This window comes from Protomyctophum bolini (genome assembly GCF_963924005.1).
Source record: "Protomyctophum bolini genome assembly, chromosome: 19".
Classification (NCBI taxonomy): domain Eukaryota; kingdom Metazoa; phylum Chordata; class Actinopteri; order Myctophiformes; family Myctophidae; genus Protomyctophum; species Protomyctophum bolini.
Window position 1 is genome coordinate 4,368,470 of NC_137880.1, and position 72,089 is coordinate 4,440,558.

The 72,089-nt window shown below is 42.3% G+C and overlaps 1 long non-coding RNA gene across 1 annotated transcript; it reads right to left on the reverse strand.

Moving 5' to 3' along the window:
- Positions 1-22,311: 22,311 nt before the first annotated feature.
- On the reverse strand, positions 22,312-54,575 carry LOC308333956. Its single transcript, XR_013965841.1, has 3 exons — positions 54,450-54,575; positions 37,931-38,049; positions 22,312-25,028 (listed from the first exon to the last, which is right to left on the reverse strand). It is a non-coding gene; the product is annotated as an uncharacterized lncRNA (long non-coding RNA).
- Positions 54,576-72,089: the final 17,514 nt, after the last annotated feature.

Sequence of the window (72,089 nt, forward strand, 5' to 3'; positions counted from 1 at the left end):
TTAATTAATGGCCAATTATTTTCAGTGGTTCCAGAACTAGTGGCCCTCTGGTAATTTTAAATATAAACAAAACTAACAATTCAAGGTCAGTCTCTTCCACTCCACACATACACATACACTTTTCATTTCTACCAATAGGCCTATGTATTTTTACTTTTTCATTTATACTGTGTATCCATTGTTGTATGATTTATGTGAGCGGCTGCGGCTCAGGAGGTAGAGCAGGTCGTCCAATGACCCCAGCGTTGGCGGTTAGAATCCCGGGTCCTCCTGTACACATGTCGAAGTGTCCTTGGGCACATGTCGAAGTGTCCTTGGGCACAGTGGCGGAACACCATTGGGCCGGGCCGGGGGGTGAGACAGCACGAACGGGCCTCACCGAACCTGACTCCCAACAGCATCCCCCCCCCCCCCCCCCCCCAACGGAAAAAAATCATTTAGACAGTTGCTGAGATTGAGCTAATTTGAGCAGAGAGAGGAGTTATGTGTGAGAGGAGCTGATCACAGTCACATATAGAGGGAAAGTGTTATATTTTGCCTATTATTTATGCTATATATTATTGATCGCGTCTGTGTCTGTGACATTGCGCAGCAGTGCACACACACGAGAGAGAGAGAGAGAGAGAGAGAGAGAGACAGACAGACGTAGAGAGAGAGAGAGAGAGAGACAGACAGACAGACGTAGAGAGAGAGAGAGAGAGGTGCTGCGTGTTAAATAAAAAAAATAGGCTACTCATCTTTGTGTTCTGCACCTTATTGCTGAGTGATCGCACACAGGGAAAAGCAACAAGAAGGGGTTTAGAATTGAAACAGTCCGATGTGGAGAAAAGGAAGTCCACACATGCACTCCTAAGTCCTCACAGAGTGATTAGCCTACTAATGAGTGACAGGTGCTGCCACTTTTGTAGCCCTGGACCGCTTACAGCGAGTCTCTCTCTGACGCCCTGTGGAAGTCCCTCTGCAGCCCTCTGGTGATATTCTTACTCCAGTGCGCGGGTTTTCAAATCCCAGCAAATAAACAAAACGACGTAACTACTCACCGAAACAAAGCCTGCTAGACCTTGGTAAAAATCTATTCTCGTAGTTGGGAAGCGTCTCAGGTCCCCAGTTTCTCTCTAAAATGCACTATTTTAATCATTAAATAAAATTAAACCAACCAGATTGGCGCTGGCAAAACCCGAAAATGCCATAGTAGAAGAAATGACTGCCCGGTAAATTCAGGGTACATTGCGTTATTAAAATGGCACAAAGTGCATTTTAGAGAGAAACTGGGGACCTGAGACGCTTCCCAGCTACGAGAATAGACTTTTACCAAGGTCTAGCAGGCTTTGTTTCGTTGAGTAGTTAAGTCATTTTGTTTATTTGCTGGGATTTGAAAACCCGCGCACGGGAGTGAGAATATCACCAGAGGGCTGCGGAAGGGACTTCCACAGGGCGTCAGAGAGAGACTCGCTGTAAGCCCTGGACCAGGGCTACCACTTTTGGAGCGTGGCTGAGGATGTCTGTTGGAGAGAGTGTGAGACAGACTCCACGGTGCTTGTACAATCCAGCGCAGTACATTCTCATCAGACATGATATTTTGCTAAAGTGTAGGCTATTATAAGCTATATAAGCTCTGTATCTGGTTAATTACGGGATTTGCGGGGGCCCGCTGGTTTTATCAGTCGTGAGTGACTGTGTAAAAAATCGTCCATCGATCATCTGACAGCCCCCAGGAGGTCCGGGCCGGAGTGTGACCACCCCCCCGGTAGCTCCGCGCCTGCTTGGGCAAGACACTACACTACACTGCCTCCAATGAGTCGGGCGGTCGGTGTGAGCTCGCCTCTGTGGCATCTGGTTTCTACCATATACACCAGGGGTGCCCACACTTTTTTGACTTGAGGTCTACTTTTAAAATTGCGAGCTCAAGGTGATCTAACAACCCAAAAAATATTATCCCATTGCTTAAAATACTCAAAATAAATAACATTAAGGCATTAGGACTGTTCAATCAATCAATCAAATCAATTCACCTTTTCAGTTACCCCACATTGCAAAGAAGAGATTTTTTGTTAAAGTTACTCTTTGTAATAACGTCAATTTCAATTTGTAATAACATATTGCTCATAAAATGTTACAAATATTATCACACATAAAAAGCATACACAATCACATGAACCAGAGCAGAACTCCCACCACAGGACTCTGGCAATCAATTAATACAGTTGCAACCACTATATTAATGGAAAGTATTTCATACAATTTAAATTACAAAAATCTGAACTATCCCTTTAATCAGATGACTGCTTGCAGCCTTGTACTGAATGGAGTCCGTCAGCGCTGCGTAATCCGGACAGTCACTGCTGACAGCTAGTCTTAAACAGGCCTCCAAATGATCGTCCGTCAACGTGGAACGTTATTTGGACTTAATTATCTTCATGTGGGAAAACGCTGATTCACATAAATATGTGGAGCCAAATAACACTGTGAGCGAGGCTACACAAGTCCTGATGTTTGGATACTTTTCCTCCACGAGTAAGTTCCAAAACTCTCCATCACGGGCGCGCAACTTTAACTGTATGTCAGCCTGCAGTGCCATGATCTCATTCTCCAACGCAGAAGAGTTCATGTTAAAAAGTGTTGCTATTTTCGAGGCAATGGAATCAACATCAGCTTCTGAATGGGAAGCACATGAATGTAGCGATGGGCTCGAGTAAGGCATACGCAGTTGGACTTGGAATGTGACATCGTTCCCACACGTCTTAGGCTTCTTTGCCACGCGCATCTTGCTATAATTATGAACAATGATGGATAGATATCCTTTTAATTTGTTTGTTTAACAACAGAACACACCCGACGTGCCGGTGCGGGGATACGAATTAGCGACCTTCCGGTATCAAGACCGCTCCCCAAACCGTTCGGCCACCGCTGCCCCATCATACATATCATCATACATCACACATTCCATGCTAAGCCAATCCAGGCCTGTGTTAAAATATGTAAGTGATTGCATTTTTTGAGGGAAGGGGTCAGGGCATTCCACGCCCGGGTGGCCATGCTGTAGAAGGAGAATTGACCCGCATTTGTTTTGAAATATAGGAGCAGTATAATAATCCATAATATTGGCCATGTCTATCGATATACGAACATACAGCTGTTTAATTTGATCCTCCCAGTGAGCTCATTTATAGTGGAAACCTTTTTTTTACCCCATGGTGTGAATGCAATGGTGTCTTAGCTGAGTTATTTTAAACTTTGGTCACACCGTTTAAAGTGGACATCAATCAATCAATCTTTATTTATATAGCACATTTTGCAGGCAGCGAGTGCAGTTCAAAGTGCTTTACAATAAGAGCAAAAAATAATTATATATATATATATATATATATATATATATATATATATATATTGTGGAGTCTGTCAGGTCTCGCCACAGTGGGAGGGGCGCGTTCCCCTGACAACCAGACAAGCGGCGACACGGCACGCCCACGGCCGTGTCATAGACGCAGTGTTCTACCCCAGAGCAATCTTGAATCAGCTGCGCCTAATGCCGACCGCCGCCCTTGTTAGCAATTAACGGCAGCCGCAACCTGTCAGCCGCACCCTTTATAAACGAACCGCACGCCTAGCAGTATCAGATCCCTGCTACACACAGACGCTCGCGCAGCATATGCCGTCCACTCGCCGTTGGATGGTAAGTCCACACTCCTCTCACTTATGGACTCTCACGTATGGACTATGTTTATTGTTTGATCGCTTGTATCACCACTCAATTGCCCTCTTATATTCCCACATCACCAGGCTTGTAGGAGTGGGGCTGGAAGCACACGCAGGAGCGTGTGCCCCCCATAGACAAGTATACACGGAGAGCCGCATGCATACTGGAGACCCACCTGGCTCGTATCGGGGACGAGTGCGGAAGACGGGACCCTCGTATGGAGACGGCAGCTCCACAGCTCCATAAGGTCGCAGTAAGACAAACCGTTCACTATCTATCACCCGTGTTATTAAGAAGAGGCACTCATAGTGGCAAATGAGCAGCTAAGGATAATAACGAAGATTGTGAATGAAGGAAGTCACCCTGTCGATGCTAAATGAAGACTGTGAATGAAGAGTGTCACCGTGGTGTTATACACTGAAGATTGTTGAATGAAGATAACCCCGTAGAGACTAATGGAAGCTAGCAGGCTCTAGATAAAGTGTCACGTCCACCCTGTGAAAGAAGACAGGCCCGTGTTATGTTTATTTCACCCTTTGAAGAGACTTTAAGTTGGCTTGCGCCGCCATACTCCGGTGAAAGAAGACCGTTAGAAACTAGAGCGCTCACTTTGTGTTAACCCCCTGACTGCCGTTGTCGTACCGACACGGCCACCCAGTAGATAGAGAGAAATAAGAATATAAATGCTTGTGTATCTTCCTGTTGGCCGAGCCTAAGGGGCCCTCCGTACCATACTAGCCCGGTACCATACCAAGTACTTTTACTCTAATTACTCACCACCCCGTATCCGAGTACTTCTACTCTAAAGTACTCTTCTGTGCCTTGTGGATAGAGAAAGATACGCACCCCCCTTACCTACCTCCGGGGGAGCCTCCTGGCCTCCTCTGGAACCTGGAAAAGAAGAAGAGAAAGAGTGATACAAATGTCTAGTTGGTAGACTGCCTAGACCGGGAGTCTCAGGCCCCAACTTTGTACTTACCCTGTGCTCTGACCGTATGCTAACATCCCCTCTCATCCTCTGCAGTGACGACTCCCGCCTCGGAACCGGGACCTCATGCAAAGAATAATAACAGTTTGAGTTCTGTTTGTGCTACTGACTTTGTTTGAGCCTTTTGGAGAAATAAAGAAAGGGGCGCCCTCGTGTGTCTAACCCCTGATACTGCACTCTGAGTTATATTTCCCACCCGACCTCCCACAATATATATAACAAAAGAGCAAAAACACAACAAGAAAGCATAAACTACATAGTAATAACAAACAGAAAAGAAAAAAACAATAATAAAAGGAGCGACTAAAAACAGGAAAAGGACATCTAGGTCATCTAGATCTAGGAGGTTCCGCCGTAGTCTGAAAACCCACCTTTTCAGACCCCATCCTGGCCCATAGCACTTACCCTACCCCCTTAGATAGCATTTCCGTAGACTTAGATAGCATTTGATACAGACTTATAGCATGTTATGTAGACAGCACTATAATTGCATTGTATATAGTCATAGCACGCCATAGTATGTATAGCATAGTAGTATTATATGTATAGTTTATATGTATAGTTTCATTATATAGATATTTCACTGTAACTTTCTTAGCTTACGCATGTTTCATGATAAATGCTTGTATGTGATGTATTCCCATGCTTTTTGTTCTTGCTTAATGTAAATCGCTCTGGATTAAGAGCGTCTGCTAAATGCCTAAATTGTAAAAGCAATGCTAAAAAGGTGTGTTTTAAGATTTCGTTTGAAAATGTCCACAGATTCAGAGAACCGTAGATCCCTTGGCAGGCTGTTCCACAGCACAGGGGCGTAGTAGCTAAAGGCGGCTTCGCCATATTTTTTTGTTTTAGGGGTCTCTGGAATCTCTAGGAGACCAGTGCTGGATGATCTAAGGGGCCTGCCGGGAACATATTTTGGAAGCATTTCTGAAAAATAGATAGGTGCATTTCCATTTAATGTTTTAAAAACAAGTAAAACATTTTTTAAATCGATTCTAAAATGTATAGACAACCAATGCAGGGACTTTAAATTTGGTGTAATGTGTGCTCTGCGTTTGGTCTTTGTCAGCACGCGGGCAGCTGCGTTTTGGACCAGTTGTAACCGACCAATGGACTTTTTGCGTAAGCCAGACAGGAGAGCATTGCAGTAGTCAAGCTTGCTGGTGATGAAACAGTGGATAAGCTTTTTGGGACAGAAATGGTCGGACTTTGGCAATGTTTCTCAGATGGTAAAATGATATTTTTGTGGTGTTTCTGATATGAGCCTCCATGTTCAGGTCACTGTCAAAAATAACACCAAGGTTTTTCACCTGGTCCTTGGTGTGAAGTGCTTTTAATTTAAGGTATGCGGATAATTTTTCCCTTTCGGCCTTTGCACCGACAAGGAGGATCTCGGTTTTACCTTCATTTAATTAAAGGAAATGTTCTGACATCCATGTTTTTATATCAGTAATACACTTTTTGAGGGTATCATCGGCATAGCTGTGGAAGTGTATATTGTGTTTTCTGATAACTGAGCCAAGTGGTAGCATGTAAAGGTTGAAGAGAATGGGGCCTAAAATAGAGCCCTGGGGGACACCGCACGTCAGCTCAACGATGTCGGAGGAGTATTCACCAAGTGTTACTCGGAAATCACGAGCAGTCAGGTAGGACCTGAACCACTCAAGAGCTGTTCCTGATAGTCCAGGCAATCTAGCCCATTTTAGACCCAAAAGTCAGACTAATTAAAATAGATTTTTTTTCAACAGATATCATTTCTACGAGGTGTCTAGAATAACATACTAAAAGTCCCAAGAAATCCTAGATGCGGAAATATGTTTAATTCTCATCAATTCAAGATGTGTGCTAATACCTCGAGAAAACTAAACACCCTAATGGGATTTTTTTTCTTTTGTCCTATCACAATGAAACTTTCCACAATGAATCTTAACATGAAAACTAAACTTTTTTGTATTACAAGTTTCTCTGAAAGCTCTGAAAGCTTAATATATATTGAATATGCCCACATTTGCATATCACGAAAATTACTTTTCCCCAAAATGTATAATATTTACATTGTTGTTTGTTAATGATATCAAACACACTGATCAGACTTTCATGTTAAGATTCATTGTGGAAAGTTTCATTGTGATAGGACAAAAGAAAAAAAATCCCATTAGGGTGTTTAGTTTTCTCGAGGTATTCGCACACATCTTGAATTGATGAGAATTAAACATATTTCCGCATCTAGGATTTCTTGGGACTTTTAGTATGTTGTTCTAGACACCTCATAGAGATGATCTATGGTGAGAAAAAAATCTCTTTTAATTTGTCTGTCTGGAAATGCTACTTTGCCTGGACTATGAGAGGCCAACACAGTTTTCAAGTCTGTCCAGAAGGATGTCGTAAAACACTGTGTCAAATGCTGCACTTAAGTCCAGAAGAACAAGAACGGAGAGGTTTTTGCATCTGTGTTTTTTCTGGTCATTTAGTACTTTGACTAGTGCCGTCTCTGTACTATGGTTTGTTCTGAAACCAGATTGGAAAATCTCTAGCATTTCGTTGTCGTTTAAAAATGAGATTAATTGATTAAAAACTAGTTTTTCTAGGATGTTACTAAAACGGGAGGTTGGCCGTCTTATACAGTTTAAAATATTACATTTGTCAAAGGAAAAACTCAACAGAATGTATCCAAATGTGAATCCAGCCTGCGACAGATGTGGCCAGGCGCCGGCCACTCTAGCTCATATGTTCTGGCATTGCACTAAACTAACATCATATTGGCAAAGTATATTTAAATCACTGTCAGACATTGTTGGAGGACCTTTTGACCCGGATCCACTGACAGCAGTTATGGGAGTCAGGGGGCCCGGGGTCAAACTGTCTACTTTCCAATATAACATGGTAAAATATGTGACTCTACTGGCTCGCAGACTGATACTGTTGAATTGGAAACAAGCACAGGTTCCGACTCACACTTCACTTATGAGAGATGTTATGCACTACTTAAAATTGGAAAATTTGAATTGAGAGGGAGTGAAGATAGATTCTACCAGACATGTCTACCAGACATGGCAACCCTTCATTGAATATTTCAATAGGTGCACGCTAACCCTAACCTGACGCTGCCAGATGAGGGCGGTATTGGGGAAACATATTCCCCAACACAACACTCATCTGGGATCTCTGACGGAGTTGAGCCCTGAGTCAGATCTGCTTCGTACCGAACCAATCAGCGTGAGCTAAAGGCGGGATATGTGCAAAAGCGGATGTGACGGTATATAGACACGTCGATATGATTGGTTGTGTTTGCACGCCCACACGGTGATAGACAGACGCTCCAATCCAATCATCTACCATGTATCTTGAAAAAAAGGAACAGCCCCGTCATCGAATTTGCTTCCGCGATCCCAGATCCAAATAAGCTGTGAAACAAATTTGTGTAGCAAGCTTTTTGGATCTGGCAGCGACAGGTTACGCTAACCCCTCCTACACAATAGATAGCACAATAGAAAATTGGAAAGAAAGAAAAAATAGCAACAGTGTTTTTTCTTTATTTTATGTTTCATCATTTAAAATTTTTTGTCTGTAATTCACTTAATTTACAACATGTTGGGAAAGTTTGAGAGCAAGAGTGTCTGTCCTGTTGTCTGTTTTGTTTGTCTGTAAACTCATTGTTTAACTGTTTTTTCATGTTTATCACATTTATGTCTTTTTTATCATGTATTGTACGTTGAACATTTACATTGCCTGTTATTTTTTTCATTTTATTTAACTGAACTACTCATCATTGTCAATAATATTCTGATGTCATACAAAAAATGCCTAATAAAAACAGTATTAAAAAAAAAAAAAAAACAGGAGGTTGGCCGATAGTTGCTGGGAACCAGATAGTCCAGTGTTTTCTTTTTAAGGATGGGTTTAACTAAGGCACTTTTGAGTGACCCAGGAAAAATACCGGTAAGCAGAGATATATTATATTTATATTATTACATTGGAAAGGTTTTTCTCCAGTGTGGAAAAGCTGGTGATTCTTCAGGTCACCGGAATAACTGAAACTCTTGTCACAATGTTTACATTGGAAAGGTTTTTCTCCAGTGACGACAAACTGGTGTCTTTTAAGGTCACGGAATAATCTGAAACTCTTGTCACAATGATTACATTGGAAAGGTTTTTCTTCAGTATGGACACTAAGGTGTCGCTTCAGGAGAGTTGAGAGTCTGAAACTTTTGTCACAATGTTTACATTGGAAAGGTTTTTCTCCAGTGTGGACACGAAGGTGATTTTTCAGGTAAGATGGCTTACCAAAACTCTTGTCACAATGATTACATTGGAAATTTTCTCCAGTGTGGACACGCTGGTGTGTCTTCAGGTCACTGGAGTATCCGAAACTCTTGTCACAATGTTTACATTGGAAAGGTTTTTCTCCAGTGTGGACACGAAGGTGTGTTTTCAGGTATTTTAACTGACTGAAACTCTTGTCACAATGTTTACATTGGAAAGGTTTTTCTCCAGTGTGGAAACGAAGGTGATTTTTCAGGTAAGATGGCTTACCAAAACTCTTGTCACAATGATTACATTGGAAATTTTCTCCAGTGTGGACCCTAAGGTGTGTCTTCAGGTCACTGGAGTATCCGAAACTCTTGTCACAATGTTTACATTGGAAAGGTTTTTCTCCAGTGACGACAAACTGGTGTCTTTTAAGGTCACGGAATAATCTGAAACTCTTGTCACAATGTTTACATTGGAAAGGTTTTTCTCCAGTGTGGACACGAAGGTGATTTTTCAGGTAAGATGGCTTACCAAAACTCTTGTCACAATGTTTACATTGGAAAGGTTTTTCTCCAGTGTGGACACGAAGGTGATTTTTCAGGTAAGATGGCTTACCAAAACTCTTGTCACAATGATTACATTGGAAATTTTCTTTAGTGTGGACACGCTGGTGTGTCTTCAGGTCACTGGAGTATCCAAAACTCTTGTCACAATGTTTACATTGGAAAGGTTTTTCTCCAGTGTGGACACGCTGGTGTTCAATCAGGTCACCGGAGATACTGAAACTCTTGTCACAATGTTTACATTGGAAAGGTTTTTCTCCAGTGTGGAAAAGCTGGTGTTTCTTCAGGGAACTGGAGATTCCAAAACTCTTGTCACAATGTTTACATTGGAAAGGTCTTTCTCCAGTATGAACAAGCTGGTGTGTATTCAAATTAGCTGAAATACTGAAACTCTTGTCACAATGTTTACATTGGAAAGGTTTTTCTCCAGTGTTGACACGCTGGTGCTTCTTCAGGGAACCTGAGTTACTGAAACTCTTGTCACGTTGTTCGTCATCATCGTCTTCACTGGTCTCCCAATCATCACTGTCTTCAGTGACTTCAGTGTCGGATTCAAGTTCAACTTCAACCTCAGAGCAGTGGGAAGTTATGTCTTCTTCTTCATCATCAACATCATTTTCTTCTTCACCTTTCACTGCCAGTAATGTCATCGTTGACCCAACAGGTTCCTCTGGTCTTTGAAGTAGTTCCTCCTGTTCTTCTTTAAGCTCATCTGGTTCCTTGTTAATGTGGTGAGCCTCTGGTTCCTGCTGGAGCAGACTGGGGCTCCTCTCCTGTTCAGTGGAAACCTCCTCTTTACACACAACCATGTACAGGATGTCTAGGAGTAGAAACATAGCATGATGGTCAACACTGGATTCCTACAAAAAACTAATATAATATGCACATCACTTGGTAGAGGTGCTGGGTTCAAAAGTAGCATCAGAAAAAGAGAAAATAACTAGAGATCAGCAGATGAGCTTTTTTGTCACCCGAATCCGTGTGTGCATAATTATAATCCGCCCGTTATCCGACCGCAATTTATAAATTAATCAAATGTATTAATCAATTTTGGGCGGGAACCCCTGTTGGTGTTATAGCATGTTATGCTTTAGCTATTGAAAATAGCAGATCTACAAGCCCATAGCGCACCACCGAGTGGCACGCTACGAGCTTGTAGGTCTGCTATTTTTGAAAAATCGAAGAACCACTGACACAGAAACGTAGCTTTTTCAGAAAACTACACGTTACAGTTCTGAAAGTTTTAGAAATATTTTAGCAAAATACTAAAAAAGTAATGTGAAGTAATTTATTTTGTTACTTTAACACCATGGATAATGATTAGGGATGTCGACTGGTAACCGGATAGCCGACCGTTAGAAATATCAGAATATTGTTATCGGCCTAACGGTTAATTTGTATAATAATAAATGCGTGTTCTGATCTAAAATAGTTTTTCTAATAAAAATGTCTGTACTTCTGTTCTGTAAAGCGACTTTGGGTACGCAGAAAAGCGCTATATAAATCGTATATATTATTATTATAAATCCCTTTATTTTTATTAGTTTTTTTTAGAAATATAGAGACTTTGGTTGTTACTGTACAATAGTTAAAAAACTGTTAAAATTGCTGTCACTACAGCGTTGTATTTATTTATGTTTTGTACTCGCAGATGCATGTGTGCAGATCACAATGCGTTGTTTATTGACGATTAAGCCTACAACAATTTAAAATGTTGCTTTTTGCTTTTTGTTTGCTTTTTGCTCCTTTGCAAAGGAGTAAATGTCAAAAGCATAAATGTATACCATTCGTCTACCAACGTTAATTATGTATACATGCATATTACATTTGTTGTAAAAAATTATTAATAATAATAATAATGCTATCGGCTACCTGGATGGGAAATTAATTGTTACCAACATACTGGCGGCCAAATACAGATAATTTTGTAGCTCCATGACATGGAAAAGTCTGACAACCACTGACATAGAAACAGGTCTTAAAGCGGGACTGACACGCCCCTCGGGAAGCTATTAAGGCTATTAAAACTAGCATCTAGATTGTGACGTAAGGTCGGGCCAGCTCAATTTGACCAATGAAATTGATCTTGTATCTGGGCTAAATGGCAGAGCGGCTCTGGGCTCTGCGAGTTAGCGTTCCTGGTGGCTATCAACTCATGCTAGTGGTTTTGAGGTCACTTTTAGCTTCATAGCTGGGTAAAAGTTTGTTGTAAAAAATATTTTTTTGCTCGAAAATCTTCGTTAGAATGATATTGAGTTGACGTGTAAGTTTTAGGGAAAACTGTTGCATAATCGCAATTTCGCGTGACGGGTTCCATCGTACCTATCTTGTCTATCTGTCTCCCCCCCGCTGACACGCCCTCAGCCGGCTAAGTGCTGAACAGGGCTCACGGAGCCCTGGAGCTTCACGTAACGTTACCACTGCCTGTGACTACTCTAGCAAAACTGCGCCGGCCTAACCTGAGTCCGCCTCTCTCTCTCTCTCTCTCTCTCTCTCTCTCTCTCTCTCTCTCTCTCTCACACACACACACACACACACACACACCGATATAGGGGCGGTCTCTCTCTCTCTCTCTCTCTCACACACACACACACACACACACACACACACACACACGCACACCAAGTTGATTCTATCGATATGTTTTAGCCTGTGTGTGTATAGCTGTTGTGAACGCGAAGAGTTGTGTTTATTATTTACCAAGAGCATCGGCTCTATCCGTCATCCATTGCAACTGCAAGACGGCGAGACGCGGTGTGTGTGTGTGTGTGAGAGAGAGAGAGAGAGAGAGAGAGAGAGAGAGAGAGAGAGAGAGAGAGAGACTAGCTGGCCTGCTGCAGGGCAGGCAGTGAAGGTTCCTTCCTTCCTTGTGTGTGCAACATGGGGCTGCATGAATGAATGAGTGACAGCTCGTTACGTCTAATGCTCTACTGAATGAAGTGGAGGCTTTCCCAGCTATAGCCCTACCAAGCAGTTTTAGAGAAAATATTTTTATTTTTAAGACTGTGACCGCGGGTGACTATACCATTAAAAAACAACCGCTGTTCTGGTAGGGCAGACTAGCCTGCTAGCCCCATAATGCGCCCTCTCCCTCTGCTCATTCTGGAGCTAGGAGGGAGAGGGCACATATGGGACATATGCATACCTGCATGAATGGGACATGGGGATCCGTAATCATCATGAATTGGGGCCGACACGGTTATGATGTGTCTTTCTTACAGGGCTCTGTGGATTAATTTACCTAATTCCTTTGTTGCAGAGTTGGTAGGAAATATACTTCAGTTACTTACAGTGACTCATAATACCCAATTACGGATTACCCAATACCCATACAATGTTTTTCACTCGTGAATTCTGTAGACAGTCTTGCCTACGTCAATTCCAAGGACAGGGCAGAGAGGGATGGCTCGACTGTAATGAATAAATTGGACAGAGCAGCAGTAATTGGAATAAATAAATGCATGTTGTCTTGTGTTCTTATCTTCTCGGGGCTATTGTTAATGCATGTTCAAAATCAATCAGCAATTTGACCTAAATATTCTTATTTCATATTTATATTATGGCGACGAGTATAGTCACTCATGACGGACAATCGGACATAATATAGGCAATGAAACAGTCAGTAAAGTGGAATGAATCACAGCATTATATCGCCCCTTGCTGCAGAATGGAAAAGAATGCAGAATCTTTTCATGGCTTAGAATCTAGGACAAGTAAAGTAGAGTATAGACATAAAAATACCCCCCTCACAATCAGAACAATGACGGTGCGACTAACTGTTTCACACCTGTGGCTATTGGCTAAAACATTCCTGTAGCCTGAATGATTATGCAAACACTGTAAGTACTGTAAACACATTTTCAATTTCAATAAATCGTGAGCAAATCTGTAAACATTAACAAACAAAGCAGACATTTTAATACTGTATTGAATAGTTTTTGTGCTTGTTACAGTTCTACAAAGTACAAACTATTAATTTAATACAGTTTTCGGACTCGGTGAGTTGTCTCCCTCTGAGACCCTCTAAAGAGAGAGAGAGATATACGGAGGGAGAGAAAAAAAACCCAAAACCACCCCCACCTCCTCTCGCAATCTCCCCGTTCTGAAGTGCCTTGTGTCCCGCCAGAGTTCAAGGCTTACCGCGGCCCGCGATTCTCATTAATTCATTATGCATAAAGAAACATTTCACATGTTCAAACAATGTTGTGTGTGTGTGTGTGTGTGTGTGTGTGTGAGAGAGAGAGAGAGAGAGAGAGAGAGAGAGAGATGCGTCCCCCCGGGACGCATCTCTCTCTCTCTCTCTCTCGCACACACGGGGGACTTCGCAGCCGGTGTGTGGTGGGCTTCAGACGGACTAGTCACGCGAAATTGCGATTATGCAACAGTTCAGTTCAGTTCAGTGCAACAACTCAATGTCATTCTAAGGAAGATTTTCGAGCAATAAAATATTTTTTTTTATGATACTTTCACCTAGTATGACGCAAAAGGTTACCTCAAAACTAGTAGCCTTTAGTGCGCTAGCCACTCAGCTCGGCTAGATGCTAGGTCACGTCAGAGCCTGAGATATAGTCACGTGTCGTTTGAAACTGTTTTCATTCAGACCACGTGATGTACCTTATCAGCAATGTTAATCTCGGGCCGGGACACTCCCCCTTTAATGGGTTAAAGAAAGGAAGAGCACATGAAACTTACTGAGTTGTGGCTGGTCTTCAGCTTCCTGTTTAATAGAAACGTCTTCAGCTTCCTGTTTAATAGAAACATCCCTGGCTGAGTCTGGATAGTTCATCTTCACCTGCAGTCTGGACTCCGGTCTGAAATCAAGTGAATTAAGGAAGGACTTTAAAAAACAAAAGAAGCCTGTTGGCTGCCAGACTACTAGTGGTGATAGCCCAACTCTCCAACATGTGAATGTGGAGATTATGGGATTCATGCATTAGGGAATAAATCACACGTAACTTCAGTTTACACAATGATCAATGGTGTAAAGTGAATAAGGCAGTGCTTAATTTCAGCTCTGGTACTTGCTCACTTGAGCTCCCCTACCTGTAGAGGCAGCTCCGGTATGCCATCCCAAATGCACATTACGTCTCTATTATTATTTTAGTTTAATTTTCAAGTCAACTAGGCTTCTTCCTCATCAGAGCTACTTAGTTCCAGTACAATTCCAAAATAAAGCACGGGTTGAATGTTCACAAGTACAAACAAAAACAACAGTCTTATTTTGAAATGTGTGCCTGTTTTGAGAGGAAATAGGTGGCTATGGAACCCCGGTATCGCCTCACTGTTGAGTGTTGACGTTGCCGGGTGCGTAAATAAAAACAACTCTCATCTCGACTTTTGCAATTTGCATCTGTCGTTCATTGCATAATTATGGAATATGGAACTTTCATACTTGTATGGAGCAATAGTTCAACTGCTACTTGGAGTCAGCATGTGTTTTGTTTTCATTACAAAATTGTGAGTTCTTATGAACAGAACCGACCGGTTAACCGGTTAACATTGCCAAATCTCCCAAAGACACCCGGCTTTTACAGCATGGCTCAGAATCGAATATCATATAACGCTTGCTTTGGTGGGCCCGGAATAAAAAAAAGACTAGTAGGCTACAGAATTAAGTAGTATTATTGAGTTGTCATCGGAGGAGGAACTTGGAAGAGAAGGACAATAACAACACGCATGCGTAAAATATGCGACCGTGTAGTCTGTTCTCCTCTATGGATGTGAATCCTGTATGGAGCATTACCAAGTGTATCAGAGAAGATGACTGGATACGCTGATGGAGGACTCGTCTGAGGACGACGTAGAGAGACATACAGGCTTTTTATGTTGGGATATGAGCCAACATTGCAATAACGGTGCATTCCTAGTTTTAGAATAAAGAGGCATTGCTTTTTTTCAATTTCAGTCTTTTTTTCAGAATGGTCAAAATTATTATATATTTTTAATACAGAATGCGATCATATCGACATCGGTTATCGGCCATAATTGCAATTTATTATATTGGATATTGGTATCGGACAAATTGTCTCATCGGTACATCCCCAGGTGTGATTTTCTTATGAACACCCTCTTTTGCCGCTCCCTAAGCTCAGTGAGATGTTTAGTTTGTGGTGTGTGCACCACAACACAATAGTGCAGTAACCATTGTTACAATGGTGTGCGCCCCACAACGCAATAGGGCAGTAACCATTGTTACAATGGTGTGTGCACCACACAGCACTGGGTGTGTATTTAGAGGGCGCACAGGTGCTGTGATTCAGATGGCACACATGACACACATAGGATCACTCCCACCATGCCTGTGACAGACAGTAACGTGCCAAAACGTAGTAGTCCGTTACATGAACCATTGTTACAAATTGGTGTGTACCACAGCACAATAGCACTGTAACCATTGTTACAATGGTGTGTGCACCACAACACAATAGGATATTAACCATTGTTACAATGGTGTGTGCACCACAACACAATAGGACAAAACTGCTCTAAATAGCACGAAATTCGAAACTGCTCTTTAGCGCATGAAATTCAAAACGGACTGTCGTAATAAATTAGGGTTTTCCCTTTTTTTTAAACTTTATTTAACTGTAGGATATATGATTTCCTTTTTGTGTACGAAAATGTGGACCCTGGTGTAAACAAGTCTTAGTGCTTTTCATGGTTTCGTCCTCAAATAAGCAGTTTTTGTATTATTGACCCTGTGCATCCGAAGTGTAGGTCTACCCATTCTACATACTGTGAATGTTCAATCAATCAATCTAAAACCTCTTTCTCTCTCCCCAACTCAGCAGAGCAGGCAGGCAACAAGCCACGTAGCCAAGAGACCTAGCTCCCTTTGGAGGAGCGACTTACATTCTTACAATATTATTACTGTTGCTAGTATTAACTACTGCTTGTTTAAAACAAACAGGTTAGGCCTACAATACTATTATTGATGCTATAACTAGCCTACTGCTTGTTTATAACAATATTATTACTGCTGCAGTGCTGCTAGTAGGCTAACTGTTTGTTTAGGATAATTTATAACAAACAAGCAGATATGAGAGAAATACTCGTCGTGTTGTTCCATGTAAATAATATAAAAGATAAATGTAGTAAAAACAAGGTTTAATCAGTTAATCTTACCTGCTGTGTTTCAGGGTTGAGCTGCTTAAAGACGACTCTGTTTTCAAACGTCTTACTTTAATTATTAAGCTGTTTTCAAACGTTTTACTTTTATTATTAAAGTGTTTTCACACGACACTGCTAACAGCTAGCTGTGTGTGCGCGCTGATATCTAAGGGTTGTGCGCATGCGCACTAGCCCTGCTGGAGCGTGCACGGTGCACGTACCGTAAAGGGTCACTAGGGGGAGCCAAGATACAGTGTAATACAGTGGGGAGCAGCTATGGAACAGCTCTAGAGCTGAATATATATTTATATAAATTATTCTAAGCCTAGAATCAATCCATCCAGGATCCTGGTGAGTCATGACCATAACACCTCTGATTCTGTGAGAAAACAAACATTGCATATTTAATATTATGATATAGGCCTACTACATTTAATAAATACTCTTTATTTAGCGTTTTTCATTATAATTTATTCACATAATCAAAGGTTTTATGGTCATGATTCACCAGGATCTTGGAAGGCTTGATTCAATAAAATACATAATTGATTTAATACATTTAAAAAGCCTATAAACATTTTTTTTAAATGAATGGCCAATTATTTTCAGTGGGTCCAGAATAATCATCAGCGGAACTAGTGGCCCTCTGGTAATTTTAAATATAAACAAATCTAACAATTCAATGTCAGTCTCTTCCACTACACTACACTTTTCATTTCTACCAATAGGCCTATGTATTTTTACTTTTTCATTTATACTGTGTATCCATTGTTGTATGATTTATGTGAGTGGCGGTTAGAATCCCGGGTCCTCCTGTCCACATGTCGAAGTGTCCTTGGGCACATGTCGAAGTGTCCTTGGGCACATGTTGAATTGTCCTTGGGCACATGTCGAAGTGTCCTTGGGCACATTGTCGGAACACCATTGGGCCGGGCCGGGGGGTGAGACAGCACGAACGCCCCGAACGGAAAGAAAAATAATTTACACAGTTGCTGAGATTGAGCTAATTTGAGCAGGCGTGCATGCACGAGAGAGGAGTTATGTGTGAGAGGAGCTGATCACAGTCACAGATAGAGGGAAAGTGTTATATTTTGCCTATTATTTATGCAAACGAAGACTATGAAGATAAATCCGCGGGTACACGACCCCATCACACTTGGAGGAGAGGCCATAGAAGATCTGGAACACTTTACATATCTAGGGAGCAACATCAGCAGGGATGGAGGAGCAGACAGGGACATAGAGCAAAGAATCAGCAAAGCACAGATGGCATTTAGGATCTTGCGACCAATCTGGATATCCAAACAGCTCTCTAATAACACCAAGCTACGGATCTTCAACACAAATGTGAAGACCGTCCTGCTCTATGGCTCTGAAACATGGAAGACTAACGAGGGCCTAATAAACAAGCTACAGGTGTTTGTAAATAAATGCCTGCGTTACATCCTCAAACTATGGTGGCCCATCAAAACCACAAATGAGGAGTTATGGAGGATCTCAAAACAGGACAGTATAGATAATACCATCAAACGCAGAAAGTGGAACTGGATAGGCCACACCCTTAGAAAGGACACAGAAAACATCACAAGGCAGGCCCTGGACTACAATCCACAGGGGAAGAGGAAACAGGGTAGGCCAAGAAACACCTGGAGACGTTCCACTATCCAGGACCTTAAGGACATTGGAATGAGCTGGCAGGAAGCAAAAGCGCAGGCCCAGAAGAGAGTGAGATGGAGAGCTCTGGTGGACGCCCTATGCCCCTCGACGGGGTAAAGAGGATTAAGTCAAGTCAAGTAAGTCATTATTTATGCTATATATTATTGATCGCGTCTGTGTCTGTGACATTGCGCAGCAGTGCACACACACGAGAGAGAGAGAGAGAGAGACAGACAGACAGACAGACAGACAGACAGACAGACAGACAGACAGAGAGAGAGAGGTGCTGCGTGTTAAATAAATAAAATAAAATAAATAAATAAACAGGCTACTCATCTTTGTGTTCTGCACCTTATTGCTGAGTGATCGCACACAGGGAAAAGCAACAAGAAGGGGTTTAGAATCGAAACAGTCCGTTGTGGAGAAAAGGAAGTCCACACATGCACTCCTAAGTCCTCACAGAGTGATTAGCCTACTAATGAGTGACAGGTGCTGCCACTTTTGTAGCCCTGGATCGCTTACAGCGAGTCTCTCTACGCCCTGTGGAAGTTCCTTCTGCAGCCCTCTGGTGATATTCTCACTCCCGTACGTGGGTTTTCAAATCCCAATAAATAAACAAAACGACGTAACTACTCACCAAAACAAAGCCTGCTAGACCTTGGTAAAAGTCTATTCTCGTAGCTGGGAAGCGTATCAGCTCATGTATTAGGGCCACAGCTATCATCGTACATCACCATAACGTAAAATAGACACAATTCGCTCGGACACAATGATGTAAAATGCTACATTCTCCATTAATTTTCATTTAACGTTTGTGTAAGACGAAAATCTACACTAATAGCTGAATATAGGAGGGCATATAGCATCCAAAACAGAGTACAGTCAAACACTTATTCCAAAAGGGATAGCACAAAAAAAGTCCTTATGGTCTAATTTCCATTTAGGCCCAATGCAATCAATTCATAGACATGACATGAAGAATAACAAAAGTGAGGGGTGCTTAGCAAAGCAAAGTTACTATGTTTACCCAGGGTAACTGGACTAAGCTCAAGAACTTGTTTACAGCCAGGCCCTGCTCATAGAACATTTCATGGTAGGGGTTCAATGCCTTGCTCAAGGGCAGTTCAGCGGTGGTAATTTTAACGTGCCGGTCCGGGGATACAAACTAGCGACCTTCCGGTATCAAAACCGCTCCGCAAACCGTTCGGCCACCGCTGCCCCATCATACATATCATCATACATCACACATTCCATGGGTCAGGGCATTCCACGCCCGGGTGGAATTAGACTGGCCTCTAACCTGAAACCTGCCGGGCTTGGTTGTACCTACCGGGGGCATAACCCCCACCGGTATAGTCCTCAGGGTCACAGAGGCCAGGTGACCTACCTCTGGGAGGACATCCCCTGGCTGCAGCAGTGTCTCAGTCCATCCCAGTCTTCTTGTTCCTGTACTCTGCAGACGCGCCTGAAGCTGTTGCAGGCCATCTCCCACCTCCAGGTAGACTCCATCACACATCTCCCACCTCCAGGTAGACTCCATCACACATCTCCCACCTCCAGGTAGACTCCATCACACAGCTCTGTCACCTCCAGGTAGACTCCATCACACAGCTCTGTCACCTCCAGGTAGACTCCATCACACAGCTCTGTCACCTCCAGGTAGACTCCATCACACAGTTCTCCCACCTCCAGGTAGACTCCATCACACAGCCCTGTCGCTACAATTATGTTGTGTGTTTCCTACTTGTCCCAGTAATGGGTATTTTCTATTTTCTATTTCTATTTTCTATTTTCTATTTTCTATTTCTATTTTCTATTTCCATTTTATATTCTATTTTATTTCTAATGTGAACATTAGAGGTATGTTCATCTGGGTACTTTGTATTGCATGCCGTGTGTGGTGCCTGGTTCATAGTGTGACGTGTTGAGGGCGTGCAGGAAGAGCCCTGTGAGCAGCATTAAATGGCACCTGTGTGAGCTGGCTCAGGCAGATTAAGCCGAGTTGCAGGAGTGAGATGAGCTCGTCTCACTCCACAAAGAATGTCCGGAAATAATAAGAGATAGAAGAGAATTCAGAGTAGCTCCTAAAGAATCGCAGAAGGCGCACACGGTACGTTAAATGTTGTTTGGTTCTTTGTTTGTAAATATTGTCGTAGTTCCGTTGATTGTTTGTGTACGTTTCATCATGTTTGTTTACAATAATAATAATCCGGAAGTCATGATTGACCGACAAACAAGGACATTCACATTGCAATTCCACGGTGGTTAAGAGAATGTATGTATGTTTTTTGTTACAGTTTTCACGTTGTTCAACATGGGAAAATAAAAGACCCTTAAAGACATCAGTTTTGAGCGTTGTCATATTTCTGCTACGGGAGCCGCTACACTACTCCTAAAAGGTTTCACATGTGACATTCATTAATTTATTTTTAATGTCACAATCCCTTTAATGTGTTGCAAATTCATCCATCCATTCATCTTCATCCGCTCATCCGAAGTCGGGTTGCAGAGAGTTCCAGACTTCTTTCCTGGGCCACGTTAGCAGGGGAACCTCCCCTGTTGTTGCTACCTTGTCGTGGTGGGGAGGCTTGTGTGCCTCTGTGACCCTGAGGACTATACCGGTGGGGGTTATGCCCCCGGTAGGTACAACCAAGCCCGGCAGGTTTCAGGTTAGAGGCCAGTCCAAAAGCAGCATTGCCATCAACCATTAGCAGTAGGATGGTTGGAGGAAGATTTGACGGATTTATGCATTTGTCATACATATGAAGTCACAATATTTCGATGAAATGGTTCATGAAAGTCTGATCAGTGTGTTTGATATCATTAACAAACAACAATGTAAATATTATACATTTTGGGGAAAAGTAATTTTCGTGATATGCAAATGTGGGCATATTCAATATATATTAAGCTAATTTGCATATCAAATTAAGTTTCAGAGAAACTTGTAATACAAAAAAGTTTAGTTTTCATGTTAAGATTCATTGTGGAAAGTTTCATTGTGATAGGACAAAAGAAAAAGTTTTCTCGAGGTATTAGCACACATCTTGATTGATGAGAATTAAACATATTTCCGCATCTAGGATTTCTTGGGACTTTTAGTATGTTGTTCTAGACACCTCATAGAGATGATCTATGGTGAAAATTCTCTTTTGGACTATGAGAGGCCAACACAGTTTTCAAGTCTGTCCAGAAGGATGTCGTAATCCACTGTATCAAATGCTGCACTTAAGTCGGAGAACGGAGAGGTTTTTGCATCTGTGTTTTTTCTGAGGTCATTTAGTACTTTGACTAGTGCCGTCTCTGTACTATGGATTTGTTCTGAAACCAGATTGGAAAATCTCTAGCCTAGCATCTCTAGTCGTTTAAAAATGAGATTAATTGATTAAAAACTAGTTTTTCTAGGATCTTACTTAAACGGGAGGTTGGCCGTCTTATACAGTTTAAAATATTACATTTGTCAAAGGAAAAACTCAACAGAATGTATCCAAATGTGAATCCAGCCTGCGACAGATGTGGCCAGGCGCCGGCCACTCTAGCTCATATGTTCTGGCATTGCACCAAACTAACATCATATTGGCAAAGTATATTTAAATCACTGTCAGACATTGTTGGAGGACCTTTTGACCCGGATCCACTGACAGCAGTTATGGGAGTCAGGGGGCCCGGGGTCAAACTGTCTACTTTCCAATATAACATGGTAAAATATGTGACTCTACTGGCTCGCAGACTGATACTGTTGAATTGGAAACAAGCACAGGTTCCGACTCACACTTCACTTATGAGAGATGTTATGCACTACTTACAATTGGAAAAGATTAAATTTGAATTGAGAGGGAGTGAAGATAGATTCTACCAGACATGGCAACCCTTCATTGAATATTTCAATAGGTGCACGCTAACCCCTCCTACACAATAGATAGCACAATAGAAAATTGGAAAGAAAGGAAAAAAAAGGAACAGAGTGTTTTTTCTTTATTTTATTTTTCATCATTTAAAAAAAGAGAATGTCTGTAATTCACTTAATTTACAACATGTTGGGAAAGTTTGAGAGCAAGAGTGTCTGTCCTGTTGTCTCTTTTGTTTGTCTGTAAAATCATTGTTTAACTGTTTTTTCATGTTTATCACATTTATGTATTTTTTGTATTGTATTGTACGTGGAACATTTACATTGCCTGTTATTTTTTTCATTTTATTTAACTGAACTACTCATCATTGTCAATAATATTCTGATGTCATACAAAAAATGCCTAATAAAAACAGTATTATTAAAAAACAAAAAAAAACAGGAGGTTGGCCGATAGTTGCTGGGAACCAGATAGTCCAGTGTTTTCTTTTTAAGGATGGGTTTAACTAAGGCACTTTTGAGTGACCCAGGAAAAATACCGGTAAGCAGAGATTTATTAATTAGTTCTAATAACTCACCAGATAGGCAGTTAAAAACCGTTTTAAAAAAGCTAGTGGGGATAGGGTCAAGGGAACAAGTAGAGCCCTTACCACTTTGCTAACAATTTCGTTGTCTACTGGGGTGAACTGGGATAAAGTGCTTCTGAAAAGGGCAGGGGTTTTGGCAATATCCATGCATATGGAAGTGACCTTTTCCCTGAAATAGGCTGAGAACTCGTTAGATTTTTCCTGTGTTGCAAGGTCATTTTTTGTATTGTCCTGTGAGAACTGTTGACACAAAGGTGTCTCTTCAGATATCTTGAATCTCTGAAACTCTTGTCACAATGTTTACATTGGAAAGGTTTTTCTCCAGTGTGGACACGCTGGTGTATTTTCAGGGAAAATGATTGAGTAAAACTCTTGGTACAATCTTTACATTTGAAAGGTCTTTCTCGAGTGTGGACAAGCTGGTGTTTATTCAGGTCACCGGAGTTTATGAAACTCTTGTCACAATGTTTACATTGGAAAGGTTTTTCTCCAGTGTGGACACGCTGGTGTATTTTCAGGGAAAATGATTGACTATAACTCTTGGTACAATCTTTACATTTGAAAGGTTTTTCTCGAGTGTGGACACGCTGGTGTTTATTCAGGTCACCGACGTATCTGAAACTCTTGTCACAATGTTTACATTGGAAAGGTTTTTCTCCAGTGTGGAAAAGCTGGTGATTCTTCAGGTCACGGGAGTAACTGAAACTCTTGTCACAATGTTTACACTGGAAAGGTTTTTCTCCAGTGTCGACACACTGGTGTCTTTTAAGGGAAGATTGCTGACGGAAACTCTTGTCACAATGTTTACATTGGAAAGGTTTTTCTCCAGTGTGGCAAAGCTGATGATTCTTCAGGTCACGGGAGTACCTGAAACTCTTGTCACAATGTTTACATTGGAAAGGTTTTTCTCCAGTGTCGACACACTGGTGTCTTTTAAGGGAAGATTGCTGACGGAAACTCTTGTCACAATGTTTACATTGGAAAGGTTTTTCTCCAGTGTCGACACACTGGTGTCTTTTAAGGGAAGATGGCTGTACGAAACTCTTGTCACAATGTTTACATTGGAAAGGTTTTTCTCCAGTGTGGACACGCTGGTGTATTTTCAGGTCACGGGATAATCTGAAACTCTTGTCACAATGATTACATTGGAAAGGTTTTTCTTCAGTATGGACACTAAGGTGTCGCTTCAGGAGAGATGAGAGTCTGAAACTTTTGTCACAATGTTTACATTGGAAAGGTTTTTCTCCAGTGTGGACACGAAGGTGATATTTCAGGTAAGATGGCTTACCAAAACTCTTGTCACAATGATTACATTGGAAATTTTCTCCAGTGTGGACACGCTGGTGTGTCTTCAGGTCACTGGAGTATCGGAAACTCTTGTCACAATGTTTACATTGGAAAGGTTTTTCTCCAGTGTGGACACGAAGGTGTGTTTTCAGGTATTTTAACTGACTGAAACTCTTGTCACAATGTTTACATTGGAAAGGTTTTTCTCCAGTGTGGAAACGAAGGTGATTTTTCAGGTAAGATGGCTTACCAAAACTCTTGTCACAATGATTACATTGGAAATTTTCTCCAGTGTGGACCCTAAGGTGTGTCTTCAGGTCACTGGAGTATCCGAAACTCTTGTCACAATGTTTACATTGGAAAGGTTTTTCTCCAGTGTGGACACGAAGGTGTATTTTCAGGTAAGATGACCTACCAAAACTCTTGTCACAATGTTTACATTGGAAAGGTTTTTCTCCAGTGTGGACACGCTGGTGTGTCTTCAAATGACTTGGATCTCTGAAACTCTTGTCACAATGTTTACAGTGGTAAGGTTTTTCTCCAGTATGAACACGCTGGTGTGTAATCAAATTAGTTGAATATCTGAAACTCTTGTCACAATGTTTACATTGGAAAGGTTTTTCTCCAGTGTAGACACGCTGGTGCTTCTTCAGGGAACCTGAGTCCCTGAAACTCTTGTCACGTTGTTCGTCATCATCGTCTTCACTGGTCTCCTCCCAATCATCACTGTCTTCAGTGACTTCAGTGTCGGATTCAAGTTCAACTTCAACCTCAGAGCAGTGGGAAGATATGTCTTCTTCTTCATCATCAACATAATTTTCTTCTTCACCTTTCACTGCCAGTAATGTCATAGTTGACCCAACAGGTTCCTCTGGTCTTTGAAGTAGTTCCTCCTGTTCCTCTTTAAGCTCCTCCTGTTCTTTTTTAAGCTCATCTGGTTCCTTGTTAATGTGGTGAGCCTCTGGTTCCTGCTGGAGCAGACTGGGGCTCCTCTCCTGTTCAGTGGAAACCTCCTCTTTACACACAACCATGTACAGGATGTCTAGGAGTAGAAACATAGCATGATGGTCAACACTGGATTCCTACAAAAAACCAATATAATATGCACATCACTTGGTAGAGGTGCTGGGTTCAAAAGTAGCATCAGAAAAAGAGAAAATAACTAGAGATCAGCAGATGAGCTTTTTTGTCACCCGAATCCGTGTGTGCATAATTATAATCCGCCCGTTATCCGACCGCAATTTATACATTAATCAAATGTATTAATCAATTTTGGGCGGGAACCCCTGTTGGTGTTATAGCATGTTATGCTTTAGCTATTGAAAATAGCAGATCTACAAGCCCATAGCGCACCACCGAGTGGCACGCTACGAGCTTGTAGGTCTGCTATTTTTGAAAAATCGAAGAACCACTGACACAGAAACGTAGCTTTTTCAGAAAACTGTCAGGATGTAGAAGACATTTTTAGAATCTGAATGGGTTAATCCACACCACCCGAAATCCGCTGCGCAGGGAAGCGCCCAGCGTATACAGTATAGCCAATCTACAAGCTCACAATGCGTCGCTGTGACGCGTTGTGAGCTTGTAGATCGGCTATTTATACTACTTGTACAAACAATGTCACTAACCACTCTCTCAACAGTTCACCAATGTTACTTAGTGTCACGGTGGCAGTGACTGAAGCCAAATGCAGAGAGCAGGCAAGTTCAAATTAACTGATGCATTGAACCAAACACGGTCAAGCATACACAACACAAAGTTAGCAGTAGCTGCATACAGAAAATGAGGAATGCCAAAAAAGCTGAACGTTACAGAAGCACAAAAACAGAATGTCCAAAAATGCAAACCTTCAAAAAATACACAAGGCAGAGAAGTCCAAACCAAACCAAAACAGGGAACCAGCAACTCCAAGATCAACACAGGAAACATCCAGGAAACAACAAGGTTGAGCACCAGACAATGGTTTATGTTCTGACAGTTTGTTTGTGCAATGAGTCCAGTATTTATAGGAGGCAGGTTAATGGCAAAGTGTTCACAGGTGGGCTGACGAGGGAGTTGGAGACAGGTGAGTGAATGGGACTTGGGAATGCCACGTAGTGGTTGTATATATCTATGGTAACACACACGCTGTCCAAGTTCTTTGCAACGTATTTTCATACAGCATATCCAGCAGTCATCGGCAGGGTAAAGAACTGAATCACTCCCAGTCCCACGCAAAACATATATGTATTACTTAGTTTTAAGTTTCTCTCAGACTCACTAGCTGCCTGTTAGCAACTTTAGCGTAGCTGCCTGTAGGAGACCACTGTGTTGTTGTTGTTGTTGTTGTTGTGCAACAGTCAGGACCCAACTTCATAGTTGTGTTGGCTAATTTGTGCCAGATCATGGAAAATGATGTAATTAAAATACTACTAATGCACGCACACCGAGATTTTGTGCGTTTTAAAAGCGATAATAAGCATATAGATAAATGCCATTAATTCTTTTCCCGCATTATTTCACCCGAGATTTATCCAATATTAATTTATAATATATTGGGTTCAACCGCAGCTAAATGCGCCACCCGCTGGTCTCTACCACACGGGCGCACACTCATTTGCTCCAAAAGTTAAACTGTATTAACGACTTTTCGAGCAAAGGCTCTTCATCTGGTCAAACTTGAGATGTGGGTGATCCCCCCATTTAAATAGACACCCACGGGTCACGTTACTAGTCAGTGGGTGGAACCAACACAACATGGTCATCAAATAAATTAATGAAATATCACTATATACAGTGGAATAAGCATAAATGGACATCATGATTAATATGATCTATATATAAATAATTCACATAATCAAGTATTGTCTTACGCAACAATTCAAGGTTCTCTATCGTGTTCGAGACTGGCTCTCCACTACATATTGTTCAATATGTACGGGAACTGACCCCACAGGGCAGTGTTCATGGATATCTCTTTAAGACACATCTTCTATGGTGGCCCTGCCCAGATGCCAATCAGCGGGCTATTTAAGCCCCATCTGTGCAGTGCCACTTCGATTTTTTGATTTCCACGAGAGCAGACGTTTCGTGTATCTCAGCAGTTTTGACACTATTAAACAACATATATATATATAAATATATATATTTAGAACATGAAGCTGCGTGGCACACAGTCCACTTACCTAGGTAAGAAGAGAGCCGGTCGTCCTGACGACTCCTCTCTGGGCGCCGCGTAGCTGCACAACAACAACGACAACAACAGCAACAAGCTGAGTGCCGAATCTGTCTTGCGGAGGAAGCCTCAGTTTGTCCGTGCGACCGCTCCTTGGTGAAACCTGCTCGTTGGGGGAAACCTTGGAGACGGCGTTCGGTCCGTGCGTCCAACCCTTGGTGAAACCTGCTCGTTGGGGGAAACCTTGGGTCGGCGTTCGGTGTGGCCAAAGGGTCCAAGCGTGAAGCCAACCACGTTGGTGGAGCCTTGGCTCCCTGGCTGCAGAAGCGCTGTGAGACCCCGAGCGAAACCGACCTCGTCGGTGAACCTCCTGGTTGATCATCGCGGCTGTACACCGTGGCGGCGGGTAGCGGGGTAGAACCCAGAGGAGCTGACCTAGTCGGCGTACACTGAGGCCATCTACGTTCGCTGATCGTTGCCGCCGCGGTCCGGTCCGGCCAGACCACACGGCAGAGAGTGTAAACAAACAATTCCAGCGTGTTCCAACTTCCTCATTGACAGGTTGACGTGAGCGTCATAGTGTAGGAGGTATGCTCGTCAGGGACGGCTGCCCAGACTGCACTGTGCCTCACGGTTCACAAGAGGGCGGTGTGGCTCAAAGATCAGGAGACAAAAACTCCAGATGACCCACCGTGTTAGGCGCTGCAATTAAATCGCTTACTCTGTCACAATTGGTTCTGGTTAATATATACTTATATGCTTATATATATATATACCTGTGTGTATCAATACAAGCATACAGGTATGTGTATCACGTAAGCTGATACACTACCAATGTATTGTACAGTCTGTACAATACAGTACAGGCATATATATATGTACCATTGTAAAGCGCTTTGAGCACTTGGAAAAGCGCTATAAAAATGCAATTCATTATTATTGTTATTATTATAAGTATGATAATGGCTACAACAACACACTATGCATGTGGACTTGTAGGCCTACTGGTATGAGATACAAAAGTTTGGAAGCCTCCAGTGTGCTTAATGTCAGATTGTTTTGTGCTAGAGCGCCTCAGAGCGGCCGAGCAGTTTATGTACAACCTCTTCCAGAGGTCCATAACTCTGCTGGTGACACAAAACAAACTGTGGACATTGATTTGGGGACTCTGTCCTAACAAAGAGAGAGCACACTGAGAATCCGCGTCATGGGGATGTCTTAGGGTACCATGTTGCCTTGATTCGTTTATGCAGCATTGTGAGCTGCAAAGGGTAGATTATGACCCCTCACGTTCAAGCAATTACTATGGGCCCACTCCCTGTGGAGCACATTCCGAACAGTTAAAATATGGTGTACAATACAAGATGTATACATATATGTATATATAGGTACATGCTATTTGTATACAGCTGTGACTCTGTCTCCAAGACAATGTTTTCTCAAGAGAGACAAATAAAGACTACCTTGAACCTTGTCCCAGGTTGGCAGAGCTGGGGGAGCTAAGCTCAGGCTATAGCCCCACCTCTCTCCGGTCCTGCCTGGTATGGACAGGTCTGTAAAGAAGGATTTAGTGAGACTACTTACGAGTGTCAGCAGCCTATTAATGCACTACGGTGTGCAGTTTAGGGAGCGAGCGTTGACTCGCCCTCTCGGGTTAGCTGTGTTCTCGTTTGTAGGTGAGACTAACAAATTCCTTGGGGTCAGTCGAAGGTTTCCCTTTATGTTGGGCAGTCATCATAGCGCACTATACTGCCGTAATTCTGGCGAGGCGTCAGCTCACGCGACAGTGGTGTAGTTCGGTCACAGACAGGACGTGCTGTGTCTGTCCGACGTTTGGTTGAAGGCAAATTATGCAGCCATTATAGTGCACTATACGGTCGTATTGCTGGCGGGGGGCCTGCTTACGCGACCGTGGTGTAGTTCTGTCTGTGGATCTGGTTCCCCAGTGACACAGACATGACATGCTGGGTCTGCCAGGAAGTATGCCTGAATCTCAGCCATTATCACACTATAGGGCGTATTGCTGACGAGGTCAGCTCATGCGTCCGTGGTGTAGTTTCACGGTGGAGCCGGGCTCAGTGACACAGCAGAGCGTGCTGTGGCTGTCGGGCAGAGCACACGATACAGTGTACAGTGTGTCACGGCGAGCCGTTTATGCACCTAGGTGTGACTCTGCGGGGTAGAATCCGGTTACCGGTCTGAAACCACAGAGAAAGCTCTTCTCATCCAGAGAAGTCACGAAGTCATGGCTATCTAGGCGCAGCTAGCCAACAACAACAGCAACAAGACTGAGTGCCGAATCTGCCTCGCGGAGGAAGCCTCAGACTTGTCCGTGCGTCCGCTCCCTGGTGAAACCTGCTCGTCGGGGGAAACCTTGAGACGGCGTTCGGTCCGTGCGTCCGCTCCCTGGTGAAACCTGCTCGTCGGGGGAAACCTTGAGACGGCGCTCGGTGCGGCCAAAGGGTCCCAAGTGCGAAGCCGACCTCGTTGGTGGAGCCTGGGGTCCCTGGCTGCAGAAGCGCTGTGAGACCCCGAGCGAAACCGACCTCGTCGGTGAACCTCCTGGTTGATCATCGCGGCTGTAAACCGTTGCGGCGGGTAGCGGGGTAGAACCCAGAGGAGCTGACCTAGTCGGCGTACTCTGAGGCCATCTACGGTCGCTGATCGTTGCCGCCGCGGTCCGGCCAGACCACACGGCAGAGAGCGTAAACAAACAATTCCAGGGCCAACCGGCGGGGTATGGCTAGAGGTGCTCAGCACACCGAGCCCACTCCTCAGTCCTGACAGTTCAGGGTACCCAGCCCCCACATGCTGTCTCTCGAGACAGTGGCGGTCAATTCAGGTGGACCCCTGAGTAGGTTCCACCATGTCATGGGTTGTAGCTCTCTCGAGGTCGTCCTCAGACGAGCCCTCCATTGTCGTTTCCGGTGATCCTGGATCTCCATCTGGCCAGTTTGTTGGTACTTTGCGCTCCTGCGTCGTTCTTGAGTACATCCACGGATGTTGGCGTGGGACGTCCTCGTGACCGGTGCCCGTTTGTTGGATCCCACAGCACTAGTTTGCTGGCTGGCATCTCTTGGCAGTGAGCCAGCTGGTGCCTCCGCCCCTTAGGGCTGAGGGAGACCACGGTGTACCGGGTGCTCGCACATTAGGTCGGCAGCCCCCCCACGGGAGGTGGTACTGTCTGCCTTGCGGCATGAGCCAATTAAGCGTGGACACTTGGGTGGCTTCTCGCAGGACAGCATTCTTGTTGTTAGCAGTGTCAGCCACAAGAATGTCCCTATCAGTGCATGAAGGAGGCTGCCGCTTCCTACATGGCAATGGTTAGGTGGTGCTGGCACCAATCCCTGCACTCTATACCATACGGCCTGATCAGAGAGTGCTCGGGTAGACCATGGTCGAAGGGTGGACTGTCCCACCGGATCACAGGGGTGATCCAACAGGGACAAGCAGGCAGGAGTGCCAGGGTCGCCTGGAAGGCGGGCACACTCTGCCCATGGGACAACAGCCCCCTGGTTGCTGTAGAATGGTGTATCTCTGACAGAGATCTACACAGCAGTGACATGGGCGACTCTGTCTACATTCACCCTGTCCTACCGATGGAACGTGGTGGCATCCGCTCCCCCTGTGGGAGTCGCTCCTGCGTGCTACTCAGCGGTAGGGTCACCAGCACCTTGACCGGTCAGGTCGGCCGGGCATCTGACGGGCTGGCTTGAGCAGCCCTTCACCCCGGTGGTCACTGGCCTAGCATCATGCTGGGCCAGCTGAGCCTAGGTGGCGTCTTGCGCCTAGGCCACGAGTATTACTTACTTGGTATGAATACTGAAGTTTTGGAGCGTTTTGGCAAGCGCCTGTGACTCATGGCGCTCACCACTTATAGGCTCGGATGGAATTCAGGTTAAACTGCCTCGGGCTGCCGCAGGGGCAGCTGGTCTGCTTATTTCCTCGCGGTGTGTCTTAGAGAGTTCCCGTACATATTGAACAATATGTAGTGGAGAGCCAGTCTCGAACACGATAGAGAACGGAGGGTTACACTCTCTGTAACCCAGGTTCTCTGAGTGGAGAGACTGGCTCTCCACAAAAGAGCCGCTCCGAAATGCGTGTCAATCAAGAATTAATCGAAGTGGCACTGCACAGATGGGGCTTAAATAGCCCGCTGATTGGCATCTGGGCAGGGCCACCATAGAAGATGTGTCTTAAAGAGATATCCATGAACACTGCCCTGTGGGGTCAGTTCCCGTACATATTGAACAATATGTAGTGGAGAGCCAGTCTCTCCACTCAGAGAACCTGGGTTACAGAGAGTGTAACCCTCCGATGTATATACATCATAGTTACAGTGAAGAAAAAGGTGCCTGAAAGGAAAGCCCTCGTTCATTCCCTTTGGTGACATTGTTTTTGGTATTCAGACAGCCAGCAATGGGTAAAACGCTCCCAAAATAAATGTAGTCTCTGTGACACATCTAGGGCCTGCAATCTGCAATCTGCTACTCTGATAGGTACCCAGGTAGGAAGGAAGAATTGTCCTGTAAAAGGAAGTGTGCTCTACTTCCATGTACCTACCTGGTAATTGTCGATTATAATCCTCCCCCATCAGGGTGTATTTTGAACTTTGAACTTTAAATTTTGAACTGGCAATAACTTTTTGACCACATACATTTCCAAAACGTTAACAGGTAAAACCTTTAGCAAGTTACCATGTAAGAAATATGGAACTGTACTGTGAAAGGAAGCGTGGTTTACATGACATTACCATGTTCTTTCTCCAGAATTGGAAGATTACCAGGTATTTACCCAGTATTTAGTAGATTATTACCCAATCTGGTGTTTACCATGGGTGTGTAAAATTATATCAGGGAGTGATAACGACTAAGACTAAATGATCAGTGTCGTTGGCGGCATCCTCTCCGCTCCAACACGTGTCCATAAGTCTGCTTCTCCCCCTGGACAGCACACTGTACACACTGCAAGAGGAAACAACCATAGAGTTCCCAGGTCCCAAAACACCAGTATCCCCACCATTACCAGCCATCAACTACATCAAGATAAAATGCAATATTATTACACCACCACCCGGTAACAAATACGCAAAAACAGGATAACTTTCAAAGACTGTATTACCTGTACTACTGCCTATTTCTTTGTCTGAAACAGAATCACAGGAAACATCTTGCCTTACCACACGCACTAAGCGCAGAATGCAGAAGGTGATCGCCGACCAGAGTTGGGGTCCGTTACTCATAAAAGTAAGGCACTACATATTACATATTACTTTTGAAAAAAGTAATGCCTTACATTACTTTATTACTCCCTGGAGAAAGTAACTAGTTACATTACTCGTTACATTACTTTTGCAGTTTTGCGTTACTCCATAAAATCGCCTGAGATGCATTGTCAAATAATTTGCACTGAACTGCCACACAACAATATAATATTTAGTTTGGGGTCTGTGAGGCCAAATCTCATCAAATGGTGGTCCATGGCTAAAATGCAGAATACATACTGGACCTTGATATGAAAATGGTTGAAAACCACTGTACCACGTGGTTCTAGGCAAATATTAACTTTCCCAACAATATATATTCAAATAAAATAATGAGACTGAGATAAATCAGTAGACTATAATTATGTTCAAAGTGCTTTAGGATCCCTTTCTTTATGATGTGGAGTCCCCTGCTCCATTGCTCATTAAATGTAGTTTTTCATTTCGGCATATTTGGTTTATTTATCTCTACATTAACTAACTAGTGATTGTGAGAGCACACGTTCTACAACAAACAAACAGACCCTCCCATTGGCAGTGTTGCCAGGTTTTAGAAGAGAAACAAGCAGCCATGTCTATGAAAACAGCCCAAAAGAAGCCTGACTGGGCTATCATAAAACAAGCCCAAAGTCGCTTGTAATAAGCGGACATGGCAACACCCCAACGCCTGCTCTGTCTCTGTGACAGTGGGGAGACTGGGAGCTTTCTGTGCAGCGAAAAAGTGCTACGGAGATTTTAATACAGAGACGACTTAAATGACAGTTATGACACAACTTACACAAGCACTGTAGGCTATATCACAAAAAAACGGACAATGATGTGTCCGGCCAGAGGTTGAGTTGGGAGGAGGAAAGGTGGGTCTAAAACCGGACGTCATGGCCACCCTACGAGTCCACGACAGTAACGAAAAATGCTGTGCTGCTGATGATCTGACACCGGTTTGACATGTTCTAGTCCGTACTGCGTACTGCGTTGCCAGCGCACCATTAGTGTTCATGTTCAACTCATCTCCGTTGTGTGCATTATTCTCTAAAGCAACACTGCTGAAAGCAGCCACATGACGCAAGTAGCGAGTAACGGCAGCGCTAAAGCGACCAGTAACTGTAGTGTGATTATCAATTTTGGAGGAGTAGTGTCGTTATATTACTCGCTACCGACCAAAGTAGTGTCGTTACAGTAACGATATTTTCCGTTACTCGTTACACCCAACTCTGTCGCCGACCCCTCCCACCCTGCCTGCTCTCTTTTTGCACCCCTGCCCTCAGGTAAGAGACTCCGGTCTCTAAAGTGCAATACCTCCCGCTTCAAGAACAGCACTTATCCCGAGGCTATTCGCCTCTTGAATGCTGACCCTCTTTTCACTCGCACTTTACAGCGTGAAGCTGCTTTGTAAAACGATGAACTGTGATGAATTTGCTATTTATTTATTCAACATGAATTGTAACGTTTTGTATTCTTCTTATTTATTGGTCCCCCTCATATGATGCCTGTACTTTTGTATTGTGTTCTGTCTGATTATGTGATGTGAATATGTGTATGTATCGTATGTATGTTTTTAGTGCACTGAAACAAATTCCAATCAACTCTGTTGACATGGCAATAAAGTCTTGAATCTTGAATTGAATCTTGAATCTATGTGAGCCTCTCCCCTCCCTCCATCAAACAATTTTTTTGGTCAAACCATATGGGCTTCCATTGGAAATGCATTGGAGCAGCCGTTAAACACAGACATAAGACAGACCAAGACAGGTGTCGTGAATGTGTGAACGCAGCTCAGTAAGGGCATATGTCAACCTCACCCGCTCACCTCCGCCCCACCCCCTCCTGGTGCTGCGGCCATCTTGGAAACTAAACACAATATAAACAATTGAAGATGGGTGGGGCCGAGAAAGCCCCTTATTGCCAGGTAGGTACATGGTAATGGGTCCGCGTCAATATGCCGACGGTCCATTGGTCCGATCGACAACCTACCTCAAACCCTCACCCTAACCCTAACCTCCCCAGGGGCAGACACCTAAACCTAACCACCCACCCTCTCCCGACCCCCAGCGCACCTCGGACCAATGCTCCTTCGGAGCAATGGTCCGTCGGATCATAGGGTGCTTCCCCATGGTAATATGGAAATAGAGCACACTTCCTTTTACAGAACAGTTCCTCCTTCCTTACTGGGTACCTATCAGGTAATTACATGGTAGTTGTCGGGACTGGTAATTTCCTGGTAGTCTACCACCCCATGGCCCTCATTTATAAACCGTGCGTACGCCAAAATATGGGTGATTTCTTTTTTTTACCATTTCCCGCCAAAGCTTGAAATTGAACTTGACAAAGTTCAAAACTCACGTCTGGTCGGGAGCTGTCGTACGCTTTGTCATCACCAGTTTTTCTAAACATATGTATTCACTCCTAAAAGGTTGAATATAAAACTCTATGTATATGGGCTACATGTAAACAAAGAAAAATAAAAAAAATGAATAGGCCTACATCAACGATGTGTCTTTGTGTCATATGAAATGAGTAGGGGATTTCCAACTTTACAATTAAAATCGCGCTTGATGCTTTGACGCGCCATTTAAACAGTGTTTTGCACTTCCCCTTTGGAAGTTATAACATCCATGACATGGATCTATTCTAGACTCTAGATGGAATTTGCAGTGCTGCAGCTATAGTCAAGTCTACCAACCAACGAGTAGGCTATAGTGCAATCTACAGCCATGTCTTTCTCGAGTTACATCTCGCCATTTTAAGGATAAACCTGACGTGTCGCTCGAATGCCAAGTGTGCCGTGCCGGCGTGCCAGTGCAAGTACACGGGACCGCCCGACCGCATCGGAGATAGGTAGGCTAACCCAGCCAGCCAGGCTGCCAGCCCACCAGTGCCAGTGCATGAGCCTAGCCACTGCAACTATAGAGCGCAGCAGTCCCGCCCCCTCTCAGAAAAGCGAGTGGCCCAGGAAATGAAACCCCAATGCATTCTTTCATCGGCACTTCGAATATAATTTATTTAAAGACGGTTACGCCGCGGACAAAGCCAATTCGGATCATGACAAATCATGACAATGAACACAATGTTTTGGGACGATCAAATCATTAGAAAGAAGAAAATAAAGGCAGGAGACAACACTATTTGTTTTGTTTTTCGTCTTGTAAATTATTTGATCGTCCCAAAACATTGTGTTCATTGTCATGATTTGTCATGATCCGAATTGGCTTTGTCCGCGGCGTAACCGTCTTTAAATAAATTATATTCGAAGTGCCGATGAAAGAATGCATTGGGGTTTCATTTCCTGGGCCACTCGCTTTTCTGAGAGGGGGCGGGACTGCTGAGCTCTATAGCGAGGTAATCTAAATAGATTGTCATAAACGTGCATGGTCACGGTGTCATGAACGGACCACGGTGATAGAGACAGACAGACAGGTCAGGAGAGGAGGAGATGTTGCAAAACAGCAGCGTGTGTGTGCGCGCCTATTTGTTCACATGCAGGTTCAAAAATATATTGTTGTAGGCTATATTAAATGAAAAAATAATGTAATCATTTAATATAGGCTAAAACTAACAACACACAGCAGGCGCGTAGCGTGGATCAAATGATTGAATGGGCAAATTAGCATGCGCGGGGGGGGGGGGGGGCAGCAAATCCCCGGCCGATAGGTGTGAAGTGTGAACGGTTTGGGGGACCATTAACAAAGGCGGCTTGCATGCTGTAGTTTACTAACAAGAAATTTGCATGCACAAGGCTGGACCCTACGCCGGTGACACAGTGACAATTGCTTGCAAATAAGTTGCGATATGTGCGTACGTGTGTGTGTGTGTGTGAGGCGGGCAGCAAGGCAAGCGAGGCGAGAGGAGAAAAAGTTTCGTTCTTTATTTATTTAAAAGTTGCGTCTGCGTGTGTGTGTATGAGAGGGAAACGTTTTTATTGACTTTTTTCGTCATGTAACTATGGTTTCCAAGGTCGTACTACGTTGTTCATGTCGCAAAAACGATGGCGAGGCTTGATTTCATCGGGCGTGCCAGATAGATTTCAGCCGTCACATTTATTAACGTCGGAATGAAATTAAGGAAGGATCAGCTGTTTGCGATCACTATATAAATGCCGTGGCGACGTGGTTGTACTACGAAACCTGCACTCGAATCTGTGGCAGATTGTACACTCGATTGATAAATAGGGGCCCATGTGTTTACATGGGTAGTACCCATTTACCCATAGTTGTCAGGGAAAACACTTGGTAATTACATAGTAAATACTGAGTAATGTAAGTTACCATGCAATTACCAGGTAAATCCATTAGCTGGAAATTACCCAGTAGTTTGTTGGTAATTACCTAGTAATTACTGTGTGAACTACTACCAGGTCCCGTAAAATGAAGGGTTACCCATTTGGGCTTATTCCACTGTCCACACGGAAAATATGAAACACTGTATAGTTATATTTGATTAATTGATTTGATGACCATGTTCCACCCACTGACTAGTAACGTGACCCGTGGGTGTCTATTATTAAAATGGGTGAATCACTCACATCTCGAGTTTGATCAGATGAAGAGCCTTGGCTCAAAACTTTGTCAAGTGCGGGTTCTTTTCTCTTTTTCCAACAATGGATTCCAACATTTTTAATCCATTCTTCCATATACAAAATGAGCATTTTGTAAGATTGACTTTACTAACTACACGTTACAGTTCTGAAAGTTTTAGAAATATTTTAGCAAAATACTAAAAAAGTTATGTGAAGTAATTTATTTTGTTACTTTAACACCATGGATAATGATTAGGGATGTCGACTGGTAACCGGATAGCCGACCGTTAGAAATATCAGAATATTGTTATCGGCCTAACGGTTAATTTGTATAATAATAAATGCGTGTTCTTAGTTTTTCTAATAAAAATGTCTGTACTTCTGTTCTGTAAAGCGACTTTGGGTACGCAGAAAAGCGCTATATAAATCGTATATATTATTATTATTATAAATCCCTTTATTTTTATTAGTTTTTTTTAGAAATATAGAGACTTTGGTTGTTACTGTACAATAGTTAAAAAACAGTTAAAATTGCTGTCACTACAGTGTTGTATTTATTTATGTTTTGTACTCGCAGATGCATGCGTGCAGATCACAATGCGTTGTTTATTGACGATTAAGCCTACAACAATTTAAAATGTTGCTTTTTTGTTTGTCTTTGCAAAGGAGTAAATGTCAAAAGCCTAAATGTATACCATTCGTCTACCAACGTTAATTATGTATACATGCATGTTACATTCGGGGTAAAAAATAATTAATAAAATGAAAATCAAACGCTAATTAACAGGATAATCGGCTACCTGGATGGGAAATTAATTGTTACCGACATACTGGCGGCCAAATACAGATAATTTTGTAGCTCCATGACATGGAAAAGTCTGACAACCACTGACATAGAAACAGTTTTTTGTTATTTTTTTTTCTTTTAGAAAATGGTCATGATTTAGAAGACTTTTGTAGAATCTGGTCTCGGGTCTTAATGGGTTAAAGAAAGGAAGAGCACATGAAACTTACTGAGGTGTGGCTGGTCTTCAGCTTCCTGTTTAATAGAAACGTCTTCAGCTTCCTGTTTAATAGAAACATCCCTGGCTGAGTCTGGATAGTTCATCTTCACCTGCAGTCTGGACTCCGGTCTGAAATCAAGTGAATAAGGAAGGACTTTAAAAACAAAAGAAGCCTGTTGGCTGCCAGACTACTAGTGGTGATAGCCCAACTCTCCAACATGTGAATGTGGAGATTATGGGATTCATGCATTAGGGAATAAATCACACGTAACTTCAGTTTACACAATGAACAATGGTGTAAAGTGAATAAGGCAGTGCTTAATTTCAGCTCTGGTACTTGCTCACTTGAGCTCTGTTACAAAACCATATGTCTAGGGGTAAAAGGTAATGTAAGATAGGTAGGAGAAACGGAAACCAAGGCCTTAATGCAAGTATTTATTCAGTAGTATAGTGAATAAATATAATAATTAACAATAGTACAAAATAAATGGCTCTTCAACTTCAAATTAATACAAACCGGATCACAAAACAAAACTAAAGTTATTCCTTTCCGAAGGGAAAACTTATCTAAACAAACAAAGGTTCAACTTCACAAATTAAAGAACAAAACGAAAACAGTTGGCGACAGTAGTACGACGGATGGGGGAAAGACCTTAGAAGTGTTTCCCCAGCGCTGGGCTGGGCATGAATGGGCTATGTAGTGAGAGAGCCGCGGCCGCTAGCTCGCTCACGTGACCGTCAGCCAATCAGGGAGGTTGATCAGACCTCCATGGTCATGGCCAACAGGGTTACCCCAGACACACAGCTGATGACAATCAGTCTGTCTGAAGACCCATTAGTATACTCTGCATGGGAGGAGAGTTAGTCTAATACAGGTTCATAACAACTGCTGCACAGATATAGATATATATATATATACTAGAAGACATCTAGGCCTAAGATAATCCACATACATATATATATACTATAACAATATACCACCATATAAATATATATACACTATTAGCAATAAACATATATATATATTTATAATCCAAAATAACACTCATAAATCATAACACTCATAATTAATCATAACCACACACGACCATAGTCGTGACACCCCCCTTCCCGAAAAGAAGTTATATCCCCAAATAACTTCTTCTCAAAGAAGAGAGCACCTTAAACCCGGGAAAGGGCATCCGCAAGGACATTGTCCGTCCCCTTCTTGTGGCGAATTTCCACTTCAAAGTCCTGTAGCATCAAGGACCATCTCATCAGTCTTTGATTTGAATTTTGCATTTGCCTTAGGAACACAAGGGGATTATGGTCAGTATAGACAACAATAGGCAACGGGCTTGAGCCAACATATACCTCGAAAAATTGTAATGCAAGTAACAGGGCGAGAGCTTCCTTCTCAACGGTACTATAGTTACCCTGCGCTGAATTAAATTTCTTTGAATAGTAACAGATGGGATGATCGATATCCTGAAGATCCTCTTGGAGCAGAACAGCACCGGCCCCACAGGCGCTGGCATCCACCTCCAGCTTGAACGGTTTGGTGAAGTCGGGCGCAGCCAGGACTGGAGTGCTGCAGAGGAGAGCCTTGCAGGATTCGAACGCTAACTGACAGGCAGGCGACCAGATAAATACTCTTTTGACGCTAGTCAGCGTAGTCAGCGGCGCAGTGACGGCAGCAAAATTTTTGCAAAACCCCCGGTAGTAACCTGCCATGCCCAAAAACCGGCGGAGCTCACGCCTAGTCCTTGGCACAGGATATTCTAGAATAGCCTGGATTTTTGCATTAATAGCACGTACCTGGCCCTGACCAACCTGCTTCCCAAGATACGTTACGGTCGCACAACCAAATTCACATTTTGACAAATTTAATGTCAGGTTAGCCTCTCCTAACCGCTGAAAAATCTGTCTCAAAGTGTGTATATGCTCAAGCCAAGTATCATTATATGCCACAACATCGTCCAAATAAGTCTCTGTATTGTCCACGCCTCTTAGTACATTATTCATTAATCTTTGAAATGTCGCTGGTGCATTTCTTAAGCCAAATGGCATCACTGTATATTGGTATAAACCGTCTGGTGTCACGAATGCACTGATCTCTGATGCACGGGGTGTCAAAGCCACTTGCCAATAACCCTTTAGCAAATCCAATTTAGTTACAAATTTAGCAGACCCCACCCGATCCACGCAATCCAACATCCTCGGGAGCGGATAACTGTCAGCCTGCGTTATATTGTTAACCTTACGAAAATCTGTACAAAACCGCTGGCTCCCGTCAGCCTTAGGCACCAGCAAGCAGGGACTAGACCACGCACTGCTGCTATGAACAGCCAGCCCGTTCTCTAACAAGTAGTCAACCTCTTTTCGTAGTAAAGCACGCTTGGTTGGATTAACCCGATAGGCATGTTGCTTAATAGGAGGGCAATCCTTCTGTACAATTACATCATGAGAAAGGGCTGATGTGCATGATGGGTTATCTGAAAACAGATTCACATTATTTTCCATCAAATCAATAATGTCTGCTTGCGCCTGGGGACCCAAATGTTTTAAATACCCCGGTAAATCATTCAATATTTCAGAGTTCTGTAGACGTGACCCAGACGAACCTTTTACACGCAGCCCATCACTCTCAGGGGAATAAAGTGACGGCGCTGCTGCAGAAAGTGAGGCGACAACTGCGGGAATAACAGGAGTATCTGACTCGGTGCGAGCCAGATACGGCTTGAGCATATTCACATGACAAACCCTTGTCTTTTTGCGACGATCGGGCGTCAAAATCACATAATCCGTTTCACTTATTTTTTTGTCAATCACATAAGGACCACTGAATTTGGCCTGGAAGGCTGAGCTTTGCAGTGGGAGCAGCACCAACACCCTCTGACCCACAGCAAACACTCTATGCACAGCCTTCCTGTCAAACCATGCCTTCATTTTACCTTGAGCTTTACTCAGAAAGCTGCTAGCCATCTGTCTGGCCTTGTGCAATCGCTCGCGAAACCCCGCAACAAAATCCAATACATTAGTCACCGGCGAGTTTGCGTTGGCTAATAAGCCCTCTCGAAACGCACGCAACGGCCCCCGCACCGTATGGCCAAACACCAGCTCCGCTGGGCTAAACCCCAGCGACTCCTGTACGCTCTCTCTTACTGCCAGCATAAGATAAGGCAAGCCCTCGTCCCAGGCTTTACCAGTTTCGTGACAGTATTTCTTCATCATCGCTTTCAACGTCTGGTGAAACCGCTCAAGCGCGCCCTGGGACTCAGGATGATAAGCGCTAGAGTGTCTGTGTTCTATGCCAAGGGTGGAAGCAACTTGAGCAAATAATTTTGACATGAAATTTGAGCCCTGGTCACTTTGAAGATACCGGCAAAAACCAAAAGTAGAGAAAAAGCTAGAAAGCGCTTTAATAACTGGTCTCACTTTTAGTGTGCGTAATGGGAACGCTTCTGGGTAGCGCGTTGCACTACACATTACAGTAAGAAGGTATTTGTGACCAGATTTTGTGGTCGGTAATGGACCGACACAGTCAATCATGATGTGCTCAAATGGTTCACCCACAGCAGGGATCGGTTTCAACGGCGCGGGCGGAATAGTCTGGTTTGGCTTCCCCGTCATCTGACACACATGACAAGTGCGGCAGAAGTCAGTAACAGACGCATTCAAACCCGGCCAGAAAAAATAGCGTAGGATGCGGTCATAAGTTTTACGAATGCCCAGGTGGCCAGAAATGTTGTCGTGAGCCAGACTGAGAATCTGGGAACGGAAACCCTGAGGTACCACAACCTGACGCACCACATTCCATTTCAAGTCACCGATAGCCGCTGGAAACCATTTACGCACAAGGAGGCCATCCTCTACACTATATGCACTCGGCACAGCAGCATCACCCACTTTGGTAACTGCCTCCCAGCACACAGAGAGAGAGCGATCGTGCTTCTGCGCATGCGCAAATGTTTCCCTATCGATATCAAACCCAAAATCACTTTTAGTAGCCAGCAAGCTTTTCCTAGCCCGCTTACGCGGTGTCTGTGGGGCATCACCCACTGGTCGCTCGGCACACAAGAAAGTGTCACACAACGTAGCCTCGTCATCAAACTTTTTCGATTGTGCGCGAGTCACAGCACAACCCGGAAACACAGTGGGTGGGGCTCCCAGCACAGGCATAGCTACGTTAGCCACAGGCTTTTCAACCACTTCTAGCGACGCAAACACTTTTTCCCCAGCTATGTCGTTGCCAAGAATCATCCCCACACCTTCAATGGGTAAACTTTCACGTAACCCGATCTGCACAAGACCAGAAACAAGTGGAGAGCGTAGGTGGATCATATGCAATGGAGCGCGAGAGGATATCATTTCCACGCCCAAAACCAATGCATCGGAACCACAAAAGGTATTCTCCGCAAATGGCAGTACACTCTGTAAAATAAGGGACTGTGAGGCGCCTGTATCACGCAAAATGGTGATAGGAACGCGCTCATTTTCCTTATCAGACAGAGAGACTGAGCCATGCAAAATAAAGGGATCAAAACACTCCTCTACCTCCGCCCGGACAGCCATAGCTGTCTCGGAAGCAGACCGAGGAATAGTATGCACAAACCCCACACCCTTTGGTTTTTTTGAATACACATTTCCATTTCCATTCTCTTTCTGCTGCTTATGTTGTACTTTAGGGCAACGAGAAACCAAATGGCCCATTTCATGACAGTAAAAGCAAGCACGATTGTCAGGCGCTGCACTTGCGCCCCTCGGTGGACTTTTCGGCTGTGACAATTTGTGCTGTTTTTTCTGCATGTTAAACAGACCCTCCCCGCTACGCACCGGAGAAACACCAGACCGGTGCGTCAGATCATATTCATCGGCCCTCACAGAGGCTTTAGCAATTGAGTTAATCTTTTGTTCCTCAAGATAGACAACAATACGATCTGGGATACATGATTTGAAATCTTCCATCACTATCAGCTCAGTAAGCTGCTCAAAAGTGTGTACGTTGCTCGCGTTGCACCATTTCCTAAACAATGTGGCTTTTTCACGGCCAAATTCCACAAACGTTTGAGTAGAGGATTTTTGAGCGGCCCTATATTTTTGCCTATAATGTTCAGGCACCATTTCGAAACCGCTAAGGATAGCCGCCTTTACGACATCATAACATAGGCTCTCATCCACCGTGAGTGCGCTACAGATATCCTGTGCTCTACCTGTCAACTTACATTGGAGTAGCAAACTCCAGAATTCCCTGGGCCACTTAACAGCACCAGCAATTCGTTCAAACGCACAAAAGTAGTTATCCAACTCACCCTCCTTGAACGCAGGTACCAATGCGATTTGTTTGCTTATGTCGAACGCTGCCACTCCTCTGGAACCTGGGGATGACCCGTGTTGCTGCTGGGAGGCGGGCGCCCCTGCGGACGCCTCGTCGGGGTAGGTCTGGCCTCGCAGGCGTGCCATGTCGAGCTCATGTCTCTGACGCTGTAGTTTGCACTCCTCGCTCTTCAGCGTTGTTAGTGCTATTTCCAGCTCAAGCTCCCGGAGGCGCAGAACCCCCCCTATGTCCTGAGGACTCCCCCCAGTGCCCCGTGGGTAATCATGTGGGGCCTGAGCAGACGGGTCCCCCGCGGGATCCTCGCCCTGCTCTAACACACCCGTAGTGTCAGACTGATTGGCCCCACTGGAACTCGGTTCTGCGACAATGAGTGATACGTCTCCCCCCTCACTCTCATCTGACAGCATCGTAATGACTCCCTGTGAAAGCACCTGCCGTGAGACAGCTGCGAAAATCGCCTCTTTCTTTTTGGTACCGTGCGGTAAAGGAACGTTAAATTGTTTGGCAATACTGTACAATTCCCAATATGAGCACTGTTGTAGCTCCTCAAGCGACAGGACATCCGTACTAGCACCCTGGTCATCAGAGGCCATACCACCGCAACAAAATCTGTTACTCAAACTGGTGCGAGCAACATACTCACCATTAATACTCCCCAATCCGTCTACCACCAAAAGCAATACTAGCAAAACAAAAAACATAACCAACTGAACAACTGAATCCTTAATTTGTTTTTTGAAACGGACGGGCTCCCAAATATGTTACAAAACCATATGTCTAGGGGTAAAAGGTAATGTAAGATAGGTAGGAGAAACGGAAACCAAGGCCTTAATGCAAGTATTTATTCAGTAGTATAGTGAATAAATATAATAATTAACAATAGTACAAAATAAATGGCTCTTCAACTTCAAATTAATACAAACCGGATCACAAAACAAAACTAAAGTTATTCCTTTCCGAAGGGAAAACTTATCTAAACAAACAAAGGTTCAACTTCACAAATTAAAGAACAAAACGAAAACAGTTGGCGACAGTAGTACGACGGATGGGGGAAAGACCTTAGAAGTGTTTCCCCAGCGCTGGGCTGGGCATGAATGGGCTATGTAGTGAGAGAGCCGCGGCCGCTAGCTCGCTCACGTGACCGTCAGCCAATCAGGGAGGTTGATCAGACCTCCATGGTCATGGCCAACAGGGTTACCCCAGACACACAGCTGATGACAATCAGTCTGTCTGAAGACCCATTAGTATACTCTGCATGGGAGGAGAGTTAGTCTAATACAGGTTCATAACAACTGCTGCACAGATATAGATATATATATATATACTAGAAGACATCTAGGCCTAAGATAATCCACATACATATATATATACTATAACAATATACCACCATATAAATATATATACACTATTAGCAATAAACATATATATATATTTATAATCCAAAATAACACTCATAAATCATAACACTCATAATTAATCATAACCACACACGACCATAGTCGTGACAAGCTCCCCTACCTGTAGAGGCAGCTCCGGTATGCCATCCCAAATGCACATTACGTCTCTATTATTATTTTAGTTGAATTTTCAAGTCAACTAGGCTTCTTCCTCATCAGAGCTACTTCTATTTCCAGTACGATTCCAAAATAAAGCATGGGTTGAATGTTCACAAGTACAAACAAAAACAACAGTCTTATTTTGAAATGTGTGCCTGTTTTGATAGGAAATAGGTGGCTATGGAACCCCGGTATCGCCTCACTGTTGAGTGTTGACGGTGCCGGGTGCGTAAATAAAAACAACTCTCGTCTCGACTTTTGCAATTTGCATCTGTCGTTCATTGCATAATGGAATATGGAACTTTCATACTTGTATGGAGCAATAGTTCAACTGCTACTTGGAGTTTAGCCTTGGAGACAGCATGTGTTTTGTTTTCATTACAAAATTGTGAGTTCTTATGAACAGAACCGACCGGTTAACTGGTTAACATTGCCAAATCTCCCAAAGACACCCGGATTTTACAGCATGGCTCAGAATCGAATATCATATAACGCTTGCTTTGGTGGGCCCGGAATAAAAAAAAGACTAGTAGGCTACAGAATTAAGTAGTATTATTGAGTTGTCATTGGAGGAGGACGAGGCGGAGGAGGAACTTGGAAGAGAAGGACAATAACACGCATGCGTAAAAAATGCGACCGTGGAGTCTGTTCTCCTCTATGGATGTGAATGCTGGCGTCTGTATGGAGCATTACCAAGTGTATCAGAGAAGATGACTGGATACGCTGATGGAGGGCTCGTCTGAGGACGACGTAGAGAGACATACAAGCTTTTTATGTTGGGATATGAGCCAACATTTCAATAACGGTGCATTCCTAGTTTTAGAATAAAGAGGCATTGCTTTTTTTTCAATTTCAGTCTTTTTTTTCAGAATGGTCAAAATTATTATATATATTTTTAATACAGAATGTGATCATATCGACATCGGTTATCGGCCATAATTGCAATTTATTATATTGGATATTGGTATCGGACAAATTGTCTCATCGGTACATCCCCAGGTGTGATTTTCTTATGAACACCCTCTTTTGCCGCTCCCTAAGCTCAGTGAGATGTTTAGTTTGTGGTGTGTGCACCACAACACAATAGTGCAGTAACCATTGTTACAATGGTGTGCGCCCCACAACGCAACAGGGCAGTAACCATTGTTACAATGGTGTGTGCACCACACATAGACTGTAAAAAAATATGGACAAAGCGTTCCCCGGGTCTAACGTGAACGTAAAATGAAGCCTGAAATCCCTTGCACTGTAAGTCGCCATCTTTCAAGATCCGTTTGAGCCCAGTTTGGCCATTGGCTGGCCCAGACAACGAGGCGGGACTTCCCCCCTTCTTCTTCGTTGGTTTTTATTTTGACTCGAGTGGGTGGGGGATCCCGTTCATTAACTGTAACGGTAGCCACGCCCCTCAGAACATGCGCGACTTTATGGTCATTTTTTTTATAAATGGGGCCATCATTTTCCAAAAAGAATATTATGACATTAGAAATGAGACTTTAAACTAGTGACTGGAAGCGAAAAGTATTCATGACCATAGGTGAATCTCAAACCGCAGGGTGGACACTGGCCAGTGTGTATTTCGGCGTATGTGACGTCACAACGGTGCGCGACAGTGCTTCCCAATCCACAGACCACAAAAAGACAGGCGCTGACACTACACAGGGCTACGCACTATTTCCCCCGCCCGAGCCCGCTTCTAAAGTCCAGCTTGGATGTACCCTGAGCCTTGCAGGGTATATCGCCACGGCGCAGCCGTACTGCGCAACCCATGGAATTTCTCCGAGGGAGAAAGACAGCCCGCAGAGACAGAGAAAAATGTCGGAAACTAGTAAGTTTTATACTCTTTTAAAAGTGTTGTTGTGTCACGGAAGGTAATTGTAATATGTTTTGGGATAGTATTTAGTTGTTTAAGCTATCAAATGTATCATGATAGAGCCAAATAAAGAAAATAAAAAATGTTGTCGTCGGAGATTTTGAAGTAACGCTATCGCGTTAGTCCCCCGGTGCATTTCCCCAACAGCAAAACTAAACATGCGTTGTTGTCACGACGAATTTTAATATTTTAATATCTTTGGGATAGTATTTAGTTAGTTGTTTATGCTATCAAATGTATTCATGACAGACGGAGCCAAATAAAAAAGATCCACTGGCAGCCATTACTGTTGTGGTTTTTAAGCCCTCTTAAAACTTGTCACACACAGGCCACGGAATTTACTTTCAAGTTATTTTCGCAGAGTATTTAGTTGTTTAAACTTCATATATGTGGTCAATTAATCATTATATTAGATTATAATTAATCATGTCGGAGAATTCGAGGACCGTGTCGTCTCGCATTGGGGCGGCCACAGACGAGATGTCCCCGTGTGAGCCTACCCTTTTTCGGCGTAGCCCGAAGCAATTCACCGCTGTATGATATGAATGATCCGTTGTAGATATGTACAGCCTTAGACCTAGAATGCCTGTGATCATTTAATTATACTTCGTAAATTTTCATGTATCATAAGGCATAGATAGCTTCCATCGTTTCTTGTAGATATGAAAATGTGCGCCATAAATGTGATAAATGCTCCGTTTGTACTCACCCATTAAATAATTCCAAAGACGTGGAGTGAAATATGGTCCTCTAGTTTTATATCCATGTGAAAGTTCTGGCACAAAACGCGTATTTAGTGAATTATCTCCACTTTTTCAAGAGATGCACACGGACGCCTTTCTCTCCGGGCGAGGGGGGGGCCGGAGTGATAGTTGAACCTTCCTGTTGTTTACCGCAGACGTCATCACCAATTGACCAGGGAAACACAAAAGTTTGCGGTCACACAATTGGCAGGTGGTGTGATTAATTACCCAGCACCTATCGCAAAGCACCTGCCAATTGTGTGACCGCAAACTTTTGTGTTTCCCTGGTCAATTGGTGATGACGTCTGTGTTTGTGTCTGTGTCCCCCTCGCCCGGAGAGAAAGGCGTCCGTGTGCATCTCTTGAAAAAGTGGAGATAATTCACTAAATACGCGTTTTGTGCCAGAACTTTCACATGGATATAAAACTAGAGGACCATTTTTCACACCACGTCTTTGGAATTATTTAATGGGTGAGTACAAACGGAGCATTTATCACATTTATGGCGCACAGTTTGAACCCGAACAAGAAATTAACCTGGCCGTTCTATGGCTCTGTATGTGAAATACTGTGCATACTAGGGCTAGTACAGCCTAGGCTACATGCAATTCGTTTCTAATTGTTTTATTTCCCCAAATGTCAAGTGCATTATAAATAACCGCTATTATATTATTGTTATTATTACTCAGAGATAGATTGTATAAATGGTACAATCTCTTAGTTGAACCCCTTTCCATTTGTACACTCTGATTTTACAATATACATTGGGGTCCCAGAGATAGAAATGCCATTATGGGGGTTCATAGCCTAATTCAGGTCAAACTGGGGGTCCCTTGAAATGAAACTGTTTGAAAATCACTGCTAGATCTGTAAAAACATTTTTATGGGGGGGTCTGTCCCTGGCATATCTTTTCTAATGGGGGTACGCAGGATAATTAGTATCATTTTGGGGGTCCTTGACATGAAAAAGTTTGGGAAGCACTGCTATAGAGGACTAGAAAAGTCCACACCAAAAATAGAAGATATACAAGCTCCCAACACGTTGCAGTGCGACATGTTGTGACTTCTGAGCTTGTAGATTGGCTATTTTCAGTCATTTATTAATTCATGTTATTTTAAGGTGAAAGTGATCAAACTAGCAATAGAATACAACCTGGCAACCTGTTGTAAAGTCATCATTGGACCACAACAGAACATATTACCCAAGCACAAAAGCCTTTTTTTTTAACAATAAGGGAATTCTGAGTTGTAGCACTACTGCCATACAAATAACCTGTTAAGCCAGTGGTTCTGAAACCTTCATTTTCCACTGCCTTAGGATCCAAAGACGGGTGAGGAGGTGGCCTGCAGCGGCGGGCCTACAGCAGCACCACCACGTGAGACTGCCATGTCTGGAAGTCTCTGGAGCGGAGCCGGACTGCTGGCCTACAGCACCACCAGGCCTAGCCGAGGCCATACCAGACCATAGTGGTACAGCTGCACTGGGGTCTGGAGCAGGGTCAGGAACACCAGGGCCCAATGTGCAGGCTGGCCCGAAGAAGAGGGGGAGAGTAGTAGTAGTAGTAGTAGTTTACATTTAAATGTAGTAGAGACTCTAGAGAACAGCCAGTTCATCCTCTCTCTGCAATGTGTAATGTTCATGTTCAGTGCAATCTATTTTCAGTTCAGTGCAATCTATTTGTTTGTGTTTAATGTTCAATGAATGTACTTTTTATTTATGTATTTGTGTTAATTTTCTACTGGAATGACTTGATTTTGACGTTATTTTTTACATGATTGAGTCTGAGATACGGTATCCTTGTTCAATGTTCATTCATTTTTATACTGAAGACAAAATAACAATAAATACATTTTGTATTTACAAAGTTGAATTGAACTATTTACATACCCGTACTCATACAATATGCACCGAAAGGGAAATTCTTGGCCGAAACTGCAGTGAATACCGAATATAGGAAACAGTTGGCCCCCCGAAAACCGAATATCCGAATATGATTAATATTATATATATTTTTTCCTATACCATTGCTGTCATGGCCGTACCTTAAAGCTATCTGATTTATGGCAAAATAAATGGGTATGGCGAAACAACTTAAATTAATCACATTAATCATGTTACCCAGATTGCCTTTTTTCACCTTAGAAATATTGCACGAATCAGAGCCTATTTGTCTTTGGACGATGCAAAAACGCTAATCCACGCCTTTGTTTTTTCTCTGCTTGATTTATACTGCAATGCACTTTTTTCAGGACTGCCTAAGGCCGCAGTCACACCTTTGAGACAGCCGTCTTATGGTTGTCTGATGAAAAGCATCAGACAAGACAGCTCCCAATGCATTTCTAATGGGAGTCACGTGGTCTCATCAGACAAACGTGTTTCATGGGGGGGGGGGGCGAGACACAAGACACAAAACATTCTGTAGTCCACAAGCTGAAGAACAAGGCGGCACCTCAGACAAGACAAAAAGGGTTGGGTTTACCCGCCAACCAATAGGAGAGAAGGTCCGTTTGTTACGCTGCACTGGGCGGTCTTTTCACACTCTGAGTCTGTTGTTTTTTTTTTGCATAGTGCAGACACGGAAGAGGAAAGCCTATGCACTTTCGTATTAACGAAAATGAAGTAAAGTAGTTTGGTCTGTTCCAGTAAGCAATTCAACAGGAAAATATAATCCCTGCCCGTCGTGGCCGAACAGAAAATTAAAACAAACGTTATAATTCAAGGTGCATGCATTTTCACTCCTAATGCTTATATGATTCTGCCCTGTGTTATGATCTGAGTGCCTATGCTGTGTAGCCTACTTGTACGACTGTACGTGAATATACAAATGTACTAGATATTTATCGTGTACACACGCACACGCACACCCTGCATTGACAGAATGGACCGGAGCTACTTATAAACTGAAAAAGTCGCTTGTTTAACGTGCCACGGCTGTGACAGCTAGCAGCTGCAGCTGTCAAACTAGCAACAGGCCAGGGCTGACAGTCCGAATGTCGGCAATCCAGTTAAAAAGCACATCAGTAAAACTGTGTATCCGAACCTTAAAATCCATATGCTGTCTGCAGTGGTTAAAAAACAGGGCTTAAAAAGAGCTTAAAAAGACGGAGCTTCGTCATTGAGCTGCTGCTGTGTTTCAGGGTTGAGCTGCTTAACGTTCGGTGTGCATCGTTCATCGCTGAAACTACGCGACTATATTAAAATTTCAAATACTGTCTCAGCAGAAATTTTGATTCATATGATTCATATGATTCAAAATCATATGATTTGGTTGTTAAAATAAAATAAAACTGTTAATATGAATGAACATGTTTTCAGTTCGCATGGGCAGTGCGCATTGGACTGGAGATTATGAAAGAGTCGTAGCCATGACTTATATATATATAATGCTACTGCTCCCAAACAATCATTTTGGGCATGAAATGTTATGATTCCCCCCCTTTTTTTTCTCTCATTTTGTTTAATAACATTAACATCGAGGTGTCCACTGCAATCTGTCGTCTCCTCTCCTGAAGTAACGCTGAACGGTCTGACTGCAGATAGGAGAGAGCCGTGCGCCCAGGCGCCCCATGGCTAACAGCCTGAAATGCAGCAAGTCGTGTGTTGTGGTAAAATGGATGCGCTTTATTAAAAATAATGGAGTCGTTAACAGAAAATATTAATTTTCCACAATGATGCCATGCTTAGTCTGCGTACCTGGAGGCTATATACATACACACGGAATCAGTGCCAGACTTGGCACCTACTGTGGTAGTGGTACTGATAAAGTGGAGACGCAACACGTTGACACAACCAACGCTAGCTACTAGCTACTGTGTCCCGCAGCTAACAGCGTAAGGACAACAACAGGCAACACGTGGATGTTTCCGCATGTCCTCGCACCGCCCACGCACCGCCCAGATTCCGCAAAGCATTGTGGTCAATTGATGCGACAAACGACAAGACAGATGAAACCATAAAACATTGATAAGACGCTTGTCTGAAAGGTGTGACAGGCGCCTAAGAAAACAACTGACAGATTACAACTTGTCCAAAATGCAGCAGCCAGAGTTTTAACTAGAACTAAGATGAGAGAACATATTACTCCAGTTTTGGCTTCACATGCACTGGCTTCCGGTTGTTTTTAGGATTGATTTTAAAATTATTTTACTTGTGTATAAAGCTCTCAATGGTCTCGCACCTTCCTACCTACACGACTGCCTTCCTAAATATGTCCCAAACCGCCCCCCCCTAAGGTCTTCCACTGCTGGCCTGCTCGCTTTGCCTGAAAAAAATGGCAACTAAAAAATACGGGGAAGCAGCTTTTTGCTTCTACGGGCCGTCGGCATGGAACAAGCTCCCACTGTACCTTCGACAGGCAGCCTCTAGACATTTTTAAAGCACAGCTCAAGACCCACTTCTACAACATTGCTTTTAATTGATCTTTTATTTTTTGTTATTCATGTCCTCACTGTATTGCATTGCATTACTACTTGTTTTTTAATGTCGTTGCCTTGCTTTTCTTTTTTTCCCTCCATTGCTCTGTAAAGCACTTTGAGCTGCATTTCATGTCATGAAAGGTGCTATACAAATACAGTTTTATTATTATTAAATAATCACTATTGTGGGTCCATAAAACATTTCATGCTCTTTTGAATGCATTAATTGCATACACTATTCAGTGATATATTTTCTGCCTAAATTAAATAACTGAGTGACAGCATTTGTAAGATTTGTGTTAGATTACACAGTAAAGTAATATTGTGATAAATGTAGCCTATCTATTTGGAGCTGAGAGTTGGCCTGGTTTAACCTTTTCATTCATGTAAATGCAAATGTGATTAACTGATTAAGAGTAGTTCTGATTAATGAATTTCTCTCAGTTGAATTAACAGTTTATACTCACTTTACAGTAGGCTATATAGGCCTATATGTGGTTGTTTTAAATGTAAAAGTAGACCTATATTGTCAAAGTTAAATGTCATTATAGCAATAAACTTAGCCTATATGAAAACGAACTAGCTGTTAGCTGGCTGTAAAGGTATAGGCATACACAAATTAACCATGAACTTACTTAGAAGATCTACAAGCTCATAGCGTATATCAGTGATTGATCGGTGCCTGCTAATACAAATCAAACAGCAGATGCGACAATAGTCTGTATTCTATCCAAATGTAAAAACATTTATCATTAAGTGAATAGGCTATATATATATGCAGGTTACAGGTAGCCTATATCCTTCCTTTCAGCAACTCTTTGCACGGAATCAGGACTCGGGTTAAATCAGATTCGACCATAGACTCGACGTAATAATAATAACAATAATATAATAGCTGTTATTTATAATGCACTTGACATTTGGGGAAATAAAACAATTGGAAACGAATTGCATGTAGGCTGTAAATATCCACAATAGACGGGCATGGGTCATAATTTCGTTCCGTAGGAGAAACAGGGGAAATTGCTTCGGCCTATGCCGACAAAGGAGAGGTAAACACGGGTACGTCTCTCTGCTGGCAGCCCCCAAAGCGAGACAACGTGGTTCTCTGATTCTCCGACATCGTTGTTTGATATTTTTAAATAGGATCTTTTATGATTAATTGACCACACATATGAAGTTTAAACAACTAAATACTCCCCAAAAATAACTTGAAAGTAAATTCCGTGGGCTAAAAAAGTAGCTTATAGACCTTTTAAAAACATTGCGGTCAGTGCGGAGAAAAAAGTAATGGCTGCCAGTCGAGAAATCTGAGCTCCGCTTGGCTCCGCCCAGCTCCACTCGGCTCCGCCCAGCTCAGTATCCCAATCGACAGTGTACACTATGCCGTGTACCCTTTTGCCACCTACGCAGTGTAGTCCCCTGTTAGTGCCAGTGCAGTCACCACCCTATTCTACCTAGTATCGCACCTTGAAGTGTGTACACCGCGAATTGAGATCCACCTCATGTTTATTAAGGTAATACAGTCTAGGTGAAGTTGGGCCCAAATACATGGACTTCTATGGGGCTATGGGGTTTTTTGAGCCCAATGATAGCGCCACAACAGGCCATTATATGAACTTTCATTTCCTTAGTGGCTTCACAAAAAATCTGTCTGACTGCCCCCCTGGCACCACACAGCACTGGGTGTGTATTTAGAGGGCACACAGGTGCTGTGATTCAGATGGAACACATGACACACATAGGATCACTCCCACCATGCCTGTGACAGACAGTAACGTGCCAAAACGTAGTAGTCCATTACATGAACCATTGTTACAAATTGGTGTGTACCACAGCACAATAGCATAGTAACCATTTCAATGGTGTGTGCACCACAACACAATAGGATATTAACCATTGTTACAATGGTGTGTGCACCACAACACAATAGGTCGGATATTAACCATTGTTACAATGGTGTGTGTACCACAACACAATAGGACAAAACTGCTCTAAAGAGCACGAAATTCGAAACTGCTCTTTAGCGCATGAAATTCAAAACGGACTGTCGTAATAAATTAGGTTTTTCCCTTTTTTAAAATGTAGGATATATGATTTCCTTTTTGTGTACGAAAATGTTCTGATGGACCCTGGTGTAAACAAGTCTTAGTGCTTTTCATGGTTTCGTCCTCAAATAAGCAGTTTTTGTATTATTGACACTGTCCATCCGAAATGTAGGCCTACCCATTCTACATACTGTGAGTGTTCAATCAATCAATCTAAAACCTCTTTCTCTCTCCCCAACTCAGCAGAGCAGGCAGGCAACAAGCCACGTAACCAAGAGACCTAGCTCCCTTTGGAGGAGCGACTTACATTCTTACAATATTGTTACTGCTGCTAGTATTAACTACTGCTTGTTTAAAACAAACAGGTTAGGCCTACAATACTATTATTGCTGCTATAACTAGCCTACTGCTTGTTTATAACAATATTATTACTGCTGCAGTGCTGCTAGTAGGCTAACTGTTTGTTTAGGATAATTTATAACAAACAAGCAGATATGAGAGAAATACTCGTCGTGTTGTTCCATGTAAATAATATAAAAGATAAATGTAGTAAAAACAAGGTTTAATCAGTTAATCTTACCTGCTGTGTTTCAGGGTTGAGCTGCTTAAAGACGACTCTGTTTTCAAACGTCTTACTTTAATTATTAAGCTGTTTTCAAACGTTTTACTTTTATTATTAAAGTGTTTTCACACGACACTGCTAACAGCTAGCTGTGTGTGCGCGCTGATATCTAAGGGTTGTGTGCATGCGCACTAGCCCTGCTGGAGCGTGCACGGTGCACGTACCGTAAAGGGTCACTAGGGGGAGCCAAGATACAGTGTAATACAGTGGGGAGCAGCTATGGAACAGCTCTAGAGCTGAATATATATTTATATAAATTATTCTAAGCCTAGAATCAATCCATCCAAGATCCTGGTGAGTCCACTATTTTAATCATTAAATAAAATGAATCCAACCAGATTGGCGTTTGGCGCAGGCAAAAAAACCCCAAAAATGCCATAGTAGAAGAAATGACTGCCCGGTAAATTCAGGGTACATTGCGTTATTAAAATGGCACAAAGTGCATTTTAGAGAGAAACTGGGGACATGAGACGCTTCCCAGCTACGAGAATAGACTTTTACAAAGGTCTAGCAGGCTTTGTTTCGGTGAGTAGTTAAGTCGTTTTGTTTATTTGCTGGGATTTGAAAACCCGCGCACGGGAGTGAGAATATCACCAGAGGGCTGCGCCACAGGGCGTCAGAGAGAGACTCGCTGTAAGCCCTGGACCAGGGCTACCACATTTGGAGCGTGGCTGAGGATGTCTGTTGGAGAGAGTGTGAGACAGACTCCACGGTGCTTGTACAGTCCAGCACAGTACATTCTCATCAGACATGATATTTTGCTAAAGTGTAGGCTATATAAGCTCTGTATCTGGTTAATTGTGGGATTCGCGGGGGCCCGCTGATTTTATCAGTCGTGATCGAGTGACTGTGTAAAAAATCGTCCATCGATCATCTGACAGCCCGGGCCCCCAGGAGGTCCGGGCCGGAGTGTGACCACCCCCCCGATAGCTCCGCCCCTGCTTGGGCAAGACACTACACTACACTGCCTCCAATGAGTCGGGCGGTCGGTGTGAGCTCGCCTCTGTGGCATCTGGTTTCTACCATATACACCAGGGGTGCCCACACTTTTTTGACTTGAGGTCTACTTTTAAAATTGCCAGCTCAAGGTGATCTACCAACCAAAAAAATATTATCCCATTGCTTAAAATACTCAAAATAAATAACATTAAGGCATTAGGACTGTTTCAAAATCAATTCACCTTTTCAGTTACCCCACATTGCAAAGAAGATACTTTTTGTTAAAGTTACTCTTTGTAATAACGTCAATTTCAATTTGTAATAACATATTGCTCATAAAATGTTACAAATATTAAAAGTATCACACATAAAAAGCATACACAATCACATGAAGGAATAATGCACCACTCAACTCAACCAGAGCAGAACTCCCACCACAGGACTCTGGCAATCAATTAATACAGTTGCAACCACTATATTAATGGAAAGTATTTCATACAATTTAAATTACAAAAATCTGAACTATCCCTTTAATCAGATGACTGCTTGCAGCCTTGTACTGAATGGAGTCAGTCAGCGCTGCGTAATCCGGACAGTCACTGCTGACTATTCTCCTCTTGCACAATGTAGTAGACGGGACTTCCTGGTTCTGTATCCCCCGTCTCTTCACTTCCGGCCCATCCACAGTGCATTGATTTCGCTGCATTTCTACGGACAATATTATTATTTTCTCGTCACTGGTAAATTCTGTAAGTACGTTTAAAAATTAATTTTATTTGTATGGTTCATTAATATACCTTTCGTTTTTATCGGAATTGTTTTATCGTGTGTTAATATTTCCAAAGAGAAATGATGTGGATTGCTACTAGGTGGTAGGCGGTACTAGGCGAATTGGCTGTGCACACTGCTACTGTAGATTCTAAGGTAAACCTTTTATTATGCTACAATCTGTTTAATAAGCTAACGTTTGTTAAGTGTTTTTATCAGTGGTGTCTTTTAAGCTTTTGGGGCTTTATTTAATGTATAAATAAATATACATCAAAATAAACGTTTACTGTTAGAGCAAGGACCCGTTTGGGGAAGCACCCTATGATGGTTTAATTTGTTTGTGCATACTGCATATAATCATGAGACATCATCACGTTTGTTAGACCTAGACTCGTTTGATAATGACAAAGAACACGTTAGCAACATTAGCATCATCATCAAGACATTTAGCATCACAGATTAGCTCCGTCTGAAGCCAATCTCTCATAGCCATTAATGAACGGTTTGCATAATTACAGTACATTCAAGCACAACTCAATACAACAACTGTTAACTGTGAATTCAATCAATTCATCATAATGATAAATGATGTTTGTGTTTGTGATGTTTTATAATGTTATGCCAAATATGTTCAGTATGTCTGCTTTTTCCACCACTGCCTGCATCTGATCACAGATAAATGTATTTATCTGTACAAACACTCTGTACTTTATTATTATTTTTTCATATTATAAGGCCTACATACTCTTATTATTGCATGACAAAAGGTGAAATTGGGCTATCTACATGCTCACAAGTCACAATGCAATGTGGTCTTGTAGATCTTTTTTTTATTATTCAAATATTAATAACCCTGTTTCTGTGTGTAGGGACCCACAACCAGGTAGCCTTCATGATCATCTGACAAATACAGGAGGACAGTGTTGGCAGGTATGTTTTTTTATTCATTATTATTGTATCATATATGGAAGCTTTCTGTGTTCTGTTTGTTTATCTGTCTGCATGCATACTCCTGCTATACAAGTGTATGAAGATCTAAGTCAAGATGTAAAATTATAGGATGGACCTGTACTGATCAATTTGGTTCCATTTGTATGCTGGAAGTTGGATACATACTTGTAAATCAAACCTTTCACACATGAATGCAATATTTTGAAAATCTATTATTTTTCTAGGAATGGCAGTGGCTCCTTTGAAGTCATCCCTTTTGATGTTGACAAGCCACCTTGCCCTCAGTTCAGCATTAGCTGGGATGGCATGGAAACTGAGCGAACAGACTGAAGCTGATGTAGAGCAAAGAGGGACTGAGCAAAACTCTGCAGAACCACACGCCCTCTTCATATACTTTACAATGCCTTTCTTCATCCTGGAGCAAAACTCTGCAGAACCACACGCCCTCTTCATATACTTTACAGTGCCTTTCTTCATCCTGGAGCAAAAAACCAGGCGCATATAGACAATTAGATTTTATAAAGAATCAGTCTTTTGTGAGAAACAGACACAAAAATGCTGCATTCTTTAGGTACAGTGTCTTGACCAATACACATATGAGTACATAGAAGCACGGCAGGAATTCATTAAGATGTGTGTTTGGGAGAGGAGAGAGAGACCAGTGGATAACTGCACCGATCAGACAGATGTGGTATGATACAATAATACAAATGAATAAAAAAAACATACCTGCCAACACTGTCCTCCTGTATTTGTCAGATGATCATGAAGGCTACCTGGTTGTGGGTCCCTACACACAGAAACAGGGTTATTAATATTTGAATAATAAAAAAAAAGATCTACAAGACCACATTGCATTGTGACTTGTGAGCATGTAGATAGCCCAATTTCACCTTTTGTCATGCAATAATAAGTGTATGTAGGCCTTATAATATGAAAAAATAATAATAAAGTACAGAGTGTTTGTACAGATAAATACATTTATCTGTGATCAGATGCAGGCAGTGGTGGAAAAAGCAGACATACTGAACATATTTGGCATAACATTATAAAACATCACAAACACAAACATCATTTATCATTATGATGAATTGATTGAATTCACAGTTAACAGTTGTTGTATTGAGTTGTGCTTGAATGTACTGTAATTATGCAAACCGTTCATTAATGGCTATGAGAGATTGGCTTCAGACGGAGCTAATCTGTGATGCTAAATGTCTTGATGATGATGCTAATGTTGCTAACGTGTTCTTTGTCATTATCAAACGAGTCTAGGTCTAACAAACGTGATGATGTCTCATGATTATATGCAGTATGCACAAACAAATTAAACCATCATAGGGTGCTTCCCCAAACGGGTCCTTGCTCTAACAGTAAACGTTTATTTTGATGTATATTTATTTATACATTAAATAAAGCCCCAAAAGCTTAAAAGACACCACTGATAAAAACACTTAACAAACGTTAGCTTATTAAACAGATTGTAGCATAATAAAAGGTTTACCTTAGAATCTACAGTAGCAGTGTGCACAGCCAATTCGCCTAGTACCGCCTACCGCCTAGTAGCAATCCACATCATTTCTCTTTGGAAATATTAACACACGATAAAACAATTCCGATAAAAACGAAAGGTATATTAATGAACCATACAAATAAAATTAATTTTTAAACGTACTTACAGAATTTACCAGTGACGAGAAAATAATAATATTGTCCGTAGAAATGCAGCGAAATCAATGCACTGTGGATGGGCCGGAAGTGAAGAGACGGGGGATACAGAACCAGGAAGTCCCGTCTACTACATTGTGCAAGAGGAGAATAGTCTTAAACAGGCCTCCAAATGATCGTCCGTCAACGTGGAACGTTATTTGGACTTAATTATCTTTATGTGGGAAAACGCTGATTCACATAAATATGTGGAGCCAAATAACGCTGTGAGCGAGGCTGCACAAGTCCTGATGTTTGGATACTTTTCCTCCATGAGTAAGTTCCAAACTCTCCATCGCGGGCGCGCAACTTTAACTGTATGTCAGCCTGCAGTGCCATGATCTCATTCTCCAACGCAGAAGAGTTCATGTTAAAAAGTGTTGCTATTTTCGAGGCAATGGAATCAACATCAGCTTCTGAATGGGAAGCACATGAATGTAGCGATGGGCTCGAGTAAGGCAAACGCAGTTGGACTTGGAATGTGACATCGTTCCCACATCCCACTCTGCATGGAAGTGATATGTTTTAGGCTTCTTTGCCGCGCGCATCTTGCTATAATTATGAACAATGATGGATAGATATCCTTTTAATTTGTTTGTTTAACAACAGAACACACCCGACGTTCCCCACACTTGAAAACAAGGCACTGCATTGTGGGGGGTTTTAAAGCCGCCGCCGCCTGCCCGCGGCGAAGATTGTTTTTTTTTTTCATGTCAGGGCCAAGCGCCGGTCTACCTGCGCAGCGCTTGCGATCGACTGGTCGACCGCGATCGACGTAATGGGCACCCCTGATATACACTATCATACAAAATACTAACTGGGAGAGCAATCGGAGAAAATGTGACACGGCACGACGGCAGCAGATGAGATGTTCCGATGTTGTTGTTTATTTCAGCAGTAAAAGTACAGCAGCAAAGCAGAGGCACCTCCGGCGGCCTTACGCTGTCGGGTAGAATATGACATATTACATTCAATGTCATGGAATTAAGTGCAGTTTCACAAACAGAGGTGAGAATATAGGCGTGTTCACTGCTTCTCTGAAGACGAGATTGCTTACCCATTGATCAACCATTTGCTCCCAGCTATCAAAACAAATTATTTTGTTACACAAATTGCCACAGGAACAGACTCAGGAGTATTTACAAATCATCACCCTCCTGTCCCCAGGTGGCCCTTGAATATCAGTAGAACAAAGACAGGCCTTGGAGACGAACTGACTTGCATAATTAAGCCAGCCAGCTTTAGCCAGACCTGTTGAGTACACAAGATCAGGACATGAAATATGAATAATTATGGAATGCCAGATATCACACCAATGTGTGAATGTGGGAAGTGAGGACGCTGGCGTCGACTGTTCGCCGCTTCACCTCCCAATGTATGAATGAATGATCCATTGTAAAGCGCTTTGAGGACTTGGAAAAATGCAATTCATTCATTATGTTGCCATAAACAATGTTTTTGTTAAATGAGATTAACTTTACTAAACCCCACAGGGTTTTTCTGAATCTCACCTGCAGTATATGTTGTTCCAATCTGTGTTGTTTTTAAATCTGCAAATAAAAAATAAAAAGAATCCTATGCATCAAAGGATCCCTTTATTCTTACTCCACCTAATCCAGCTCTTTCCATTCCCTCCTTTATTCTGTATACTTCCTGCAGGAGGCCTACAGCAGTATACAGATTTCATGAAGTGAAAATGGAGGACCCTGATGTATACAAGTCTTGGTTTACAACACTAAGGTGTTCATGCATCAGCAGATATTTAATTCACTGACGAACGACTGGGAGTGTTGCAGTATACCAGTTACCAGGAACAGACCATTAGAGTAAGCATATTTATTTCAACAAGGAAGGCAGGGTGCTTTACACACAAAACATAAAGAGTAATGTCAAGTGTGATGTATTCACAATAAAATTACATTTGAATACGATCACAACTATTGGTTTAGAATATAAAAATAAGAAGTGTTGTAGATGTGACCGTTGGGTTAATATATAGAGGTTCAGCCAGACTGCACTCAAACATTGTTTTAAATCAAGACATTCTCCCACACAAAGTACTTTATCTAGGGATAGGCAATGAATCGGTCATCAATCAAATTGGTATTAGCCGATATCTTTTCATTTACTGCTTCTACAGTGTATTGTCCACAGCCTATTGTGTGTGTGTAGTTACTAAGCCTATGTTCTGATTGGGTCTCAGCCCCAGGGGGTTCTGGGTAGGTTATGTTCAGCCCGCCAGTTTAGTGTGTTATGTTCCGGTGTTCAATGAGTGTAGACGTACCGAGGAATCCTCCGTCTCCACCCGACCACCACGGACAAGACTCACCCACCAAAGAGACAGTAGTACTAGTGTGAGTTTACCTGTACTGCTGCTGTATTATTGCCGACCTATGAAGTCCTGTTGTTATTGTGCCAACCTGTTGGAAGTACCGGTACACTGTATGTGCCGTTCTGCCAGTAAACAGCATGCTACTGAAAACCCTTGTTGTGGCATCATTCCTCGCCTCCAAACCACAGAAAGTTAGTCCACAACAATATTTTTAAGGTCAACCACACCAATGCAACTCATTGCGACTCAATGATTTGCATTTGGTACAGTAGTTGTTTTCTGTGTGTCTGAATGAACAACTGACTACTAAGGGACTACAAACTCATATTAAAACAAATTTCCAGTGTCGTCGAGGAATACAATATTATGTAGAAAAAATAACAGGAAAAGAAAAAACTAAAAAAGCCAAGACAAATTTCTAAATGATCTAAAAACAGTTACATATTGTGGTGGTCTGTATGCTCACCAAGGTTTTAAGACGACTCAAGCGTTCCAATGCCGTTTGCAGGTCATTCCATGTATTAGGGCAACAGCTATCATCGTACATCACCATAACGTAAAATAGACACAATTTGCTCGGACACAATGATGTAAAATGCTACATTCTCCATTAATTTTCATTTAACGTTTGTGTAAGACGAAAATCTACACTAATAGCTGAATATAGGAGGGGCTATAGCGCCCAAAACAGAGTACAGTCAAACACTTATTCCAAAAGGGATAGCACAAAAAAAGTCCCAATGCAATCAATTCATAGACATGATATGAAGAATAACAAAAGTGAGGGGTGCAAAGCAAAGTGACTATGTTTACCCAGGGTAACTGGACTAAGCTCAAGAACTTATTTACAGCCAGGCCCTGCTCATAGAACATTTCATGGTAGGGGTTCAATGCCTTGCTCAAGGGCACTTCAGCGGTGGCAATTTTTTTGAGGGAAGGGGTCAGGGCATTCCACGCCCGGGTGGCCATGCTGTAGAAGGAGAATTGACCCGCATTTGTATTGAAATATAGGAGCAGTATAATAATCCATAATATTGCCCTTGTCTATCGATATACGAACATACAGCCGTTTAATTTGATCCTCCCAGTGAGCTCATTTATAGTGGAAACCTTTTTTTTTACCCCATGGTGTGAATGCAATGGTGTCTTAGCTGAGTTATTTTAAACTTTGGTCACACCGTTTAAAGTGGACATCAATCAATCAATCTTTATTTATATAGCACATTTTGCAGGCAGCGAGTGCAGTTCAAAGTGCTTTACAGTAAGAGCAAAAAATAATTTTATATATATATATATATATATAACAAAAAGAGCAAAAACACAACAAGAATGCATAAACTACATAGTAATAACAAACAGAAAAGAAAAAAACAATAATAAAAGGAGCGACTAAAAACAGGAAAAGGACATGTAATGATCTAGGAGGTTCCGCCGTAGTCTGAAAACCCACCTTTTCAGACTCCATCCTGGCCCATAGCACTTACCCTACCCCCTTAGATAGCATTTCCGTAGACTTAGATAGCATTTGATACAGACTTATAGCATGTTATGTATACAGCACTATAATTGCATTGTATATAGTCATAGCACGCCATAGTACATATGTATAGCATAGTAGTATATATAGTTTATATGTATAGTTTCATTATATAGATATTCCACTGTAACTTTCTTAGCTTACGCATGTTTCATGATAAATGCTTGTATGTGATGTATTCCCATGCTTTTTGTTCTTGCTTAATTTAAGTCGCTCTGGATTAAGAGCGTCTGCTAAATGCCTAAATTGTAAAAGCAATGCTAAAAAGGTGTGTTTTAAGATTTCGTTTAAAAATGTCCACAGATTCAGAGAACCGTAGATCCCTTGGCAGGCTGTTCCACAGCACAGGGGCGTAGTAGCTAAAGGCGGCTTCGCCATATTTTTTAGTTTTAGGGGTCTCTGGAATCTCTAGGAGACCAGCGCTGGATGATTTAAGATTCTAAGGGGTCTGCCGGGAACATATTTTGGAAGCATTTCTGAAAAATAGATAGGTGCATTTCCATTTAATGTTTTAAAAACAAGGTGCATTTCCATTTAATGTTTTAAAAACAAGTAAAACTATTTTAAAATCTATTCAAAAATGTATATGCAACCAATGCAGGGACTTTAAAATTGGTGTAATGTGTGCTCTGCGTTTGGTCTTTGTCAGCACGCGGGCAGCTGCATTTTGGACCAGTTGTAACCGACCAATGGACTCTTTGGGTAAGCCAGACAGGAGAGCATTGCAGTAGTCAAGCTTGCTGGTGATTAAACAGTGGATAAGCTTTTTGGGACAGAAATGATCGGACTTTGGCAATGTTTCTCAGATGGTAAAATTATATTTTTGTGGTGTTTCTGATATGAGCCTCCATGTTCAGGTCACTGTCAAAAATAACACCAAGGTTTTTCACCTGGTCCTTGGTGTGAAGTGCTTTTAATTTAAGGTATGCAAGGAGGATCTCGGTTTTACCTTCATTTAATTAAAGGAAATGTTCTGACATCCATGTTTTTATGTCAGTAATACACTTTTTGAGGGTATCATCGTCGGCATAGCTGAGTGTATATTGTGTTTTCTGATAACTGAGCCAAGTGGTAGCATGTAAAGGTTGAAGAGAATGGGGCCTAAAATAGAGCCCTGTGGGACACCGCATGTCAGCTCAACGATGTCGGAGGAGTATTCATCAAGTGTTACTCGGAAATCACGAGCAGTCAAGTAGGACCTGAACCACTCAAGAGCTGTTCTTGAGAGGCCAACAGTTTTCAAGTCTGTCCAGAAGGATGTCGTAATCCACTGTGTCAAATTCTGCACTTAAGTCCAGAAGAACAAGAACGGAGAGATTTTTGCATCTGTGTTTTTTCTGAGGTCATTTAGTAGCCTACTTTGACTAGTGCCGTCTCTGTACTATGGTTTGTTCTGAAACCAGATTGGAAAATCTCTAGCATTTCGTTGTCGTTTAAAAATGAGATTAATTGATTAAAAACTATTTTTTCTAGGATCTTACTTAAACGGGAGGTTGGCCGTCTTATACAGTTTAAAATATTACATTTGTCAAAGGAAAAACTCAACAGAATGTATCCAAATGTGAATCCAGCCTGCGACAGATGTGGCCAGGCGCCGGCCACTCTAGCTCATATGTTCTGGCATTGCACTAAACTAACATGATCATATTGGCAAAGTATATTTAAATCACTGTCAGACATTGTTGGAGGACCTTTTGACCCGGATCCACTGACAGCAGTTATGGGAGTCAGGGGGCCCGGGTTTAAACTGTCTACTTTCCAATATAACATGGTAAAATATGTGACTCTACTGGCTCGCAGACTGATACTGTTGAATTGGAAACAAGCACAGGTTCCGACTCACACTTCACTTATGAGAGATGTTATGCACTACTTACAATTGGAAAAGATTAAATTTGAATTGAGAGGGAGTGAAGATAGATTCTACCAGACATGGCAACCCTTCATTGAATATTTCAATAGGTGCACGCTAACCCCTCCTACACAATAGATAGCACAATAGAAAATTGGAAAGAAAGGAAAAAAAAGGAGTGTTTTTTCTTTATTTTATTTTTCATCATTTAAAAAAAGAGAATGTCTGTAATTCACTTAATTTACAACATGTTGGGAAAGTTTGAGAGCAAGAGTGTCTGTCCTGTTTTTCATGTTTATCACATTTATGTATTTTTTGTATTGTATTGTACGTGGAACATTTACATTGCCTGTTATTTTTTTCATTTTATTTAACTGAACTACTCATCATTGTCAATAATATTCTGATGTCATACAAAAAATGCCTAATAAAAACAGTATTATAAAATAAAAATAAAAAACAGGAGGTTGGCCGATAGTTGCTGGGAACCAGATAGTCCAGTGTTTTCTTTTTAAGGATGGGTTTAACTAAGGCACTTTTGAGTGACCCAGGAAAAATACTGGTAAGCAGAGATTTATTAATTAGTTCTAATAACTCACCAGATAGGCAGTTAAAAACCGTTTTAAAAAAGCTAGTGGGGATAGGGTCAAGGGAACAAGTAGAGCCCTTACCACTTTGCTAACAATTTCGGTGTCTACTGGGGTGAACTGGGATAAAGTGCTTCTGAAAAGGGCAGGGGTTTTGGCAATATCCATGCATATGGAAGTGACCTTTTCCCTGAAATAGGCTGAGAACTCGTTAGATTTTTCCTGTGTTGCAAGGTCATTTTTTGTATTGTCCTGTGAGAACTGTTGACACAAAGGTGTCTCTTCAGATATCTTGAATCTCTGAAACTCTTGTCACAATGTTTACATTGGAAAGGTTTTTCTCCAGTGTGGACACGCTGGTGTATTTTCAGGGAAAATGATTGAGTAAAACTCTTGGTACAATCTTTACATTTGAAAGGTCTTTCTCGAGTGTGGACAAGCTGGTGTTTATTCAGGTCACCGGAGTTAATGAAACTCTTGTCACAATGTTTACATTGGAAAGGTTTTTCTCCAGTGTGGACACGCTGGTGTATTTCCAGGGAAAATGATTGACTATAACTCTTGGTACAATCTTTACATTTGAAAGGTTTTTCTCGAGTGTGGACACGCTGGTGTGTCTTCAAATTACTTGAATCACTGAAACTCTTGTCACAATGTTTACATTTGAAAGGTTTTTCTCTAGTGTGGACACGCTGGTGTGTCTTCAAATTACTTGGATCACTGAAACTCTTGTCACAATGTTTACATTGGAAAGGTTTTTCTCCAGTGTGTACACGCTGGTGATTCTTCAGGTTACCTAACTGAATGAAACTCTTGTCACAATGTTTACATTGGAAAGGTTTTTTTCCAGTGTGGACATGAAGGTGTGACTTCAAATGATATGAATCTCTGAAACTCTTGTCACAATGTTTACATTGGAAAGGTTTTTCTCCAGTGTGGACACGAAGGTGTATTTTCAGGTAAGATGACCTACCAAAACTCTTGTCACAATGTTTACATTGGAAAGGCTTTTCTCCAGTGTGGACACGCTGGTGTGTCTTCAAATGACTTGGATCCCTGAAACTCTTGTCACAATGTTTACAGTGGTAAGGTTTTTCTCCAGTATGAACACGCTGGTGTGTAATCAAATTAGTTGAATATCTGAAACTCTTGTCACAATGTTTACATTGGAAAGGTTTTTCTCCAGTGTAGACACGCTGGTGCTTCTTCAGGGAACCTGAGTCCCTGAAACTCTTGTCACGTTGTTCGTCATCATCGTCTTCACTGGTCTCCTCCCAATCATCACTGTCTTCAGTGACTTCAGTGTCGGATTCAAGTTCAACTTCAACCTCAGAGCAGTGGGAAGATATGTCTTCTTCTTCATCATCAACATAATTTTCTTCTTCACCTTTCACTGCCAGTAATGTCATCGTTGACCCAACAGGTTCCTCTGGTCTTTGAAGTAGTTCCTCCTGTTCCTCTTTAAGCTCCTCCTGTTCTTTTTTAAGCTCATCTGGTTCCTTGTTAATGTGGTGAGCCTCTGGTTCCTGCTGGAGCAGACTGGGGCTCCTCTCCTGTTCAGTGGAAACCTCCTCTTTACACACAACCATGTACAGGATGTCTAGGAGTAGAAACATAGCATGATGGTCAACACTGGATTCCTACAAAAAACTAATATAATTTGCACATCACTTGGTAGAGGTGCTGGGTTCAAAAGTAGCATCAGAAAAAGAGAAAATAACTAGAGATCAGCAGATGAGCTTTTTTGTCACCCGAATCCGTGTGTGCATAATTATAATCCGCCCGTTATCCGACCGCAATTTATACATTAATCAAATGTATTAATCAATTTTGGGCGGGTTATAGCATGTTATGCTTTAGCTATTGAAAATAGCAGATCTACAAGCCCATAGCACACCATCCAAGTGGCACGCTACGATCTTGTAGGTCTGCTATTTTTGAAAAATCGAAGAACCACTGAAACAGAAACGTAGCTTTTTCAGAAAACTGTCAGGATGTAGAAGACATTTTTAGAATCTGATCTCAGGTCAGAATGGGTTAATCCGCACCACCCGAAATCCGCTGCGCAGGGAAGCGCCCAGCGTATACAGTATAGCCAATCTACAAGCTCACAATGCGTCGCTGTGACGAGTTGTGAGCTTGTAGATCGGCTATTTATACTACTTGTACAAACAATGTCACTAACCACTCTCTCAACAGTTCACCAATGTTACTTAGTGTCACGGTGGCAGTGACTGAAGCCAAATGCAGAGAGCAGGCAAGTTCAAATTAACTGATGCATTGAACCAAACACGGTCAAGCATACACAACACAAAGTTAGCAGTAGCTGCATACAGAAAATGAGGAATGCCAAAAAAGCTGAACGTTACAGAAGCACAAAAACAGAATGTCCAAAAATGCAAACCTTCAAAAAATACACAAGGCAGAGAAGTCCAAACCAAACCAAAACAGGGAACCAGCAACTCCAAGATCAACACAGGAAACAACAAGGTTGAGCACCAGACAATGGTTTATGTTCTGACAGTTTGTTTGTGCAATGAGTCCAGTATTTATAGGAGGCAGGTTAATGGCAAAGTGTTCACAGGTGGTCTGACGAGGGAGTTGGAGACAGGTGAGTGAATGGGACTGCAGAGTGGAATGGAAAGTGGGAGTGGCTGACAGGGAGACATGGTCTGTAGACCATGCCACGTAGTGGTTGTATATATCTATGGTAACACACACGCTGTCCACGTTCTTTGCAACGTATTTTCATACAGCATATCCAGCAGTCATCGGCAGGGTGAAGAACTGAATCACTCCCAGTCCCACGCAAAACATGTATTACTTAGTTTCTCTCAGACTCACTAGCTGCCTGTTAGCAACTTTAGCGTAGCTGCCTGTAGGAGACCACTGTGTTGTTGTTGTTGTTGTGCAACAGTCAGGACCCAACTTCATAGTTGTGTTGGCTAATTTGTGCCAGATCATGGAAAATTATGTAATTAAAATACTACTAATGCACGCGCACCGAGATTTTGTGCGTTTTAAAAGCGATAATAAGCATATAGATAAATGCCATACATTTTTTCCCGCATTATTTCACCCGCGATTTATCCAATATTAATTTATAATATATTGGGTTCAACCGCAGCTAAATGCGCCACCCGCTGGTCTCTACCACACGGGCGCACACTCATTTGCTCCAAAAGTTAAACTGTATTAACGACTTTTCGAGCAAAGGCTCTTCATCTGGTCAAACTTGAGATGTGGGTGATCCCCCCATTTAAATACGTTACTAGTCAGTGGGTGGAACCAACACAACATGGTCATCAAATAAATTAATGAAATATCACTATATACAGTGGAATAAGCATAAATGGACATCATGCTTAATATGATCTACCGGTATATAGAAATAATTCACATAATCAAGTATTATCTTACGCAACAATTCAAGGATGTGTATACATCATAGTTACAGTGAAGAAAAAAGTGCCTGAAAGGAAAGCCCTCGTTCATTCCCTTTGCTTTTTGGTATTCAGACAGCCAGCAATGGGTAAAACGCTCCCAAAATAAATGTAGTCTCTGTGACACATCTAGGGCCTGCAATCTGCATTCAACAATTTTCCTTGAAGCTACGTCATTGGTTGATTTCCTGTCTACTTCCTGATTGGTTAGTCATTTCGACTGGGTTTTTTTCGACCAATGACAAAGCTTGGTGTTACTAGGTAATTTCCTGACAACTACCATGTAATTAGCCGATAGGTACCCAGGTAGGAAGGAAGAATTGTCCTGTAAAAGGAAGTGTGCTCTACTTCCATGTACCTACCTGGTAATTGTCGATTATAATCTCTGGAACTCTGGAACTGTCTGCCCCCTCATATTAAGTCTGCTCCCTCCTTAGAGGCTTTTAAGTCTTTACTAAAAACCCATTTCTTCTCCCTGGCTTTCAATGTTTGACCTAATTAACCTGTGTACTTTTTGTGTTGCTTTGATTTTGTAATGTAACCTGTGTACTTTTTGTGTTGCTTTGATTTTGTTTTACTATGTTACTTGTGTCATGTTTCCTGTACAGCACTTTGGTTGGCCTCCTGGTCTTTGAAAATGTGCTCTATAAATAACATTTTATTTGATTTGATTTGATTTGATAATCCTCCCCCATCAGGGTGTATTTTGAACTTTGAACTTTAAATTTTGAACTGGCAATAACTTTTTGACCACATACATTTCCAAAACGTTAACAGGTAAAACCTTTAGCAAGTTACCGTGTAAGAAACGTGGAACTGTACTGTGAAAGGAAGCGTGGTTTACATGACATTACCATGTCCTTTCCCCAGAATTGGAAGATTACCAGGTATTTACCAAGTATTTAGTAGATTATTACCCAATCTGGTGTTTACCATGGGTGTGTAAAATTATATCAGGGAGTGATAACGACTAAGACTAAATGATCAGTGTCGTTGGCGGCATCCTCTCCGCCTCCAACACGTGTCCATAAGTCTGCTTCTCCCCCTGGACAGCACACTGTACACACTGCATCTGTATATTAGCTGTGAGGAGATATTCAAGTATTTTTATTGAAGTTTTTTTGAACATAAGACAGGACAGGTACAAGACAGATACCGGACAAACCAACAACAACATCACCAGTACTCAACATTCATGTAAAAATATATATTATATTATATTATATTATACTATACTATATATATTATATTATTGTCTGAAATACAATGTAAAACAAAACCCTCCAAATTGTACATTTCAATAACTGAAATAAAGTATAAAGCAAAATACATTAAATAAAAATACAAAACAAAAGGAAAAGGGGGGGGGGGGGGGGGATGGCCCATGGTTATGTAGAAAATACTACCGCAAAGTAGGTTAGGAACGGTTGCCAAACTGGTATATTTCTGAGTGGAGCCCCTGATCGTATATTTAAGTTCTTAGAGCTTGAGATGTGACATAACATCCTCCACCCAACGTTTGCGAGATGGCGGCGCTGCTTTTTTCCAATTAAATAGTATCAGGCGTCTGGCAAGTAAGGAGGAGAACGCTATAGCTTCAGCCTGATGAGTTGGAGTTTGTATTCCCTCTGGAGGTGCACCAAACAGCGCCGTTATTGGATTGGGATCTATGGTTGAGTTACAGATATACGAGAAGGTATTAAATATCTCTGTCCAAAATGTAGTCAATCTGGGACACGACCAAAAAAAGTCTGGATAGAACGTGGCTAGTCTGCTAGGGGAAAAATGTAGTCTATGTAAAACCTTAAATTGTAACAAACCATGTCTAATACATATTGAGGATGAGTGTACCAGTGCGACTGCCCTCTGCCAGGCAGAATCTGGTAAGTCCATACCCAACTCCTCCTCCCATGCCCCCTTCACCCGTTCAAGTGACGGGGAAGCCACCCTCTGAATGCAGTCATATAGCCTAGAAATCATCCCCCTGTCAACCGGATCCCAACTCAAACACTCGTCTACCCAGGTACTCGGTGGAGTTGTCAAAGATAAATACTTTACAACAAAGCTACGTACTTGTAAGTACCTAAAGAAGTTTGACTGTGAAATATTAAAAACCCGTTTCATTTGCTCAAAAGAAAGGAAGTGCCCTTCCTTGAATAGATCTTTCACACATTTAATTCCCTTTCCATGCCACTGCTGTGAGGAGATAAGAGGAAACAACCATAGAGTTCCCAGGACCCAAAACACCAGTATCCCCACCATTACCAGCCATCAACTACATAAAGATAAAATGCATTATTATTACACCACCACCCAGTAACAAATATGCAAAAACAGGATAACTTTCAAAGACTGTATTACCTGTACTACTGCCTATGTCTTTGTCTGAAACAGAACCACAGGAAACATCTTGCCTTATGTGAGCCTCCCCCCTCCCCCCATCAAACTAATTTTTTGGTCAAACCATATTGGAAATGCATTGGAGCAGCCATTAAACACAGACATAAGACAGACCAAGACAGGTGTCGTGAATGTGTGAACGCAGCTCAGTAAGGGCATATGTCAACCCCACCCGCTCACCTCCGCCCCACCCCCTCCTGGTGCTGCGGCCATCTTGGAAACTAAACACAATATAAACAATTGAAGATGGGTGGGGCCGAGAAAGCCCCTTATTGCCAGGTAGGTACATGGTAATATGGAAATAGAGCACACTTCCTTTTACAGAACAGTTCCTCCTTCCTTACTGGGTACCTATCAGGTAATTACATGGTAGTTGTCAGGACTGGTAATTTCCTGGTAGTCTACCACCCCATGGCCCTCATTTATCAACAGTGCGTACGCCAAAATATGGGTGCACACCGACTGGTAACCGGATAGCCGACCGTTAGAAATATCAGAATATTGTTATCGGCCTAACGGTTAATTTGTATAATAATAAATGCGTGTTCTGATCTTAAATAGTTTTTCTAATAAAAATGTCTGTACTTCTGTTCTGTAAAGCGACTTTGGGTACGCAGAAAAGCGCTATATAAATCGTATATATTGTTATTATTATAAATCCCTTTATTTGTATTAGTTTTTTTTAGAAATATAAACATTAGAGACTTTGGTTGTTACTGTACAATAGTTAAAAAACAGTTAAAATTGCCGTCACTACAGCGTTGTATTTATTTATGTTTTGTACTCGCAGATGCATGCGTGCAGATCACAATGCGTTGTTTATTGACGATTAAGCCTACAACAATTTAAAATGTTGCTTTTTTGTTTGTCTTTGCAAAGGAGTAAATGTCAAAAGCATAAATGTATACCATTCGTCTACCAACGTTAATTATGTATACATGCATATTACATTCGGGGTAAAAAAAATTAATAAAATGAAAATCAAACGCTAATTAACAGGATAATGCTATCGGCTACCTGGATGGGAAATTAATTGTTACCGACATACTGGCGGCCAAATACAGATAATTTTGTAGCTCCAT